Source organism: Lissotriton vulgaris, chromosome 5 (assembly GCF_964263255.1).
Source record: "Lissotriton vulgaris chromosome 5, aLisVul1.2, whole genome shotgun sequence".
NCBI lineage: Eukaryota > Metazoa > Chordata > Amphibia > Caudata > Salamandridae > Lissotriton > Lissotriton vulgaris.
The window spans coordinates 849,002,824-849,074,912 of record NC_141693.1 but is presented as its reverse complement, the minus strand read 5'-3'; the positions used below and the strand labels follow the sequence as shown (position 1 = coordinate 849,074,912).

Here is a 72,089-nt window from a genome sequence, read left to right as displayed (position 1 = left end):
AAAGGTTTTGTAAATGATAATTGTTAAATGTATTAATTATTATATTTCTTTCTTTTTATACAAATTTTCTAAATTTTTATTATAAATATTTACATATTTTTATTTTGTATTCATATTTCATATTTTAATGTAAAATAATAAAACAAAATTCAAAAATATTTGTTTTATTAATAAAAAATGTTTTTCAATATTTTAAAATTAAATTCTATATAATTCCTTTTCATTGTTTTTTGGTAGGATAATCGCACCTTACGCGTACGGTGATCGCACCGCCCTTTGTACGGTAAATTGTACTCAGCGCATACGCGCGCATACGTCACAAATACGTGTTGACGTTACGCGGCGCATCAGCGCTTTCGCGTCATGTTATGTACGCTTGTACGGCACCCCGTACGTGTACCCCATGAAAGTTTTATAATGTTCAAAACGATATATCTATGTATTTAATGTACATTTTAAAGGTAGACATTTTCTGGGATAATCATGAAAATAGTTTTTTTAACTTTAAATAAGCGTATATTACTTTGAAAAGCAATTACGCTACATACTCGCATCATAAGTGCACCTTAAACGCAGCGTAAGAGCTCCATAAGCGCACCGTAAGAGTACGCACAGCCATGTGACTTTAAAAGAAGAGATTTCATTGGTTCATAACACTTCCTACTCCAACTGTTGAAAGACCCGTCCCATTTTGATCATTCCATGTGGACTTTCACAGGAGTAGCATCTATTCTGTGGAGCTGTAGTCCTTTAGAAGCAAAATCTCTAAAATGACTGGTCTTCCTCAAACTCCATCTGACCATTCCTCTGATGAAGATTTTGTGATTGAGCCTCCTCAGGAAAAGAAGAAAGAAGCTTTTATCTGGAAATTTTTTATTTTTCCTGAGGGACAGAAGAAGGTGAATGCACCAAAAGTAACGTGCAAAATATGTACCGTTACTTTATCAAGAGGTGATCCGTCTAAAAAGTACTCATTCGGTACTGCGAGCATGGATCGCCATGTAAAAAACTTGCATCCTAACAATTATGCAAGGATGGCAACTCAAAGCTTGCAAGACAATCCTCCACCTGCAGTGGCTAGCACCTCAACTGCAGCACCACCTTCTCCAAGCAGTCCGCATTCCATAATTGTGCCACAGTTTTCAGAACTCACTTTTCATTGCAAATACTGCAAAGAGTTACTTTGTTATGGTGAGCAATCTGTTGACCTCATTGTAAAGAGGCAAGAACAGCACCGTTGCCCTAAAAAATAATATTTTTGTTTTAACATTTTAAAAAGTTCAATTTTTTGGGTTTGAAAAAATACAAAAAAAATACAAAACTAAAAAGACAAAAAAAACTGTTCTTTTCAGAACTAACTTCACTGGTCAAAGAAAGAACTCTATTTCTATGTTAGTGTGTAAAAGTTTGTCAGAATGAATGAATGAATACATTAGTGGTGTATGGTGAATGTGAAAGTGCAGAACTATAAGGAAGTGCTACAGCATAAATCTATAAGGTGTTTACCTATAGAATACTGTACTACCTCCGAAGCACTTGAATGTAACATATGCACATAAATATGTTACAAGTCTATGATTCAATTTGCACTGCTAGTGAAAGTGCCTGCATAAAATTTGTATGGGTTAGGAGTGGATTTACAACCCCCTTGTGCCTCTTTTACATAGCTTTTGCTTCACTTTTGTGACACAGCGGAGGTGCAAAAGATGTGCCATGGTGTGTGGTATTTACAATGTGACACATTTGGAAGGTGCTTCCCCTTGTAAAGCCCTGCGCCAGAAAGAGGCTTTCCTGTGCAGGGGGGAGGTGTTCTGGCGCAGGAACGCCTCCTAAAAGTAACTAAGTGAAATGTATAAGATTTCATTCAATCACTTTTGGGCTTATACTGTGTCAAAACCCAGCACCTGCTTGAAGCAGGTGCAAGAATTGACACAGCATTATGACTATAGGGCCCAAAGAGCATTGCTGGAGCTGCATTGCGCTTCCAACACAAGTCAAGCAATGCACCATCTTCACAGCACAGATACATCACATATCTGTGCCATTTTTGCCCCATAGTGCACCACATTGTAAATACGGTGCATCCATGATGGTGATGTCACAGTGCACAATAACTGGCTTATCTCTGGGGATGTACCACTTATTGTACATCTACTAATTACTGTTTTAATGTAGTGGATGCCTTACTACACACTGATCAATGAGTCACTACAAAACTATACTAAGAGTAACAGAGTGGTTGGTGGAAGTGTAAAGTTAGAGACTGCAGAATTCAACATATAAAAGGCAAATTTACAGGTGCATAGAACAGTGTATGCATAGTCTATAGGGGTTTAAAGCACTCCATGCCCTAAAGCCCACTTTGCACCATGAGTACTTGGCTACTGACATAGGGCCTCATTTTTGAGATTTTGTCGTAGGGAAGCACAGTAGTCCTTCTTGCTGCACTTCCCAACGGCAAAAGAAAAAGGCAGGAATGAGCCATATCTATAAAATACGGTGCATTCCTGTCCTTTTCCCCTGCGCTGGCGCACAATGGTCTGCCTGCCCCAACGCAGGCACCTTTGCACAATGGTGCAAGGATGCCTGCATTGCAGGGATGATATTTTTTTGTACAGGAAGGGAAACCTTTCTGTACATAAATAATCACAAGAGACTTTTCCTTTTTCTACGTGTGCTAAAGGAAAAACGAGGAGAAATAAAACTATTTTTTCCTGTTGCGCCTTCCTTACGCCTCCCCTGGGGAAGCGGAAGCTTATGGCACTGCCTCAGATTTACAATTTCTTGTAAATCTGGGGCAGTGTCAAAAGGCTACAGGTGTTGCTGAGAACACCCATTGAATGTCTCTTTAACACAGAACACTGCGTTAAAGGGGCTGATATTTATCAGGCAGCAGTACGCCAAAAAAAGTGGCTTAGTGCTGCCTGATAAATATCATGCAGGCAGCTGGGCCACGGAACATCACAAAAAGTGACGTTCCGATGGCGCAAGTGGCCTCATAAATAAGGCCCTGAATGATTACAATTCTGCAAGGAGAGTGTTTGGCTGAATGTATAGCAGCTTTACTTTTAGAACAGTGTATAGATAAGCACATACTGTTGCATGGTTCACTATAACACTGGAACAGTAGTGTGAGACTGTTTGGTGAAAGTGTAACGATACAGACTGGGGAATTGAAGGTATAAAAGGTAAGTTTACCGGTGTATAAAATAGAGGATGCATAGTCTATAGGGATTTGAAACAATCCATGCCCTAAGGTGTACTTGGGTGCATGACTACTTGGGAACCAACTGAATGCTTACACTTCAACAAGGAAATTGTCTAGCTGAATATATAGCACCTTCACTTTTAGAACAGTGCATACATAAGAACATACTGCTGTATGACTCACTACAATACTAAAATAGCAGTGGCAGAATGTTTTCAGGAAGTGTCAGGATACAGACTAGGCAATTCAAAGTTTAAAAGCCAAGTTTGCAGATGTTTAGAAAAGTGCATTTAATATATATAGGTGTTTGAAGCAGTCCATACCCAGAGACCTACTTTGCTGCATGACTACTTGGGTAGTGGCAGAACGAATACACTTCTCTAAGGAGAGTGTAGAGCTGAATGTATAACTGCTTCACTTTTTCTACAGTGTAAAGACAAGTATATATTGCTATATGGCTCAGTACAATACTGAAACAGTAGCGTGATAGTGCTTGCTGGAAGTGTAAGGATACATGCTGGGAATTTGAAGGTATAAAAGACAAGGTTACCCGTGCATAACAAACTGCATGTAAAGTCTACAGGAGTTTGAAGTAGTCTATGACCTAAGCCCTATTTTAATGAATACTTAGATACTGAGTGGATAATTACAGCTCTGCAAAGAAAATCCCTCCCTCAATTAATAACAACCAGTTTTAGCACAGTGCATACATAATGAAATACAGCTGAATGGCTCTCTACAATACTGAAACAGTAGAGTGAGAGTGATTGCTGAAAGTCTAATGATACAGACCTGGGAATTCAATGTATAAAGGGCTAATTTGCAGGTACATAGGAGACTGCATGCATAGTCTATACAGGTTTAAAGCAGTCCATGACCTAAGGCCTACTTTCCTCCATGATTATGTGGGTACTGACTGGATAATTACAGTTCTGCAAGGAGAATGCCTGACTGAATTTAAAATAGGTTCATTTTTAGCACAGTGCATAGATAAGAATAGCTCAGTAGAATACAGAATCAGCATTCACAAAGACTTTGCTGGAAGTGAAAGAATATAGACTTGGAAATAAAAGCTATAAAAGACAAGTTTGCTGATGCATAGAAGAGTGCATACATAATCTATAGAGGTTTGAAGCAGTCCTTGCCCTAAGGCCCACTTTGCACCATGAGTACTTTGATACTAGCTGAATGATTAGAATTCTGCAAGAAGAGTCTCTCAACCCATTTTTTATTTTTAATCATAAATTTATTCTTGTAACAGTTCATAATTTAATAGAGTTTCTAACATGATTTCATCTGATATTTCATTTTCTTGATCATTAATTTCAAAAGTCATATAATGAAACTCAATGTCTCTAATACTTGCACAACATCATCATCCAATGTTTTATCTAAAAAATTGCAGCTGATATCTGCTGCATGAATATTTTCATCTTCATTCTCGCTACCCATGAAAGGTTTATTTAGCTTCTCTATGAGAATGTTAGAAATTTCGAAACTGTCTTCTATATTGTTATGTTCTTCTTCCATAGTGATTTTTTTTATGTTGTTGTTCCTTGTAGAAAAACATAAACACTTCATTTTATCATTTTTCCTACTACATAATACAAAACTAGCTTTATCAACTATTTTGCCCTTTAAAAAATACTATGCAAATGCCATTCTCAACTATTTTATAAGATAATATCAATAAAATTGCTTATACGAATTTTTAGTTATAACATTTTCTTACATTTTCAAACAAGTCACTCCTTCTCACTATAGGAAAAAACAAAGGCTATTATAATAAAATGCAGTACTAAAAAAAGTACAATATATCTTTTCACCTTACCAGTTCCAAAGTAGTAGATTTGTTGTAGTAAAATGCAAAAAATATAGGTACACTCAGAATATATATTTTTTAATTTCTTCAAATGTGTTTAAAAGATACAAACCATCTTTACATACTTATGTTCTGCATCCACGTTATCTTACTTCAGCTCTGTAGAAGTACATCCCATCAATCAATTTTACCAGTTACTTATACTTACCTTCAAAATAAAAAATGTAAAAACTAATTATTATAAAATTAGCATGTGTAGAAGACAAAAAGAAATACAGTTACAGTTCATCTTTTACAACACAAAATAATTTGTAAAGCATTTTATTTACCTTTTTTTGCTGTTCTCAGAATATATTGAATTTCACTAGAAACAGTGAGTTCAATAGTACTCATGTAAATGTAAATTGATACTTGTATAGCACACTACTCACCCGCAAGGGTCTCAAGGCGCTTGTACGAATACCGCTGTGGAACCCATCCTGGCTTTCCCTGTGAGGCGTCCACTCCTGGGCACCCCCAAGGTGGAGGCCAGGCATCCTTAGCGTTGTGAGGGCCGTTGTGGAGATTAAACAAGCTATTGCCCAGAGTTGCAGAGTGGGACTCCATGATTGGAATAGGCACCGAGGCAAGAATTATCAGGTCCATGGAATTTTTTAGCCCAAGACCCGCCGAGGCGGGGAAATGAACCCTGGTCCTGGGCTAGACCTCTGCATTAGGGTCTGCCGCTCTAATCATTGAGCCACACTTCTCCACCTTCTCATCACATAACAGTGGGCAAAAAAAAGACAATCAAGAAGATTATCTTAAAAAAAAAAACAATCTCAATAACAATCTAAAAAATAGAAATAAAACATATGTAAAATGTTTTTTTCTAAGACCAATTTCTTACGTAAATATAAGGTATGTCAAACAATCTTAAAATAACAAAACACTATCATTAATTTTCTTCCATTATAAAGAATGTTACTTACAAATCAATGCTGACAAAATATACAACAAAAAGTCCTTAATTGTTTCAGATACTTTCCATCATGGACAAATAGTATGTGTGAAATTCCTAGTTTGAAAGTTGTTCAATAGTAACCGTGATTGTCTGCCTTCCAGCCTTCTGATCCAAAACCACTGACATCATTTGTACCGTCCCCCAGTGCTCATCCCTCAGCCCGACACTATTCAACATCTCCATGGCCACCCTCACATAAGTGGCCCGCCATCACAACCTCAACATCATCTCCTACGCCGACGACACCCAGCTCATCCTCTTTCTCACCAAGGAGCCACATACCACAAAAAACAAACTCCACAACACAATTAAGGACATCACCAACTGGATAAGGAGCAGATCTCTAAACCTGATCTCGCACAACATGAATGTAATCATCCTCAGGCACACCCCCTCAGCTTCAGATGACTCCTGCTGGCCAACTACACTGTGAACAGACAGTACCAACACCTACTGACCATGTACACAACCTATGATTCATCCTCAACTCCTCCCTCTACATGTGTAAACAAGTCTACAGCATTTCCTCATACTGCTATAACACCCTCCACATGCTTCCCAACATTTACAAGTATATGCTAACCAAAATAAGAAGAACAGTAACACAGGCCTTCATTAGTAGCAGACTAAACTGTGGCAACACACTCTACACAAAAATTCCAGCCAAACACCTACAACGAATACAACAAGTCCAAAACACCTCTACCTGACTGATCTAAAATGTCCCCTGCTGCAGCCACATCACCCACGACCTGATACACCTACACTGACTCAACATCAACAAGAGGATCACCTTCAAGCGCCTCACCCTCACTTAAAAAATACTCTACAACACCAGACTAATCTACCTTAACAGCAGTAATCCTGAAAGGCCAAATTTTTTTCTTAACATTTTGGCTTTAAAAATATTAGGTAAGAATTTGGTAACTCTTTAGGCAAACGTTGCTTAAAAATTAATTGACTATCATTACAATGTATCAAACCTTTCACACATTTTAAATAGACAATGTAATGTCCAGATGTTGTAGAAGGTCCATCATGAAAAATAATTGCAACAGCTACAAAAGTTCTTTCTGATATTGATACTTGAGTAGCTACAACATTTTTAATTAAAGTTTCCAATTTTCTTCCATCAGCTCTACAACGTTGCAGCATTACAATTACATACTGTCCATATCTTTGTATTAATAATGTTGATGACATTTCTGATTTACATTGGCTACACTTCATGTTTTGACTTGCTCCTTTAACTAGATTGTTAAAAGACACTGATTCACAGTCTGGTAAAGTCAAATATATGAATCTTTCAGTGTCTATGTTAGTTGTACATGTAAACAAACAATTTTCACAGTCATGTTGCCATTTATAAGAAAGGCCAAAAAGGTTTTCAATATCTATACCTTCATCTTCCAATACACCAAGCATAAACATTAAAAATTCCTGACAATCTTGCTGAACATTCTGTGTAAATTGAGTAGAACCAGAACATATGTCCAAAACATTTAGAATATGAGAAACACTTTGTATTTTACTTTTGTCACTACTACATTTCTCATAAACAGAATACAACAATGAACAGAATCTTTCGTCTCGGTTTTCAACAATGTGCTGTTGCAAACTTTCAAGAAAAAAAACATTAACAACTACATTAGCATAGCAGTTGACACCACAACTATTTTCAAACCGATAACCAATATTCTCTTCAACACTGTCCTTTTTCTTTTTCGTTGCAGTCACAACTTCATCTTGTTTTTTTCTTTTCTCTACAGTTTCACTACAGATATTCTCAAATTTTTTCTACCTACTATACGCTTTTCAAGTACTGGATATTGACCTAAATAGGGTGCATATTTTTTTCTTAACCTATTATACTCTTTCACACAATTTGCATTTGCACTAACCTTTGTCTCATCAAAGTCAATCAAGTACAATCCAGATAAAGTTCTCACTCAAGACAAAGCAACATATGCCATACCCTCTTTAAACACGGTACTTCCAATATTCACTGAGGCATTATCTACACTTAAACCTTGAGATTTATCAATAGTCACCGCATATGCTAAAGAAATAGGAAACTGTTTCCTGCGTACATACAAATCTTTTACAAGCAAAAACCGAGCTGGAAAACTGACTAAATTGTTGTACTTTAGCAATTTCATCAAATTTGATTTTCAAAAATTCAATCCCATGCCTATTTACATAAATAACAAATTCAACAATTTTACCCATTGCTCCATTTACTAAACCTTTTTCCACATGCAAATTACGACGTAAAATTACCCTACAGTTTACACATGCATACAAATTCTTTTCTAAACCAGCAGTTTTACTTATCGATTTCTCTAAAGAATCCAATTTCCTCTTCAACTTTTCATTAAAAATAATAGTGATTCCTTCATGTTCTATTTTATCAGTAGCTTCCAATTTTGTAATTTCTTCATTTTTCAACTTTAAAATGTCTTCATTGAATATAGGACATTCACGCAGTGTTGGCATTAAGCAGATTACAGATTTGTTTTCAGCAATTCTCATATATATATTTTCTCAGGAACAATATTTTCATTTGGAAACAAATTGGGAAGTAATTGTCTCTGTAAAGCTTGTTTGCCATGTTATGTCACTTTTCCAATTCTTATATCTTGAAGAATAGTTCCATAATCAGCATCATTTGCCTGTCCCATATTTTTAATAAGTTCCTTATACTCAAAATATGACCAAATGTTAACATTTCCAATGCTCCCCAAAGACTTTCTGGTATCTTCATGCGCCAATATTTTAAACACTGGTTGTCCTTTTGCAGGAGTAAGCTGTAGTAGAGCTCCAAAAACTATGAAGTGTTTTCCTCTAAATAATATGTCATACTCTGTTTTAAGAATTTGCTGCATTCTTAAATGCACAAAGGCAAGCATTAACTTTGATACCATGCTTACCTGATCAATAATGAGAAGTGTCATTTTCTTCAACACTCTTGAAACTTCACAACAAGCTTCTCCAGATAGCTTGTACTATTCCAATTTGTTTTCATGCTCTACTGGTAGCATTAATAAACGATGTAAAGTAATTCCTTTAATATTGTGTGCCGCCAACCCAGTTAGAGCAGTGACAACACAAGACAAATGCAACTCAGTTGTTTTGTGTAGAAAAGTTGAAATTACTTTAATTTAAAAACTTTTCCCTGTTCCTGCTTGTCCACTCACGTTCATTCGGATAGGTTCAAATGATGAGCAAGAGCACTCTTTTTTCTCATGAAGTAATCCATGGTGAATCTGTTCTCTCACTTGCTCATATATTTGTTTCTGCTCAACATTATTTGGTCTTCCATGTTTCCTAAGTTTGTTACATCTCCTTGAGCTTGATACATTGCTGTTTCCACCTCTTCAATAGCAGTTGCTGCTTCATTTTGAACAATTGGTTCTCCTAATGGATCCTGACTCAATGGAGCAGAAGTTTGACTGTCTTGAGAACTGTCTCTAGCAATCTCAGCTGCAATTGTAGCTTCTTGCTCAATTTCGTCATTCAACATTTTCACATAATTAGCAAAAACAGGACATTCTATAGTATCTTTACATGCATTGAAGGAATCTTCATAGCTCTCGAAATCTCCAAGTAATTTCAAGTCTGAACGCCATGGCTTGAAAAGTTGCAAAAGAGCTACATAGTAAAATTCCCTTTTGTCAGGTGTTTGCTGTGATTAATCAAATGTCCTTTTCTTTGTTTCACCAAACATCCTTCAGAACCAATCACAGCATATATACCATTATTGATGTTTTCTATAATATTTTGTTTAAAAATATAGTTTTGCAGAACTATAGACAAACATTCTCAAGATGATGACTTCTATTTGGATATTATGTATCCAACATATTTGTTTTCACAATATCTGTACTTTTTTGCTCTTTTTCAACTAAATATTCAATTTCTTGTACAGATTTAGGTACTCAGTTTCGAGTTGCAGCAAGACCTAGACTTATCCAAATGATTCTTCTGGATTTGGAGTATAGACTTGCAGATGATAAGCGATCTAAGCATTCATAAGCTCCGATTTCTCGATGAGGTAACATCTTCAAACTGTAAGTATATAATTTCTTACTTAAACTCTTTTCATGAGAAATCTCTTCCCACATTTCCTACAATTCCGTCTTTTCTGATTTTGTTATGTACGATGTTACATATCGAGCAACAGCAATGGAATTGTCCGCAACATATTGAATATCCATATTAGCATTGCACATGGATAAAATGACTGGGTTACAGTCTTTTATATATTTTGATTCTTCATTTCTTCTTAAGTTGTAGGTATTTTTTGTAGCCTTTCTAGTGATAGTATGTCGCAAAGATGACATAAAACTGTTCACTCTTCCTTTCGATATTACAGGTTGTGGAAATACAAAACGGCATTTGGTGTAGAATTTGTCCTTAGATTTGTACAACAGTATTTCCCACACCGAGGGCTTTGGAATCGTAAGACTTGTTGTCTTAAGTCCTTATCTTGTGTACTTTTGGGTACATCACGTGTAGCATATTCTTCAATAAAAGACAACACAGTATCATCTGAGTCTGTTCCAAATTTGGGAGCATCTTTGATCCATATCAGCATATGTATGTGAGGAGCACCTCTTGCTTGATACTCCTTTCTCCAAAAGAAGTCAAGGACCTCTCCAAGAGTAGGATTTTTTTTATTGGTGATAAAGGACATCATAGCTTCAATCTATGATTGAAATATCTGCATACATTAACTGGATCCAAAGAGCACAATTCTCCAGGTGTCTTGTATTCAATGTTTAGTATATTTGAATTTGCCTCTCGAAGAAATTGAAGTAAATCATCCCAAGCATATTCAGCACAGCTTAGAGTAAGGAACCATGTAGGAGTTCCAAAGTTCCTTAGCGTACATTTAAGTTCTCCATGACGATGGTACGAGTACTCATTAGTACCACGTTGACATGCTATGAGATTAATTAGCTGAGATTCCAAAACATTATCATTCTGGTGTACTTTATCCATAAATTCCTTTGCCGAAACATTTTGCAGATGTACACCTGTTTTCAATATATGATTTACTGCATAAGAAAGTCCAGACAAATCACTCTCAAACAAGAGATGAAACAAATACGGAATACATTGTCGAAATCTTGGATCTTCTGCATACAATCCTAATGTCCGGTATTCAGATGCAGGAATCTGCACAGGTCGGTCATCATATCGTCCTCCTTTTCCTGTGGGAAACAACTGAGGGAAACAACGAGCTTCTAAGTTTTTTTCCCATACACTAATGGGACTTCCCTTTGCTTCTTTCATTTGGAATAACTCTATAGTATTCCCCATCACTTCTTTAGAATGCAGTGGATGAACACTGTAATGTTCGTAGATTTCTTCAGTTCTGGACACATCCACTTTTTCAATTTGTCCAGATGGCAAATCACTATCTTCTTCTACAGTTATTTCTTCTTCTCTCAAAAACACATTTTTATAATATTGATTATTGTTTACCAGATACAACGTTGCCATTTTCACTTTCCTAACATCCACTAATTCCTGCCAGATTTTCTTACTCTTAGTAGGAACGCCATTAACAAGAATAACTAAAGGTTCATCTTCTACATTTTCTACACCAATTGTTTCAATATTTTTCTTTAAATCTAGAGGCAAATATACAACTTTTCCCTTAATCCTCGCTGTAAATCTGAAGGAGGCAATTTCCCTGTCTTAGGCTCCATACGAGCAATAGCCTGAAAATGATGCACAAATTGAATAAGAATAGACTCATAAGTATTTAAATCCATCAGTTCAGAAGGAATATTCACCAACTCAAGATTATTATGCACAGCTCAAGCAGGCATTTTATTCTCGTCTAATTTGTTATAACAATATTTAAAAATACGCTGATCAGAACCCAAATCAAAACAATTCTCTACCAACAAGTAAGTTGCAAATTCCATCCACTCCTTAATATTTTCCTTTCAACATTTTAAATACAGATCAACAGTCCTGGTCTGATTTTTATAATGAGTATGTCGACAACAAATACAAGAATAATTTGGTGTTTCACCTGAAATCACCTTGAACTTTGAAATTTCTTGCTCAAATTTTTCTGTACTACAAATGTTGTACATTCTCTTCTACATTTCCTTCTATTAACGTATCTATTTCTGCACTGTCTTCTTCAGGGCCAAAGTAACTAACCTGAATTTCATCACACACGTTTGTTACATCTGATACAGATCCACGCAAAAGAGCACTGTTCAACTTTTTTAACATTAGTGCTGGACTTTTGCATAATACAATGTTCTCACCAATTTCCTAATTTCAGTATGATGTACTGCTAACATCCTGAAATGGTGAAAAATACTTCAAAATACTTTTTTAGAAGGACAAGCCAGAGAATGACCTTGCAAACCTGTATTGTCTCTCACCCTGCAAGTGACTAGTCCTTGCAACATCTTAATCTTTTGTTTAACACTTTTCTTAGTATAGTTACGTAAGAAATTGTGTAAAAAATCAGCAGATTCCTGCAGTACACTACAAATACTACTGCAATTCCAAGTGCTCACTGTACCTTTAGGACGTCTCCCTAGAACTTCATCAGCTAACATCTCTTCCACATTTCTAGGAACAATGTTGATCAAAAGAATCTATTATAAAAAAGTATATAAAATATATGAAATACACTATTATATTACTTATAAGAAGAGAAGGGAAATTATCACAACAAACGTGGGAGTATGAAAATAGAAGAAGTTACAACAAGAGAAAGAGGACTATGAGACAACGAGAAATTTAAATAGAAAAAAGAATATTAGCAGACACTGCAGTATAAGGGCATAAAGAGATTGTGAAAAGACTGGAACGTATGAAGAGAAAAGAAGGAGTATAAGGAGAAAGGTGGCAGTAAGATGAGAGAAGGGACAGTATAAGAAGAAAGTATCAGTATAAGTTTATTGTTTGATTAATTAAAATCATTACAAAGCCCCCCCCCCGTATCCATAAAAACGTAGTAAAAATGTCATTACATTTATAAGTACACCTGAATTTTGACATGGTTCCATAATTATATAAAAAGGGTGTATATTTCTTTTTAAAAATTTGGGGACCTTTTAGAAAAGATAATTGCATTGTGTATACCCCAGTGTTCCAAATTTTAATGTTCATACTCCACTATTTGCGACCTGCAGCTAATTGCTGGTAAGCATGCTGTCCATTCGTTAATGTTGTTGGTCGGCTATTGAAGGTGACTTTAGTCCTGCTTGTTTTGTTTACTCTCCATCTGCTTGCCGTAGGAGGTTTCTGACCGTTGTCATGAATTTGACGCCCCTGCAGACCAGGATAATGGAAGCGCCTTCCAGCCAGCTTATCACTGCTTGTCTGCATGAACGGATGTTCAACTCATTAAAAATTAATTTTAAATACTGACTCCTCTGTTCCAGAACTGCTGGACAAGCACATAATAAGTGAGTTACAGATTCTGATTTAAAACCACATAATCGACAGTTTGCGGAGAGATAGGGCTTTTTCCAAGTTGGATACAGGTCTTTTGAGTCGTGCAAGCCCATGCGGTAGTTTGTAAAGCTCTTTTTTAAATGCAAGCTGAAATGAGCGGATAGATAATTTTGAGGCTTTAGGGTTCTGTATGAGTTGATGACTGTCCACCCATGCCGGCGCTTAGAGATTGATTTTTTGTCAGCCAGCAAGGATTTCTTTTTAGCTGCGGCGTTTACGACTTTGCCGAAGCTTGCTCTATCTTCCCCGTTTTCCCACGCTGTTTGTAATTCCAGCTCGGTCAAAGCTGTTCTCAAAAAGCTACCCCATGAGCTCGGTATTTCTAAGTTCATCTGGAGCTTAATTTCGTCCCAGCATAATTTGTTCAGGGTGTCCGGGTTAGAACAGCGGAATGTATGACAAAGTTTGACAAAGCTACTCATTGCCCGGAGTTTCTGGTGCTGTAGGCCGAATTCCAGTCGAACCTGAGAAGGAGAGGCAGATTTTGGCAGCTCAAAAACGGTCTTGTAGATCCTGGTCTGGAGCTCGTTCAGTAGATTTGCTTCTTTTCCACACCAGGTGACTAAGCCATACGATAGGCTCGGCTGGATTTGTGCGGCCATGACTTTCAGCAGATGAGTGTAGTTCGGGCAGTCTAGTTTTTTACGTAGGAGTCTGTAAGCGTAGATTAGTGATTGGGCTTTAGCTTTTAGAGCCAGTTTTTGTTCCTTGTGAGATATGCCCTGCTCAATTATTATGCCAAGATATTTATATGAACGCTGCTCTTCCACGATTGCCCCTTTTACCGACCATTTAAACTTTGTCTTTTTAGAATCCACTAAGCGAACAATTTTTGTTTTTTCTTTGTTTAGCTCCAGTTGCACCTGATCCAAGTAGGATGCTAAATGATTTATTGCTCTCTGCAAGCCAATGGGAGTCTGGCTCAGCAAGACTCCCATTGGCTATAAGAAGAAAGAGACAGACTGTGAGGAAACAGGGGAGCAGTATAATAAGAGAGACAAGGAACAATACAGGAAACAAGGAATATGTGGAAACAGGCACTACTATAAGGACAAAAAAATATATAAGGAAAAGGGGTGAATATAACAAGAGACAGAAGAGTACCAGAGGAGAGCAGGGATAATGTGAAAAAAAGTGGTGCATAAGAAGAAAAAGGGTGTACAAAAACAGAGGAAATACTATGAGGACAAAGGAAGGAGTATAAACAGATAGTAGATAGATGAGAGAAATATGATAATAGGAAAAGACAAGAATATCAGGACAGAGTCGGAAGTATAAGAAAAGAGAGAGAAAGTGTGAGCAGAGAGAGGAGAGTATGAGAAGAAAAACAAAAATAAGAGAAAAGAATGTGAAGTATGTGCAAAGAAGAGCGAAAATAAGAAGAAAGGGAGAATATAAGGAAAAAAGAGTATATATGAGAAAAGAAGAAGGAATATTAAGAAAGAGACAAAAATGTGGAGAAAAAAGAAATATAATAGAAGACTGAGTGTATAAGGAGAGAGAGAGTACTATGAGCAGACAGTAAAAACTATGATGACAGGCATGAATATTAAGACAGAAGAGATTGTGAAGAGGAGGGTAACTATGCAGAAAGAAAGGCAAATATGAAGAGAAAAGAGAAGTATAAGGAGAGAGGGAAATATACGAAAAAGGAGGTAGTATAATCAGAGAGGAAGAAGTAAGAGGATAGAAGAGGGAGTATGATAAGAGAGTGTAGAAAATAGGAAAAAGGGGCAAATATAATTCCTTAATGTACACAGAGACACAGTGTGATTTTAGACAATAAAATCTGACACCATGCATATTACTATTTACTACTGTATCCTAGGGAGTATTAAGAAGACAGAGGAGGGAGTATAAAAAGAAGGGCGAGCATTAGGAGACAGAGGAGATAATGAGGACAGAGAGGGAATAAAAGGACAGGAGGGACTATGAGAACAAGCAGCATTATGAGGAAAGACAAGGGAGAATAAGGAAAGAGGGGAAATACCAGAAGAGAGGGGAGAGTATAAGCAGAGAGAGGTAGACTGTGAGGAGAGACAGGAGAGATTATTGAAAAAGGGGCAAGTATAATTGCTTAATGTACGCAGACAATCAGTGTGATTTTAGACAAACTATTTAAAAACATACATTTTACCAAAACACATTTACTACATTAAAAGGTTGAAGTGACTGAACACATTCCACGTATATAACTACTACATTTCAGTGGACAGCCCTGACTCATTTTGCAAATACATTTCCAATTTGCTGCATTATTTTTTGCCAACATTACATCCAAAAATGTGACACAATAGAACAAGAAAGAAGCCCAAGGGGCTTGTAAATCTGCCCAAGAGTGTATGCAGCAGTCTATCTATATTGACTGGGGAATTGTTAAGAGGGAGGTTTGAGGAGAGAGGGAGGATTAAGAGGTCAGAGGAGGGAGTATAAAAAGAAGGGGGAGCATTAGATGACAGAGAAGACAATGAGGACAGAGGGGGACTAAGAGGACAGGAGGGACTATGAGAGCAAGCAGCACTATGAGGAAAGACAAATGAAAATAAGGAAAGAGGGGAAATATCAGAAGAGAGGGGACAGTATAAGCAGAGAGAGGTAAACTGTGAGGAGAGACATGAGAGAATATTGAAAAAGGGGCAAGTATAATTCCTTAATGTACACAGACACTTAGGGGGTCATTACGATGGAGGATTTTCCGCATCCCCCGGGCCGGCGGAAGCAACCGCCGGCCCGGAGGATGCGGAAAATCCTCTGCGGACACACCAGGACCCACCGCCACATTAGGATGGCTGGTGGGTCATGGTTTAGGTCCGCAGCTTTTCCGCCGCGGCTGGCTTACAACGCGGCGGAAAAGCACTAAAATGGTGACGGTGTCTCTCAGACACCGTCAGCCAGATTAGGATGTGCCTGCAAACATGCTTTTCCGCGGCGGCTTTTCCGCCGTGGAAAAGCATGTGTAACTGCACTGCGGGGGCCCGTTGCGGGCCCCCTAGGTGTAGTGGGGGGTGCACATGGGGGGTACCATAGGTACCCCCTGCATTTGCGTGCACAATGCAGCAGGCACCGCGCGGTGCCTCCCGCTTTGTGCACGTAAATGCTGTGCATGCATTTTTAACATTGCTGCGGGTGCAGCTTGAAGCTCCACCCGCCGCAATGTTAAAAAAGAGGATGTGACCGCCACCCTGGAGGTCACATCCTAATCTGTACCGAGGGAACACCGCAGCCCATGCGGACGTTCCCTCATGCTCTGGGGTCGCGGACGGACTCAAGTCCGTCCGCGATCGTAATGACCCCCTTAGTGTGATTCTAGACAAAATATTTAAAACCATACATTTTACCAAAACACATTTACTACACTAAAACGTTTAAGTGACTGAACAAATTCCACGTATATACCTATTACATTTCAGTGGACAGCCCTGACTCATTTTTAAAATACATTTCCAATTTGCTGCATTATTTTTTGCCAACATTACATCCAAAGATGTGACAAAATAGAACATGAAAGAGGCCCAAGGGGCTGGTAAATATGCCCCAGAGTGTATGCAGCAGTATATGTATACTGACTGGGGAATTGTAAGAGGGAGGTATGAGGAGAGAAGGAGGATTAAGAGGACAGAGGAGGGAACATAAAAAGAAGGGGGAGCATTAGGAGACAGAGGAGACAATGAGGACAGAGGGGGACTAAGAGGACAGGAGGGACTATGAGAACAAGCAGCACAATAAGGAAAGACAAGTGAGAATAAGGAAAGAGGAGAAACATCAGAAGAGAGGATACAGTATAAGCAGAGCGAGGTAGACTGTGAGGAGAGACATGAGAGATTATTGAAAAAGGGGCAAGTATAATTCCTTACTGTACACAGACACTCAGTGTGATTCTAGACAAAATATTTAAAACTATACATTTTACCAAAACAAATTTACTACACTAAAACGTTTCAGTGACTGAACACATTCCACGTATATTACTACTACATTTCAGTGGATAACCCTGACTCATTTTGCAAATACATTTCCAATTTGCTGCATTATTTTTTGCCAACATTACATCCAAAATGTGACACAGTAGAACAAGAAAGAGGCCCAAAGCTCTTTTAAATCTGCCCAAGAGTGTATGCAGCAGTCTATGTATACTGACTGGAGAATTGTTAAGAGGGAGGTATGAGGAGAGAGGGAGGATTAAGAGGTCAGAGGAGAGAGCATAAAAATAAGGGAGAGCATAAGGAGACAGGGCAGACAATGAGGAGAGAGGGGGACTTAGAGGACAGGAAGGACTATGAGAACAAGCAGCACTATAATGAAAGACAAGTGAGAATACGTAAAGGGGGAAACATCAGAAGAGAGGAGACAGTATAGACAGAGAGAGGTAGACTGTGAGGAGAGACTGGAGAGATTATTGAAAAAGGGGCAACTATAATTCCTTAATGTACACAGACACTCAGTGTGATTCTAGACAAAATATTTAAAACCATACATTTTACCAAAACACATTTACTACATTAAAAGGTTGAAGTGACTGAACACATTCCACGTATATAACTTCTACATTTCAGTTGACAGTCCTGACTCATTTTACAAATACATTTCCCATTTGTTACATTATTTTTTTGCCAACATTACATCCAAAAATGTGACACAATAAAACAAGAAAGAGGCCCAAGGGGCTGGTAAATCTGCCCAAGAGTGTTGCAGTAGTCTATGTATACTGACTGGGGAATTGTTAAGATGGAGGTATGAGGAGAGAAGGAGGATTAAGAGGACAGAGGAGGGAGCATAAAAAGAAGGGGGAGCATTAGGAGACAGAGGACACAATGAGGACAGAGGGGGACTAAGAGGACAGGAGGGACTATGAGAACAAGCAACACTATGAGGAAAGACAAGTGAGAATAAGCAAAGAGGGGAAATATCAGAGGAGAGGGGACACTATAAGCAGAGAGAGGTAGACTGTGAGGAGAGACAGGAGAGATTATAGAGAAAGGGGCAAGTATAATTCCTTAATGTACACAGACACTCAGTGTGATTCTAGACAAAATATTTAAAACCATACATTTTACCAAAACACATTTACTACACTAAAAAGTTTAAGTGACTGAACACATTCCACGTATATAACTATTACATTTCAGTGGACAGCCCTGACTCATTTTGCAAATACATTTCCAATTTGCTGCATTATTTTTTGCCAACATTACATCCAAAAAATGTGACACAATAGAACAAGAAAGAAGCCCAAGGGGCTTGTAAATCTGCCCAAGAGTGTATGCAGCAATCTATGTATACTGACTGGGGAATTGTTAAGAGGGAGGTATGGGGAGAGAAGGAGGATTAAGAGGACAGAGGAGGGAGCATAAAAAGAAGGGGGAGCATTAGGAGACAGAGGAGACAATGAGGACAGAGGGGGACTAAGAGGACAGGAGGGACTATGAGAACAAGCAACACTATGAGGAAAGAAAAGTGAGAATAAGCAAAGAGGGGAAATATCAGAAGAGAGGGGACACTATAAGCAGAGAGAGGTAGACTGTGAGGAGAGACAGGAGAGATTATAGAGAAAGGGGCAAGTATAATTCCTTAATGTACACAGACACTCAGTTTAATTCTAGACAAAATATTTAAAACCATACATTTTACCAAAACACATTTACTACACTAAAACGTTTAAGTGACTAAACACATTCCACGTATATAACTACTACATTTCAGTGGACAGCCCTGACTCATTTTGCAAATACATTTCCTATTTGCTGCATTATTTTTTGCCAACATTACATCCAAAATGTGACACAGTAGAACAAGAAAGAGGCCCAAAGCTCTTGTAAATCTGTTCAAGAGTGTATGCAGCAGTCTATGTATACTGACTGGAGAATTGTTAAGAGGGAGGTATGAAGAGAGAGGGAGGATTAAGAGGTCAGAGGAGGGAGCATAAAAAGAAGGGAGAGCATAAGGAGACAGGGCAGACAATGAGGAGAGAGGGGGACTAAGAGGACAGGAAGGACTATGAGAACAAGCAGCACTATGGAAAGACAAGTGAGAATAAGTAAAGAGGGGAAACATCAGAAGAGAGGAGACAGTATAGACAGAGAGAGGTAGACTGTGAGGAGAGACAGGAGAGATTATTGAAAAAGGGGCAACTATAATTCCTTAATGTACACAGACACTCAGTGTGATTCTAGACAAAATATTTAAAACCCTACATTTTACCAAAACACATTTACTACATTAAAAGGTTGAAGTGACTTAACACATTCCACGTATATAACTTCTACATTTCAGTTGACAGTCCTGACTCATTTTGCAAATAAATTTCCCATTTGTTACATTATTTTTTTGCCAACATTACATCCAAAAATGTGACACAATAGAACAAGAAAGAGCCCCAAGGGGCTGGGAAATCTGCCCAAGAGTGTTGCAGCAGTCTATTTATACTGACTGGGGAATTGTTAAGAGGAAGGTATGAGGAGAGAAGGAGGATTAAGAGGACAGAGGAGGGAGCATAAAACGAAGGGGGAGCATTAGGAGACAGAGGAGACAATGAGGACAGAGGGGGACTAAGAGGACAGGAGGGACTATGAGAACAAGCAACACTATGAGGAAAGACAAGTGAGAATAAGCAAAGAGGGGAAATATCAGAAGAGAGGGGACACTATAAGCAGAGAGAGGTAGACTGTGAGGAGAGACAGGAGAGATTATAGAGAAAGGGGCAAGTATAATTCCTTAATGTACACAGACACTCAGTTTAATTCTAGACAAAATATTTAAAACCATACATTTTACCAAAACACATTGACTGCACTAAAAAGTTAAGTGACTAAACACATTCCACGTATACAACTACTACATTTCAGTGGACAGCCCTGACTCATTTTGAAAATACATTTCCAATTTGCTGCATTATTTTTTGCCAACATTACATCCAAAAAGTGACACAATAGAACAAGAAAGAGGCCCAAAGGGCTTGTAAATCTGCCCAAGAGTGTATGCAGCAGTCTATCTATATTGACTGGGGAATTGTTAAGAGGGAGGTTTGAGGAGAGAGGGAGGATTAAGAGGTCAGAGAAGGGAGCATAAAAAGAAGGGGGAGCATTAGGAGACAGAGCAAGCAATGAGCACAGAGGGGCACTAAGTAAATGTAAATGTACATGTATTTATAAAGCGCAAATTGCCCACATCGCAGGCATCTATGCGCTTGCTTAGGGAACCCGTCCTGGTATTCCCCTGTGAGATACCCCGGCACGGTATCCACAAGGTGAAAGCCAGGCATTCCGCCGCGAGGGCCCGTTGTGGAGATTAAGCAAGCTATTGCCCAGAGTCACAGAGTGTGAACCTGTGAGTCGAGTAGGCACCGGAGCGAGAATTATCGAGTCCGTGGAATTATTGAGCCCAACCCCCGTCGGGGCGGGGAATTGAACCCTGGTCCAGGGCCGATCTCAGCTTCCGGGTCTGCCGCCTCTAACCCCTGAGCCACACTTCTCCACTATGAGAACAAGCAGCACTATAAGGAAAGACAAGAGAGAATAAGGAAAGAGGGGAAACATCAGAAGAGAGGAGACAGTATAAGCAGAGAGAGGTAGACAGTGAGGAGAGACAGGAGAGATTATTGAAAAAGGGGCAAGTATAATTCCTTACTGTACACAGACACTCAGTGTGATTCTAGACAAAATATTTAAAAACATACATTTTACCAAAACACATTTACTACACTAAAAAGTTTAAGTGACTGAACACATTCCACGGATATAACTACTACATTTCAGTGGACAGCCCTGACTCATTTTGCAAATACATTTCCAATTTGCTGCATTAATTTTTTGTCAACATTACATCCAAAAATGTGACACAATAGAACAAGAAAGAAGCCCAAGGGGCTTGTAAATCTGCCCAAGAGTGTATGCAGCAGTCTATGTATACTGACTGGGGAATTGTTAAGAGGGAGGTATGAGGAGAGAAGGAGGATTAAGAGGACAGAGGAGGGAGCATAAAAAGAAGGGGGAGCATTATGAGACAGAGGAGACAATGAGGACAGAGGGGGACTAAGAGGACAGGAGGGACTATGAGAACAAGCAACACTATGAGGAAAGACAAGTGAGAATAAGCAAAGAGGGGAAATATCAGAAGAGAAGGGACACTATAAGCAGAGAGAGGTAGACTGTGAGGAGAGACAGGAGAGATTATAGAGAAAGGGGCAAGTATAATTCCTTAATGTACACAGACACTCAATTTAATTCTAGACAAAATATTTAAAACCATACATTTTACCAAAACACATTTACTACACTAAAACGTTTAAGTGACTAAACACATTCCACGTATATAACTACTACATTTCAGTGGAAAGCCCTGACTCATTTTGAAAATAAATTTCCAATTTGCTGCATTATTTTTTGCCAACATTACATCCAAAAAGTGACACAATAGAACAAGAAAGAGGCCCAAAGGGCTTGTAAATCTGCCCAAGAGTGTATGCAGCAGTCTATCTATATTGACTGGGGAATTGTTAAGAGGGAGGTTTGAGGAGAGAGGGAGGATTAAGAGGTCAGAGGAGGAACCATAAAAAGAAGGGGGAGAATTAGGAGACAGAGCAGACAATGAGCACAGAGGGGCACTAAGAGGACAGGAGGGACTATGAGAACAAGCAGCACTATAAGGAAAGACAAGAGAGAATAAGGAAAGAGGGGAAACATCAGAAGAGAGGAGACAGTATAAGCAGAGAGAGGTAGACTGTGAGGAGAGACAGGAGAGATTATTGAAAAAGGGGAAAGTATAATTCCTTACTGTACACAGACACTCAGTGTGATTCTAGACAAAATATTTAAAAACATACATTTTACTAAAACACATTTGCTACACTAAACAGTTTATGTGACAGAAAACATTCCACGTATATAACTACTACATTTCAGTGGACAGCCCTGATTCATTTTGCAAATACATTTCCAATTTGCTGCTTTATTTTTCGCCAACATTACATCCAAAAATGTGACACAATACAACAAGAAAGAAGCCCAAGGGGCTTGTAAATCTGCTCAAGAGTGTATGCAGCAGTCTATGTATACTGACTACAAAATTGTACATTTAGAACACAAGCCTAATTCTAAAAAAAACAACACTGTTAACTACTCTATAACTAAAAAAGTGACTAAACACATTCTACATTTTTTAGTACTGCACTTTATTGCACAAAGCGGACTCACGAAACACATTAACTTACCAAATGATTTTATCACAATATTTATCCAAATGCAGACAAACTCAGAATATAATTCTTCAAACTTTACAAGGATAAACACATTACTCTTACTAAAAATAAAATGCACCACATACATTCCCTTACAAGTTATCAACTCACCTCTCAAACTGATTGGTAGATTAAGAAGAAAGCCACTCACACAGCAGATAGTCTTATACAGAATCTCTCTCCTTCAGTGCTTGCAGCAGAACCAAGAAATGGCACATTTTCCCTCTCAATTTACACATATATACAGGTTAATAACAAATCAAATTCCATCACACAATAATTCAAAACTAAACACACATATCTATTGGTTCAACATTTCAAACCTTTCCAACTGACATAACTTTCCACCCTACCCCCAACAAATCATGCAAAAGTGAACTGTCAACAGAGGTCAAAAGTTCAGCACTCTATAAAACACTGCTCCTCAACAAGTTTAAACGATACATAAGTACTTACTTATAAGTACCAATAAAGATAAAAGGTCTTATTAGAACCAACAAACACATAAACACATAAACTTGATAGATATCTGTAAAATATATTTTTTTAATGATTTTTTTCTTGCTTAGGCACGCTTACGGGACGACTTACAGACTTTGCACCGTACGTCGTACGTTCAAGCATGGTACGCGTACAGTAAATCTATCGTAAAAAAAATATCCTCTATGACTAATTAATATAATCCCCGGGGACCCCATCCCCCGGGGCAAAAATATAACGTTGGGGACCCGTGGGGGAAGCCCCAATGCCCAGATGGTCCCAGCTGGCTCCCCGCGTCCTTCGGGAGCCGGCATTGCTTTTCGTCAGAGAGAGCAGCTAACATGCTGCTCTCTCTGATGAAAAGCTTTCTTATTTGAAAGAGAGAGCAGGTTTCCTGCTCTCTCTTTCAAATCGGAAAGCAGTTTGCTATGGTAGGGTGGGTGCCGCGAGGCTCCCGCCCTACCATAGCAAACAGCATTGTCCTGGGTGTAGGCACTCCAGGATACTGCAGGAGCCGGCCCCGGTGCGGGTGGCGGTCCCCAGGGCCACCACAAGGCTCCAGGATGGAGGCCACGCAGCTCCTCTCCCAACATTGAAAACCCCGGGGGTGGTTGTCCCCGGCGTTGGGGGGACCATCATGGACCCCCCCTATATATAATATTAGAGCCCTGGGGAGGTGGCGGTCCCCGGGGCGAGTGGAGGGGCTTGAGTCCCCTCACACAGGATTTTTTGTAATTTTTTTTATTCAAATCGAAGCCCCGGGGGGGGTGGCGGTCCAAGGGGCTGCTGGGGGCAATGAGCCCCCCGCAAACATATACTTAAAGACCCGGGGCATAGGGTCCCCGGGGATTATACAAAATTATTAATAGAGGTTTTTTTTTTACAATAGATTTACCGTGCACGTACCATGTTCGTACGTACGACGTATACGGGTCGAAGTCTGTAAGACGTCCCGTAAAAGTCCTAACCAAGAAAAAAAAATATTTGGACATTGGGGACCATTGTAAAACCCACTAAGCAACACTAAGGGGTCAGGAAGTCCTATAACAAACAGCAAACATTTCCTGTCAATCTACACACTCAATCTACACACATGTACAAATAAATAGCAAATTACATTTATTCCCACATTAAATAAAAATGAAACACACTTTTCTATTGCTTGAACTTTTGAACCCTTTCCAACTGACAAAACATTCAACCCTTCCCCCATTCCACATTCTGCCAGTTACCATAGAAACACTTCAGGGAACACCTAACTGACAACACAGGTGAAAAGTTCATGATACATTGTTGCAAATCAAAACAGCAAGTGTGCTTGACTTGTCAATATACCAGCTTATCTTAAGTAATGTTCTTTTCTATCACTTTTCTAACAGGCTTTTTAAAAACAGAAAATTGCACCCTAGTTGTGTAGCTAATAACATTTCAAACAACCAATCACTTCTTTGCTTTTTTTCAAAACTCCACTTATCCACCATTTTAGAAAAATAAATCTTCAAACTGCCCTTACATTTACAGAGACCATCTCAGTGCATCAAGACCTCTCTTCAAGATGCTTACAGTGTGGATTGTGGGACACAGTTATATTGTCTAGAGTGAAAGGTACGCACAACAGAAAGGAATTCACAAAGACCTAGGTCTACCAAATGTAGACATTAAATGGATTGGACAGAGAGGGATAAAGTGGCACCAATTGATGCCATTGGTGAAATCCTTTATGCATCTCCAAAACTCTGACCTCATAATTGTGTACTGTGGTGGCAATGACCTAGGCACTTTGACTGCGGTAGGTCTAGAAATGTTTATGAAGGACACCTTTACAAAACTGATGTAACTTTTCCCCAAAACTACCTTTGTCTATTCTAATATATGTCAAAGTCAAAAGTCGAACTGGTCCAATCAATTTTGGCCTCAGATTGAGAAAGCTAGGAAACATGTGAATAAATCTGTTTCTGCGTTTCTTCGAGACTATAGAATGGGGTCCATTTACCATAACAATCTGCGCTTCAATATGCATGGCATCTATAGGAGAGATGGTGTACATTTTACAGATGAAGGGAACAGTCTTCCTCTTGAACTTTAGACTCTGCATTGGTACTTACTTGTAGGTACTAAAATCTCCCAATAAACACAAGGACTCTTTTTAGAGCCACCCAACATATAAGCACATACACTTCATAAATATTTGAAAAATATTTTTATTTTTCTTGCTTTGGTACGCTTATGGGATGACTTACAGACTTCGCACCGTACATCGTACGTACGTTCATGGTATGCATACGGTAAATGTACCGCAAAAAAAAAATAGCCTCTATGACTAATTATTATAATCCCCGGGGACCCCATTCCCCGGGGCTAAAATATAACGTTGGGGACCGTAGGGGAAGCCCAAATGCCCCCACGGTCCCAGCCGGCTCCCCGCGTCCTTTTCGTCAGAGAGAGCAGCTAACATGCTGCTCTCTCTGATGAAAAGTAATCTGCTTTTCTATTTTAAAGAGAGAGCAGGTTTCCTGCTCTCTCTTTCAAATAGAAAAGCAGTTTTCTATGGTAGGGTGGGAGCCACGAGGCTCCTCCCCTACCATAGCAAACAGCAGTGTCCCGGGGTAGGCACCCCGGGACACTGCGGGAGCCGGCCCTGGGGAATTGGCGGTCCCCAGGCCCATCAAAGACTTCAGAAGGGGGGCCCTGTGGCCCCCCTCCCAACATTGAAAGCCCCGGGGGTGGTGGGCTCCGGGGCTGGGGGGTCTGTGACGGACCCCCCTACATTCAATATTAGAGTCTCGGGGTGGCAGTCCTTGGGGCTGCGGGGACCGTGAGCCCCCACATACTTTTCAGACAAGCCCTGGGGGTGGTGGTCCCCGGGGTCGGGGGGCCCCTCGGGACCCCCATTACATTAAAAAAATTGCCCCTGGGATTTGGCCCCCGGGGGCTAATTAAGAATAAAGTTGACTTTGTTTTTTTTTTCTTTTAGACCGCGTACGCGTACCATATCCATACCCCGCAATTTAAAAAAAAATAATAACAATGGGGGGGCCTTGGGGGTCCTTTTGGGACCCCCTGAGCAGGCCTAGGGGGTCAGGGTGTGTCTACCCTGCCCCCTTTGCGTGTTTTTATGTTTCTTTTACTGCTTTCTTGTGCCTCAGTTCTACCGAGGCACAAGATGGCTGCCAACACTTCCTGGTTTGGAGTGTTGACAGACAGTTGACAGCCAATGAGCATGTAGCTCGTGCTCGTAATGGTACGCTTGACCGTACGCTTACCATACTCGTACGATATGTCGTCTATAGATATATCTATGATTTTACTTATGATTTTCTCAGGAACTACTGAATGGATTTACACCATTTAACAAAAAGCGTGATCTGCCAAGAGAACTCTACCTTTTTGCCAAATTTGGTGTAATTCCGTTCAGCCGTTCGGGCAGTAGCCCTGGCTAAAGGTCCTATGCAAAATTGCATCGGGAAAACACGTTTTGGGACCCCCCTTTTTTCTCAGCCCCCACTTCACGAATCACCCCCAAACCTTCAGGGAAGGAGCGGAGCAGGCCATTTTCTATATATATATATATATTACCTACTGGCGGTCGCCAGTAGGTATATATAGTTAGGATATATATATATAGTTAGGATTTTTTCCCTATGGGATTTCTGAAAATTCTATGTCTAATAACTTTGGCGTTTGTGGACGGAATCGGCTGAAATTTTCAGGAAAATGGCACATTTTGTTTCTGAGCAGCTCCTGGAAATTTGGGGGGGGTTCGTCAAGGGGGGGCGAGAAAAAAGGGGGGTCCCAAAACGCGTTTTTAACATTGAGTTTTCCATAGGGCGGTTGGCCTCACTTTTAGCTCGAACGGCTGAATGGATTTGCACGAAACTTGGCAAAATTGTAGGGACTGTTAGCCCGATGTGCCTTTGCTAGGTCTCAATATATGTGCTTCAGTGGATTTTGAGAAATTAACGTTTAAATCAAGATATATATCTGTAACAGCGCTCCGGGCAGCGATCCGGTTCGCGTACTTTTCGCTTATCGGAACTATGCGAAGCGAAGCTGATTGGCTCTCCGGTGTCTGTCAACATTCTAAACAGTCCGGAGCGGCCGCCATCTTGTCTCTCGGTAGGATCGAGAGAGAAGAAGAGGTGAAAAACGAAAGGGGAATTTAATGAAAGGGGGCAAGGTATCCCCCTCTTGACCCCCTAGGAATGTTGTTGGGGTTATTAAAGGGTCCCGTGGGGAAAAGAGAAAAAAAATGATTTTTCACGGTAGAAGCCTTTCTCGGGCCGCGAACTGAGCCGCAAACTGGTAGCGAAACGGGAATTCGCCATTTTGTGCTTCGTTTTAATTGTTTTGAGACAAAAATTATCGCCGCACATCGGCCACAATGCATGAATATCGTTGAAAAGTCAGCGATATTCATGCATTATCCAGCAAATGCTCTTAGCCATGTTATCCACCTTCCATTGGATAACATGGCTAAAAACTGCTCTGTGCGTGACGTTTGTTAACGTTCGATTCGATGGAAATCAGGAAGTGTTGAACACCATTTTGTCACTGCGAGTAAATATTTTGTTATAAATGAATCCTTATTGATAAATATTGTCTGCGCCATCTTGCGTTTTTGTCCAATGCCACAATTTTGTCGTGCACGGCAGCCATTTTAGATGCCTTGACCAGGGCCACTCTCTGCACGCCGCCGATTCTCAGCATGGCTCCCCACCCTCGCATGCATCTCCCCCACGCAATGGTCACCCCCGCTCTCTCTCTCATGCATGGGACATATACTTCCCCCATCTGCACTGCTCTTCTCTGAGAATCACACCCTGTGCCCGCTCGACACCTCCCTTTCACCCTATTCACTACCGCACCCTCTGACACTCCTCTTCCTCTGTGTCCGATTGTCCAGGCCGGACCTAGGCTATCACCTAGCCCCGCTGAATATCGTTGAAAAGTCAGCGATATTCATGCATTATCCAGCAAATGCTCTTAGCCATGTTATCCACCTTCCATTGGATAACATGGCTAAAAACTGCTCTGTGCGTGACGTTTGTTATCGTTCGATTCGATGGAAATCAGGAAGTGTTGAACACCATTTTGTCACTGCGAGTAAATATTTTGTTATAAATGAATCCTTATTGATAAACATTGTCTGCGCCATCTTGCGTTTTTGTCCAATGCCACAATTTTGTCGTGCACGGCAGCCATTTTAGATGCCTTGACCAGGGCCACTCTCTGCACGCCGCCGATTCTCAGCATGGCTCCCCACCCTCGCACGCATCTCCCCCACGCAATGGTCACCCCCGCTCTCTCTCTCATGCATGGGACATATACTTCCCCCATCTGCGCTGCTCTTCTCTGAGAATCACACCCTGTGCCCGCTCGACACCTCCCTTTCACCCTATTCACTACCGCACCCTCTGACACTCCTCTTCCTCTGTGTCCGATTGTCCAGGCCGGACCTAGGCTATCACCTAGCCCTGCGGATGTAGTTTATGGCCCCAGCTGTAGAGTATCCAGACATGCCAACCCTCCCGATTCAGGCGTGAGACTACTTATTTCAGTGGTAGTCTTTCGCTTCCCGTTTCCTGCAAGGAAAAACCCGGGGGCATATTACCAAAAACTAGCGGTAATTTTTGTCTCTAACTTGTTTAGAGACAAAAATTATCGCCGCACTTCGGCGAATTTTATCGCACATAAACCTTGCTATTAGCAAGGTTTATCGCAAATGCGATAAAAAACGGCCGCAATGCATGAATATCGTTGAAAAGTCAGCGATATTCATGCATTATCCAGCAAATGCTCTTAGCCATGTTATCCACTTCCCATTGAACAAGCGCATGGTCTTTTAAAGATTTGTGAAGTACTCGGGGCGGCGGTGTGTGTGTGCCCTCTTTCAGGAGCGGGCGGGGGGGCACTGCCAGCAATTTGCAGGCCAGGCAGTGTTCAACACGTGCATCACCCTTTCTCTGCCTGCTATTGCGCTCCATGCTTCGGAAAGGTAAGAAAAAGAACGTGCATTTGAGTTTGAAATGTCCGATCTTGTAGCAGTACACTTGCAAAGCCCACACATGACAATAACCCGATTCAAGGCCCCATTCACCCGATTTTTAAAAAAAATATAGTACTCCAAGACAGTTACATTTTAAAATTTTATTAACATTTAAATATAACGAACGCAACAAAAACTGTAAATATATTTAACCATTTTTTGAAATTAACCAGAACTATAACGATAGCAACAACAACAACAATAATATAACTTTTATGCCTAAATTACGCAAACATTTAGCTAATCTGCTAAAGGGGGGAGTCGCCATTTCTTTACAATAATCAATAATGAAAAATCCACATCAATAGGGTTGCCCGTTTTCTCGATGCAGCACTATAGTGCAATATACACAGCACCTGAGGTGTCAAGAGTGAACAGGTCTTTCTTTGTTCCTTAAGATGTTATCTCCGAGAATGCTGATGCATTGGTGTCTGTACACTTCTTTGTCAATTCTGTCAAGATGATAACTGCTTTATAAACAGACGATATCTTTGTTTAGTCATTATTGTTAAGTGTGTCTGAAACTACAGTGCCCTTCTGTTTTTTTTTCTTCAGGCTCTACAGAGTTTTGTGTGTTGTTCTTTTGAGCGACAATTATTCCAGAGGTTTCAGGTTCACTTGTTTTGTCCTACAGTGAGTTAACAGTTTTAGAGAGTTCATGTTTATTTGCTATGTCCTGCTGTTCGTCAACTGCTTCAGAGACGTCAGCCTCATTTTTTATGTTTCAGTAGATCCTGGACCTGCCCGGCCGCGCCCAAAATGGCGCCGGTGTAAATGGGACTCGTAACTGCTTGTTCTGTACTGGTTGCCCAACCTTGATATCACGAGATACATATGCAGTTTTGAAGCACATGGCGGAGGCTTGTCTGCTGTAGTGGGGCGCCCCTTTATCGTTTCAGTCGCCATTCCGCCCGCTTTTGCTACACTGTGCCTTTTCCGCCATTCAGCTGTTTAGCGCCCGCTCTTACGGCTACAGCGTCTCGCTTACCATGTAGTTGAGTTGTTCCCACTGTTGCGGTGCAGCGATAGGCGGCTGCCACAGGACTCTTAAAATGGCGGCCGGCTCTTCGGATTTGGGCCTGGTCCAGTAAAATGGCCCTGGGACACCTTGGAACTCGGACGCTTGTCTGCCAGGGCTTGGGTTCCATTCTCGAAAGCGTCCCCTCAGCCTTGAAGATTGTACAAAAGTCTTGGGGGCCCTCGACTCCCGCAGGCTTCCGGTGGGGAGCGGCTGCCATGATTGCTTGCGGAATGGCCACGACGGAGCTACGAGATGGTGGTGCTCTCATGGTGACGCCAGCTTCAGTCTGAAACATCCAGAAACAAGGTGGGGCTTTCATCGTTTGGGGAAAAAAATGTTTTAATCCAATGAAAAGTGTTATTTTTAGGTCACATGACCTAGTCTTACATAATTAGGAAAAGAAAAGTAAAATGAACCAATGAAAAGTTTTATTAACAAGTCACATGACCTGTTATGCTTACGTTACGCGCTGCGCGGCGCGCTCTGGATCGTTTCCGGGAAGCTGCGCCTTGCGCACCGGAGCACTTCCGGGTGCGCTAACGCGTCGCGTCATATGACGCATTACGCGACAATGCAGGTGCAGAATATAGTCAAAATGTCTCCACCAACCAGCGGTCGGAATACAACCGCTTTCAGCAGTCCAAAAAGTTCGGTAAAATCTTAAGAGCGGGAGCAACTCAACTACATGGTGAGCGAGACGTTGTAGTCGCAAGAGCGAGCGGTAAACAGCTGAATGGCGGAAGAGGCACAGAGTACCAAAAGCGGGCGGAATGGCAACTAAAACGGTAAAGGGGCGCCCTACGACAGCGTGTCTTCAGGTGAAACGGATTGTGGGACAAGGTCCAGAATGAAAGATTCTTCAAAAGGGAAAAAATTCCGCTGGACCCCGGGAGCCGGCCGCCTATGCCGGGGGCGATCTCAGGCCTCACCAGGGCAACACAACTTGGGGAGGGGGCAGGAGCCAAGCGCCCCCTCTCAGTCCGCGCCATCTCACCGCCCCTCGGGGGCCTCCGTCAAGCGGTTTAGGGAGGCACCGTATCACATTGTTTTCCAATGCAGTCAGGTCCACAAATGGACCCCACTTACTTTGAATAGTGAAGCTGCAGCAGGTGCAAATAAGGTTTAAACAGTGTTACAAGAGCTGCTTAGAACTCTGAAGTATGGCACTCAACAACCAGGACTTATGCCATTTATGTAAGGCAGTGACATGGAAGCAACTCAGGGACAAAAAGCATGAACGAACATTCACGTATGAAAATCTTATTTGGAGAAGGGGTAGAATCCAAACGCCCCCTGCCAGTTCGCGCCACTATACCGTATGTGGAAAATCTGAAGCCATCATTCTACAAACTCTCAACGCTTGTTATCAGTGCATGAGTTTCATGCTCGATCGATTGAGCTAGCCGGATCGGGCAATAAAAAGTATAAAATAGTTATGTAAATAGTTATTTAATAAAATGTTTTACTCTGTTTCTTTGGTGGTGTGTTGTGTATATTTATAATATTTGCATAGGGTTTGCCGTTATTTTGGGCGGTGTGGGTGGCGGAGTCGAGCTGTTTTGCAGCCCTCATGGTGTGGAGCTCAGTTCATTTCACTATTTTCGTATTTCTCATGAAGGGTTATTCCTAATGTTTGTATTTTACCGAGGTCAAAAAGAGATCGAATTAGTGGTCTACTGATTTTGCTCGATTACTTTTATTTTTTTACACGATTTTTCAATATCTGCAAAGACTAAACAGAGTATTGCGACTTTGTGCTTGTTTGTAAATAGAGAATGATCCAAAGAGAACCAATTGTAAAACAGTAAATGCTTGGATAATAATCAATCAAATGGAGAGACAAGCAGGTACGACGGATTACAACAGGGGTAAAGGTCTGAGTTAACTACCGTTCACTATCTGCAAAGAGAGAGTACTACTAAGAGAAAAGAGGGGAGTGGGGGGGGGGCAGCGTTCAAAGCACATCAGCGTGCATAAACACGAAAACGTTTTTACCTATCACGTACTTGACATTTGACAGCTTTTGATACTTGCTATTAAAAAACCATTGAAATTCACAGAAAAAACCATAGGTTATACTCCATATATAGTTAGGAATTTGCATTTACAAAACCTTGAAAATTCAATGAAAAAACCATTGGTTTTAGGCCATATATAGTTAGGGATTTGCATTTAGAAAACCTTATTTTACTCGCATAAAACCATTGAAATTCCATATATAGTTGTAAGCGCTAACTATATATCGCGCACCCGCAATCCACTGCTGATGATGTCACATATTACATCATTCATGACATGGTTAGTGACATCACTGATGACATCACTGATGACATCTCAAATGACATCACTGATGACATCACTGATAACATCTCATTTGACATGACTGATCACATCACTGATGATATCATTCATGTGATAATACCATGAACCTCTTCAGACTCTAATATAACCTTAGATACAATCAGTGCAAACAGACAGTCACTCATCCATGGAGTTACTCACACACCTAGTCAGTTATGCCAAAAATCAATCACACCTCCATTTTCTGAACTATACAGTTATACACACCTTACTTATTCAAACATATACTAACACATATTTACTTTACTCTCTTATACAATCTCTGATACATGTTCACAATGATCCATACAGCCACTCACACATTCACTAGCTCTTATGCACAGTTATTTATAGATGTCAACTCTCACATGTACTGTGTTTTACATATGTACTTAATTTGACATGTAGCACTGAGATATCCATTCACTCACTAATACACTCATGCACAGTCAACCGCCCATACAGCTGTTTCCACATGCAGTTGTGAATCTATACATATAGTGAATCAACTACTCACACATCTATGTACAGAGTCACACACCTCCCAGCCACCCATACACACACACTCAGTTTCCCATACAAATACTTGGACAACCAATCAATAACCCATACAGTTACTCATATAGCTACTGAACAACATATGCAGCAGTTTGTAGAACAACAGATATAATGATGCACAAATTAAAACAGTTTAGTCACTAACCCATGCACTCAGTGAGACACATTTAATCACTCACTCACTCAGTCATGCACCTAGTAAATCCTTCATCCAGACACTTATACATCCACTCATTCTTCAATATGTAAGACATATTTTAACTTTACAGAAACATACAGTCACTGGATGTTGTCATCAGTGATGTCATCAGTGATGTCATTTGAGATGTCATCAGTGATGTCATCAGTGATGTCACTAACCATGTCATGAATGATGTAATATGTGACATCATCAGCAGTGGATTGCGGGTGCGCGATATATAGTTAGCGCTTATAACTATATATGGAATTTCAATGGTTTTATGCAAGTAAAATAAGGTTTTCTAAATGCAAATCCCTAACTATATATGGCCTAAAACCAATGGTTTTTTCATTGAATATATATATATATATATATATATATATACATATATACATACATATATATATATATATATATATATATATATATATATATATTCACTGAAAAAACCATAGGTTTCACACCAGTTATAGTTAGGAATTAGCATTTAAAAAACCTATTAAATTCACTGAAAAAACCATAGGTTTCACACCAGTTATAGTTAGCTGGAAATTTTACTGATATAAAACCATTGAAATTCCCACGTTATAGTTAGTCGGACTCACTATAACTTGCGCGTGCAATGCACTGCTGATGACATCACATATTACATCACTCATGACATGGTCAGTGACATCACTCATGACATCACTGATGACATCATCCTTGCGACAGAGTGACAGACCTCCTTTCACTATAATGTAACCCTTGAAACACATATTCAAAAATAGAAACTAATATTTTCAAAAAAGTGGATATACCCATACCAGTTACAACAACCAATTCAGTAATACCACCATCTAATACACATCCACTCATGTGTATGTATATGGGTTATTAGATATTTTTATTAGTATCAGTATGAGTGTCTATATGGTTTGGTGGGGGTATTACTTAGCACATAGATGCATGAGTGACTGACTCTTTGTTTGTATGTGTTTTGAAGACAGCATATGTACAGGACTGTATGGGTGGATGAGTGTCTATATGTGTTTGTTAGTGAGTGAATGACTGTCTCACTAGTGTCTTTATCAGTAACTATATATGTTTTAATCTAGTATATATGAATATTGATGTATATAAGTGAGTATATGTGAGAGTAAGAGATTGTAAGAGTTCCTGTTTAAATAAGTATGTGTTTCTATAAGTGATTGTTTAAGAGAATAAATATGTGTAATTTTAAATAGAAGTAAGGTGGAAGTGTGTGTATAACTCTATATTCAAATAAATGGATGTACAATAGTTTATTTGCACGTGTGAATATGTGTGTGAGTAACTTTTGGATGAATGTCGGTGTGTAACAGGATGTATAGGTGTATCACTTCATATGATGAGTGAGTATATGTATGAGTGACTATATAGAACTGTTGGTGAATGAGTGGATGTGTATATAGATAGTGGAATTACTGAATTGCTTGTTGTAACTGATATAGGTATCTCCATTTTATTAAAAATTTCAGTTTCTATTTTTGAATATGTGTCTCAAGGGTTACATTATAGTGAAAGGAGGTCTGTCACTATGTCACAAGGATGGTGTCATGAGTGATGTCACTGACCATGTCATGAGTGATGTAATATGTGATGTCATCAGCAGTGCATTGCACGCGCAAGTTATAGTGAGTCCGACTAACTATAACGTGGGAATTTCAATGGTTTTATATCAGTAAAATTTCCAGCTAACTATAACTGGTGTGAAACCTATGGTTTTTTCAGTGAATTTAATAGGTTTTTTAAATGCTAATTCCTAACTATAACTGGTGTGAAACCTATGGTTTTTTCAGTGAATTTCATAGGTTTTTTAAATGCTAATTCCTAACTATAACTGGTGTGAAACCTATGGTTTTTTCAGTGAATTTCATAGGTTTTTTAAATGCTAATTCCTAACTTTTTATTCATACTCATACCTATGTGTTTTTTAGTGAATTGCTAAAGTATGTTTTTGTAAAAATGAACACTATAATGTATATTGAGATAATATTTTTAATTTAAAATATTTTTTTTTATATTTCGTTTTTGGTGCGCGCACCGGTGCGCGTACCGTCAGCGCACTAACAAAAAAAAAGAAAAAAAAAATGAAGGAGGGACTGTGTAATAGATAGTAAGACAGATAAAAAGTGTAAAAGGAAGTAACTGAGAAAAGAAAAATGAATAAGGGAGCAAAAGAAAGAAGAAATAGGAAGAAGACTAAAGCAGAGGTTAAGGGAGATTGTAAATGGATGTTGAAAGTAAAAAGAAGGACAGTTAAGTATGGGAATGTCAGGTAGTGACGGAATCAGAGGAAAAGAATAGCAGTGATTGAGGGAAAGTAAATATCAGTGAATATAAGTAAAGAGGGGTGAAAGAGGGTACATGTAAGTGAATAAGGGTAACACATGGGGAGTAATAGAGACAAACAAAAGAGAGAGTAAAAGTAGGACTGTCACAAAGGGACTAAGTGAACCAGTAAAAAAGGTAAGTGAAGGAGTGTGCATAGGCAGAAGTACTGAAAGAAATTGAATGTGGTCGGAAGTAAACATGGAACAAAAGAATAAGTGAGGGAAGCAAAGTAAGGAAATAGGGGTGCGGTAGGGTGACAGAAAAATAGTGAAAATAAAACAAAAGGTGATAACAAAAAAGATTTTGTAAACACACTTACCATATAATCAATGCAAACTTGTATCTATGAAAGATAAAAGAAAAAACACGTTATAATTTCTTAAAAATATATAATAAAATAGAAGCAACAGTTCATGAGGTTTAAAAATCTACAAAAGTTTACTAAGAAATGATGCAATAGTGAAGGATACAAAAACAGAAAGAAAGTAATGTAGAAAGAGAAAAAAAAAGGAAAAAGAAATAGAAAGAGAACAAATTCCTAAAGGTAAATAAGATACTAAAAGAATGTAAGATATCAAATCAAAATCAGTAAAGATAAGAAAATAAAAGAAAAATGAGTGAAAAGGAGAGAAGTCTGATTGAGAAACTATAAATAAAAAAGAGGAATAGAAGATGATTGAGAGTGAGTGAAGTAAAGTAACAGAGTGAAGGGATGAAAGGAATGAAGTTAGTATAGAACGATGGATAAAACAGGAGTGAGAGAGTAAGTACACAGAAAGACAAAAGGAAGAACTAAGTGAACTACAGTACAATGGATGCGAAAGAAAAAAAAAGGAGAAAAAGAAAGAGAGGGTTAGGAAACTAAAGCAGTGGTACTGTGAGAATATGAAAAAGATAAAAAGTGGTGGAAGGAACAGAGGAAATGCAGACAGTTCCTATTAGATTAAGAAGTTGTGAATGAAGTGCACTAAAGAAACAGCGATGAAAAAAGAGTGTAAATTAGTAAAGAGAGGTAAATAAGGGTGAAAAAGAAAATGAGTATAAGACAATGTGAACACAATATAAATTACACAATGCAAACTACACAATAACTTCTACAATATGTTACATTATTTATTTTTGCTGTTCTCAGAATATATTGAATTTCACTTAAATTAGTGAGATCAAAGTCTTCATCATATAACAGCGGGAAAAAAAAAACACAATCTAAAAGATTGTGTTTAAAAAAACCCATTCAAACATACATCTCATATAAGTACACTAATCTTTGATTCACTTACTTTTCCGTGAGACCAAATTGCAGATAGTGAAGGTCCTTTTGGTGGAAAAAAGTCTGCTGTGCTCTATAACTTCCATTTCATCGACTTCCTATGAAAAAAGATCTAACAACATCATATGTTACACTTTCCTCACGGCCAATTTGTGTCACATATATCAGTATTTTTTACTTTGAGATCCACTTAAAGTATCTACATGAGATTGCAGATAGTGAAGGTCCTTTTGGTGAAAAAAGTCTGCTGTGCTCTATAACTTCGATTTCATCAACTTCCTATGAAAAAAGATCTAACAACATCATATCTTACATTTTCCTCACGGCCAATTTGTGTCAGATATATCAGTATTTTTTACTTTGAGATCCACTTAAAGTATCTACATCAGATAAATAATTTAAAATATTAGATAAACTAACTAACTAACTAACTTTTATTAACTATTCCCGTCTTCAAAGGCCAATTCCCTTTACTAAAACTTTGGTTTTAAAAACACTAGATAAGAATTTGTAGAGTCATAAGGCAAACGTTGTTTATAAGTTAAATGAGAATCATTGCAGTAACTCCATCCATTTTCAGATTTTAAGTAGCATGTATAATGTCCTGAGGTGGTCGAAGATCCATCATGATAAATAATAGCTTCAGTTGTAAAGGTCCTTCCAGAAATTGATAACTGAGAAGCCACAAAATTTTTGATAGAAGTTGTCAATTTAGTTCCATCAGGTCTACATCGTTGGAAAACTAAAATAATATACTGCCCATACCTTTGTATAAATAATGTGGACAGCATTGTACAGTTACATTGGGTACACACCATATTATGATCTTCTGCTTTAACTAGATTTTTAAAAGACACTGATTTACAGTCTGGTAAAGTCAAATATATAAATCTTTCAGTGTCTATTGTAGTAGTACTTGATAAACTACAATTGTGGCAGTCATGCTGCCATTGATAAGAAAGACTGAAAAGATTATCTACATCTACACCTTCATCTTCCAAAACACCAAACATATACATTAAAAATTCCTGACAATCCTGCTGAATGTTCTGTGAAAATTTATCTTGACCAGAACACAAATCTAAAATATTTCGAATTTCTGTTACACTTTCTATTTGTGCTGTAACACTGCTACATTTCTGAAACACAGAATTCAATAAACCACACAATCTTTGATCCCGATTTTCAACAATCTGTTCTTGTAAACTTTTAAGAAAAAAAACAACATTAACCACTACATTAGCATAGCAGTTGACACCAGAACTGTTTTCAAACTGAAATCCAACAACATTTTCTCCACAATTCTTTTTCTTCCTGTTTTCAATTACAGTTTTCTCTACTTTTTGTCTTTTTGCAACTACCTCACTACAATTATCCTCATTTCTTCTTTTTCGGCCTACCACACGTTTTTCAAACAGAGGATATTGAGGCAAATGTGGAGCATACTCTCTTCTTAACCTATTGTATTCTTTAACACAATCTAGATCGGCAGAAATCTTTGTCTCATCACACGCAATCAAGTACAATCCTGATAAAGTTCTGACTCGAGATAATGCCACATATGCCATACCCTCTTTAAACACAGATCTTCCAATGTTCACCAATGCACTATCTACACTTAAACCTTGAGATTTATGAATTGTCACTGCATACGCCAAACAAACAGGAAACTGTTTTCGGCGAACATATAAGTCTTTTACAAGTAAAAATCTAGCAGAACAACGACTTATTTGTTGTACTTGTTCAATGCCATCAAATTTTATTTTTAAAAATTCAATTCCATCTCTATTTCTGTAATTCACAAAATCAACAACATAACCCATTGCTCCATTTACCAGACCGCTTTCAACATTTAAATTCCTTCTCAAAATGATACGACAATTTAAACACACATTCAGAGTCTTTTCAAAACCAGCTGTTTTTGAAATACTTTTCTCCAATGAATGCAATTTAGTTTTCAAATTTTCTGACAAAACAATTGTTGCACCCATATGCTCTATTTTATCTATTGCTTCCAGTTTCACAATCTCTTCATTTTCTAAGTCTAACATTTTTTGGTTGAAGATGGAACATTCTTGCAGAGTTGGCATCAAACATATCCCAGATTTCTTCTCAGTCATTTTTTTAAAAATATTCTCTGGAAGAATGTTTTCATTTGGATACAAATTTGAAATTAATCGACTATGCAAAGCTTTTTTCCCTTTCTCAGTCATTTTTCCAATTCTTACATCTTGTAGAATATTTTTATAATCTTCATCCTTGGCCTGTCGCATATTTTGAAGCAGTTCAGCATATTTAAAATTTAGCCATATATTAACATTTCCAATGCTTCCAAGGGACTTCCTGGTATCTTCATGCGTGAGCATTTTAAACACTGGTTGTCCTTTTACTGGAGTCAACTGCAATAGATCTCCAAAAACAATAATGTGTTTTCCTCCAAATAACACATCATAGTCTGTTTTAAGAATTTCTTGCATTCTCAAATGCACAAAAGCAAGCATTAGATTTGAGACCATGCTTACTTCATCTATGATAAGAAGTTTCATTTTCTTCAAGACTCTTGAAACTTCAGAACACGCATCTCCAGATAGCTTGTTGTAATGCAATTTATTATCATGTTCAACTGGCAGCATCAATAAACGATGTAGAGTAATCCCTTTAATGTTATGTGCTGCCAGACCAGTTGGAGCAGTTACAACACAAGACAGTGGTGAATCAGTCCTTTTCTGCAGATAACTTGCAACGGCTTTAATTAGAAAACTTTTTCCTGTCCCCGCTTCTCCACTTACATACAGTCGGACAGGGTCAAATAATATACATGAGCACTCTTTTTTCTCATGTCTGAATCCATGTTCAATCTGCTCTGTGACTTCATCATATATCTTTTTCTGCTCAATGTTTAGTTGCGTTACCAAATCTTCTAAGTTAACTCCATCCTCTTGAGCTTGTTCCATAGCTCTTTCCACCTCATCCATGGCAGTGGCAGCTTCATTTTGGATAATTGGTCCTCCTAGTGGATCCTGGCTCAATGAAGTAGAACTCTGACTATCTTGAGAACTGTTTCTAGCTATCTCTTCAGCAATTGTGGTTTCTTGCTCCATTTCTTCATTCAACATTTGCAGATAATTTAGAAAAATAGGACATTCTATGGTATCCTTAGTTGCATTAAAAGAGTCTTCATAACAGAGAAAATCTCCAAGTAGTTCCTCTTCTGTACGCCATGGCTTAAAGAGTTGCAAAAGAGCTAAATAGTAAAATTCTCTTTTGTCTGGAACTTCACAACTCAATTTTCGATGATTAATCAAATGGCCTTTTTTCTGCTTCACTAGACATCCTTCATAGCCAATGAGTGCATATTTTCCATTATTGATATCTTCTGTGATGTTCCTCTTATAACTGTAGTTTTGAAGAACTTCATACAAACATGTGTTCTCAAGGTGAGTACTTCTATTTGGATAGTATGTATCCAACATATTTGTCTTCAAAATATCTGTACTGTTTGGTTCTTTTTCCGCCAAATATTCAATTTCTTGTACAGATTTCAAAACTCGGTTTCGTGTTGCAGCAAGACCAAGACTCACCCAAATGATTGTTCTTGATTTGGCATAGAGACTTGCTGATGATAACCGATCAGAACATTCATATGCTCCAATTTCTCGATGCGACAACATCTTCAGACTGAAACTGTATAATTTCTTGCTTAGACTCTTTTCATGTGAAATGTCCTCCCACATTTCCTTCAGTTCTGTCTTTTCTTTTTTGGTGATGTAAGATGTCACATATCGAGCCACAGCAATAGAGTTGTCAGCAACGAACTGAATATCCATGTTAGCATTCCACATGGACAAAATCACTGGGTTGTAATCGTTGATGTACTTAGATTCTTCATTTCTTTTCAAATTATATGTGTTTTTGGGAGATTTTCTCGTCACAGTATGTCGTAGAGATGACATCAAATTATTTACTCTTCCCTTAGAAATCACTGGTCGAGGAAATGCAAAACGACATTTCGTGTAGTACTTTTCCTTGTTTTTAAATTTTCGACGACAGTACTTTCCACAACGATGAGATTGAAAACGTAAAACTTGTTGCCTTAAATTGTTTTCTTCAGTAGATTTTGGAACAGCACATGTTGAATACTCTTCAATGAAACTCATCACTGTTTCATCTGAATCTGATCCAAATTTGGGTGCATCTTTAATCCACAACAACATATGTATATGAGGAGCACCTCTCGCTTGATATTCCTTCCTCCAAAAGAAATCCAAAACCTCTCCAAGGGGAGGATTTTTTTTGTTGGTAATAAAAGACATCATAGCTTCAAATCTATGATTAAAATATCTGCAAACATTCACTGGATCTAAAGAACACAGTTCTCCTGGTGTTTTCAATTCTATATTTGGTATGTTTTCATTTGCCTCTCGTAGAAATTGAAGTAAATCGTCCCATGCATACTCAGCACAGCTAAGAGTGAGGAACCATGTAGGAGTTCCTAAGTTTCTTAGCATACATTTCAATTCTCCATGACGACGAAACCAATACTCATTGGTTCCACGTTGACATGCCATGAGATTGATTAGCTGAGATTCCAAAATACTGTCTTGCAGATTAACTTTCTCCATAAAGTCCCTTGCACATACATTTTGCAAATGAGGTCCACTTTTTAATATATGATTAACTGCATAAGAAAGCCCAGACAAATCACTTTCAAACAGTAGATGAAATAAATATGGAATGCATTGACGAAACCTTGGATCTTCTGCATATAATCTTAGAGTCCGGTATTCAGCTGCAGGAATTTGAACTGGTCGATCATCATATCGTCCACCACAACCTGTTGGAAATAATTGTGGAAAACAACGAGCTTCCAAACTTTCTTCCCATACACTAATGGGACTTCCTTTTGCTGCCTTCATTTGAAACAAGTCAATTGCATTTCCCATTACTTCTTTGGAATGCAAAGGATGAACAGTATAATGTTCATATATTTCTTCAGTTCTAGACACATCAACTTTTTCAATTTGACCAACTGAAGAATCACTATCTTCTTCTGTAGCTGTTTCCTCTACTCCAACACTTACATGTTTGTAGTACTCATTGTTTTTAACTAAATACAACGTTGCCTTCTTGACTTTTTTAACATCCACTAAATCTTGCCAAATTTTCTTACTCTTTGTTGGAACCCCATTAACTAGAATAACTAAAGGATCTTCTTCTACTCTTTCTACACCAATTGTATTAATATTTTTCTTTACATCTAGAGGCAAATAAACAACTCTTCCCTTTAATCCTCTCAGTAAATCTGATGGAGGCAATTTCCCTGTCTTAGGCTCCATGCGTACAATAGCCTGAAAAGGATGGACACATTGAATCAAAATAGATTCATAAGTATTTAGATCCATCAATTCAGAAGGAATATCTATCAACTGAAGATTATTATAAACTGCTCTTGCAGGCATTCTATTTTCATTTAATTTTTTCAAACAATAAGTGCAAATACGCTGATCCAAACTCAAATCAAAAGAATTCTCCACCAACAAATAACTTACAAAATCCTCCCATTCACTATTATTTTCCAATTCACTTTTTGCATATAAATCAACTAACCTAGTCTGAATTTTATAATGAGTCCGTCGACAACACACACAAGTTACATTAGGCCTCTCACTTGATTTCACCTTAAACTTGATAATTTCCTCATCAAACTTTTCAATACTTGAAATTTGTCCATTATCTTCTGCATTACCATCCATTACTATATCTATTTCTACACTGTCCTCTTTGTTCCCAAAATAACAAAACTCAATTTCTTCACAAATAGTCTTCACATCCACTTCAGATCCATGCAAAAGAGCACTATTTAACTGTTTAAGCTTAAGTGCAGGACTTTTTGCATAATACAACTTCCTCACTAATTTCCTTACGTTATTATGATGCACTGCTAACATCCTAAAATGATGAAAAACACTCCGACAAACTTTTCTAGAAAGACATGCTAGTGAATGCCCTTGCAAACCTGTGCTTTCTCTCACTGTGCAAGGATCTAACTCTTGCAGGATCTTCATTTTTTGTTTGAGACTTTTTTTACTATATGTACGTAAGAAATTTCGAAGCAAATCAATTGATTCCTGTCGCACACTACAAATACTACTGCATTTCCATGTGTACACTGGACCCTTAGTACGTCTCCCTAAAACTTCATCAGCTAACACCTCTTCTGCATCTCTAGATACAAGTTTCTCTTTTTCCATCACACAACTATCTTTCACCTCATATGCACGACCACTGGTGTCAACCGCATGCACCAAATCATTTTCCTGAAAGTAACTCTCCTCATTAAAAAAAGGCTCAGAACTTGAACTATGCATCCATTCACCAGAAAATACTTCACAAAAATTACTCCGATTAATAATTCTTTTCCATCTACTGTTCGATTTGAAAACATCCATTGCCTTATTAAGTATCCTAATTCTATTGATTATTAAAATAAATAATTTTTTCTTAACTTCAAAAGCCTGATCAACAATCTTTTCTACACTTTTCTTTTTCTTGTAAAAAGCAGCTTTTAGTTTACTTTTCTTTTCATTTTTTAGCAAATTTAAAACTACCCTATTGCGAAACATTCGCCTACGAATGTCCCTAAAAACATTTACCCTTCTATTGCTAACCATTCTCTTCTCTCCTGGTCCAATGGAAACATTTTTTGTGGGCTTCTCTTTCCTTTTTAGATTTGTTGACTTTTTCTGTATATTCACATTAGCAATTTCATTTTTTTTCCTACGACATATGTTGCGAAGAAAAGACTTAATTGGCTTACCAGAAGCTTTTCTGGTGTTTTTTGAAGTAGTTGTTGAAGAGGATTCCATAAACTCTGTTGTTGATGTTCTCCTTTTCCGTATGGTATTTTTGATATTTCTTTGCCTTGAAGGCATTTTTGCTTCCTTTTCAGAAGTTGATTTGAATCTGTTGTTCTGTTAAAAAAACACATGAAAGACCACTATTAGCAAACAACAAAGTAATGTTAAAAAGCAAACAATATAAACAATAAATTGCAACATATTTAAGTTTATACAATAGCAACTCATGGCTTTATTTTTAAAGGCCTTGCGCCACCAGTGCGTCACTTATTACCCATGTTTAAAGTCAAGCATCAGCTGCACATGGCATTCATAAATAAGGGCCAAATGCAAATACCAATCAATTGCACCCAAAAATCGATTTTTCAATAACATGTAAGAAACACTGCGCAAAACCTAAGTACAACCACTCAATATCATCAAACAAAGTCAGGGTCTGATTTATAAAGGCCTTGCGCCACCAGTGCGTCACTTATTACCCATGTTTAAAGTCTTGCATCGGCTGCACATGGCAATCATAAATAAGGGCCAAATACATATACCAATCAATTGCACCCAAAAATCGATTTTTGAATAACATGTAAGAAACACTGTGCAGAACCTATGTACAACCAATCAATATCATCAAACAAAGTCAGGGCCTTATTTATGAAAGCCTTGCGCCACCAGTGTGTCACTTATTACCCATGTTTAAAGTCATGCATCAGTTGCACATGGCAATCATAAATAAGGGCCAAATACATATACCAATCAATTGCACCCCAAAATCGATTTTTCAATAACATGTAAGAAACACGGCGCAGAACCTATGTACAACCAATCAATATCATCAAACAAAGTCAGGGCCTTATTTATGAAAGCCTTGCGCCACCAGTGCGTCACTTATTACCCATGTTTAAAGTCATGCATCAGCTGCACATGGCAATCATAAATAAGGGCCAAATACATATACCAATCAATTGCACCCAAAAATCGATTTTTCAATAACATGTAAGAAACACGGCGCAGAACCTAAGTACAACCACTCAATATCATCAAACAAAGTCAGGGCCTTATTTATGAAAGCCTTGCGCCACCAGTGGGTCACTTATTACCCATGTTTAAAGTCATGCATCAGTTGCACATGGCAATCATAAATAAGGGCCAAATACATATACCAATCAATTGCACCCAAAAATCGATTTTTCAATAACATGTAAGAAACACGGCGCTGAACCTAAGTACAACCACTCAATATCATCAAACAAAGTCAGGGCCTTATTTATGAAAGCCTTGCGCCACCAGTGCGTCACTTATTACCCATGTTTAGAGTCATGCATCAGTTGCACATGGCAATCATAAATTAGGGCAAAATACATATACCAATCAATTGCACCCAAAAATCGATTTTTCAATAACATGTAAGAAACACTGCGCAAAACCTAAGTACAACCACTCAATATCATCAAACAAAGTCAGGGCCTTATTTATGAAACCCTTGCGCCACCAGTGCGTCACTTATTACCCATGTTTAAAGTCATGCATCGGCTGCACATGGCAATCATAAATAAGGGCCAAATACATATACCAATCAATTGCACCCAAAAATCGATTTTTGAATAACATGTAAGAAACACTGCGCAGAACCTATGTACAACCAATCAATATCATCAAACAAAGTCAGGGCCTTATTTATGAAAGCCTTGCGCCACCAGTGCGTCACTTATTACCCATGTTTAAAGTCATGCATCAGTTGCACATGGCAATCATAAATAAGGGCCAAATACATATACCAATCAATTGCACCCCAAAATCGATTTTTCAATAACATGTAAGAAACACGGCGCAGAACCTATGTACAACCAATCAATATCATCAAACAAAGTCAGGGCCTTATTTATGAAAGCCTTGCGCCACCAGTGCGTCACTTATTACCCATGTTTAAAGTCATGCATCAGCTGCACATGGCAATCATAAATAAGGGACAAATACATATACCAATCAATTGCACCCAAAAATCGATTTTTCAATAACATGTAAGAAACACGGCGCAGAACCTAAGTACAACCACTCAATATCATCAAACAAAGTCAGGGCCTTATTTATGAAAGCCTTGCGCCACCAGTGGGTCACTTATTACCCATGTTTAAAATCATGCATCAGTTGCACATGGCAATCATAAATAAGGGCCAAATACATATACCAATCAATTGCACCCAAAAATCGATTTTTCAATAACATGTAAGAAACACGGCGCTGAACCTAAGTACAACCACTCAATATCATCAAACAAAGTCAGGGCCTTATTTATGAAAGCCTTGCACCACCAGTGCGTCACTTATTACCCATGTTTAGAGTCATGCATCAGTTGCACATGGCAATCATAAATTAGGGCAAAATACATATACCAATCAATTGCACCCAAAAATCGATTTTTCAATAACATGTAAGAAACACTGCGCAAAACCTAAGTACAACCACTCAATATCATCAAACAAAGTCAGGGCCTTATTTATGAAACCCTTGCGCCACCAGTGCGTCACGTATTACCCATGTTTAAAGTCATGCATCGACTGCACATGGCAATCATAAATAAGGGCCAAATACATATACCAATCAATTGCACCCAAAAATCGATTTTTGAATAACATGTAAGAAACACTGCGCAGAACCTATGTACAACCAATCAATATCATCAAACAAAGTCAGGGCCTTATTTATGAAAGCCTTGCGCCACCAGTGCGTCACTTATTACCCATGTTTAAAGTCATGCATCAGTTGCACATGGCAATCATAAATAAGGGCCAAATACATATACCAATCAATTGCACCCCAAAATCGATTTTTCAATAACATGTAAGAAACACGGCGCAGAACCTATGTACAACCAATCAATATCATCAAACAAAGTCAGGGCCTTATTTATGAAAGCCTTGCGCCACCAGTGCGTCACTTATTACCCATGTTTAAAGTCATGCATCAGCTGCACATGGCAATCATAAATAAGGGACAAATACATATACCAATCAATTGCACCCAAAAATCGATTTTTCAATAACATGTAAGAAACACGGCGCAGAACCTAAGTACAACCACTCAATATCATCAAACAAAGTCAGGGCCTTATTTATGAAAGCCTTGCGCCACCAGTGGGTCACTTATTACCCATGTTTAAAATCATGCATCAGTTGCACATGGCAATCATAAATAAGGGCCAAATACATATACCAATCAATTGCACCCAAAAATCGATTTTTCAATAACTTGTAAGAAACACGGCGCAGAACCTAAGTACAACCAATCAATATCATCAAACAAAGTCAGGGCCTTATTTATGAAAGCCTTGCGCCACCAGTGCGTCACTTATTACCCATGTTTAAAGTCATGCATCAGCTGCACATGGCAATCATAAATAAGGGCCAAATACATATACCAATCAATTGCACCCAAAAATCGATTTTTGAATAACATGTAAGGAACACTGCACAGAACCTAAGTACAACCACTCAATATCATCAAACAAAGTCAGGCCTTATTTATGAAAGCCTTGCGCCACCAGTGCGTCACTTATTACCCATGTTTAAAGTCATGCATCAGCTGCACATGGCAATCATAAATAAGGGCCAAATACATATACCAATCAATTGCACCCAAAAATCGATTTTTGAATAACATGTAAGAAACACTGTGCAGAACCTATGTACAACCAATCAATATCATCAAACAAAGTCAGAGCCTTATTTATGAAAGCCTTGCGCCACCAGTGCGTCACTTATTACCCATGTTTAAAGTCATGCATCAGCTGCACATGGCAATCATAAATAAGGGCCAAATACATATACCAATCAATTGCACCCAAAAATCGATTTTTGAATAACATGTAAGGAACACTGCGCAGAACCTATGTACAACCAATCAATATCATCAAACAAAGTCAGAGCCTTATTTATGAAAGCCTTGCGCCACCAGTGCGTCACTTATTACCCATGTTTAAAGTCATGCATCAGCTGCACATGGCAATCATAAATAAGGGCCAAATACATATACCAATCAATTGCACCCAAAAATCGATTTTTCAATAACTTGTAAGAAACACGGCGCAGAACCTAAGTACAACCAATCAATATCATCAAACAAAGTCAGGGCCTTATTTATGAAAGCCTTGTGCCACCAGTGCGTCACTTATTACCCATGTTTAAAGTCATGCATCAGCTGCACATGGCAATCATAAATAAGGGCCAAATACATATACCAATCAATTGCACCCAAAAATCGATTTTTGAATAACATGTAAGGAACACTGCACAGAACCTAAGTACAACCACTCAATATCATCAAACAAAGTCAGGCCTTATTTATGAAAGCCTTGCGCCACCAGTGCGTCACTTATTACCCATGTTTAAAGTCATGCATCAGTTGCACATGGCAATCATAAATTAGGGCAAAATACATATACTAATCAATTGCACCCAAAAATCGATTTTTCAATAACATGTAAGAAACACGGCGCAGAACCTAAGTACAACCAATCAATATCATCAAACAAAGTCAGGGCCTTATTTATGAAAGCCTTGCGCCACCAGTGCGTCACTTATTACCCATGTTTAAAGTCATGCATCAGCTGCACATGGCATTCATAAATAAGGGCCAAATACATATACCAATCAATTGCACCCAAAAATCGATTTTTGAATAACATGTAAGGAACACTGCACAGAACCTAAGTACAACCACTCAATATCATCAAACAAAGTCAGGGCCTTATTTATGAAAGCCTTGCGCCACCAGTGCGTCACTTATTACCCATGTTTAAAGTCATGCATCAGCTGCACATGGCATTCATAAATAAGGGCCAAATACATATACCAATCAATTGCACCCAAAAATCGATTTTTCAATAACATGTAAGAAACACTGCACAGAACCTAACTACAACCACTCAATATCATCAAACAAAGTCAGGCCTTATTTATGAAAGCCTTGCGCCACCAGTGCGTCACTTATTACCCATGTTTAAAGTCATGCATCAGTTGCACATGGCAATCATAAATTAGGGCAAAATACATATACTAATCAATTGCACCCAAAAATCGATTTTTCAATAACATGTAAGAAACACGGCGCAGAACCTAAGTACAACCAATCAATATCATCAAACAAAGTCAGGGCCTTATTTATGAAAGCCTTGCGCCACCAGTGCGTCACTTATTACCCATGTTTAAAGTCATGCATCAGCTGCACATGGCATTCATAAATAAGGGCCAAATACATATACCAATCAATTGCACCCAAAAATCGATTTTTGAATAACATGTAAGGAACACTGCACAGAACCTAAGTACAACCACTCAATATCATCAAACAAAGTCAGGGCCTTATTTATGAAAGCCTTGCGCCACCAGTGCGTCACTTATTACCCATGTTTAAAGTCATGCATCAGCTGCACATGGCATTCATAAATAAGGGCCAAATACATATACCAATCAATTGCACCCAAAAATCGATTTTTCAATAACATGTAAGAAACACTGCACAGAACCTAACTACAACCACTCAATATCATCAAACAAAGTCAGGGCCTCATTTATAAAAGCCTGGCGCCACCAGTGCATCACTTATTACCCATGTTTAAAGTCATGCATCAACTGCACATGGCAATCATAAAAAAGGCCAAATAAAAATACCATTCATTTGCACCCAAAATCGATTTTTAAATAACATGTAAAAAACACTGCGCAGGACTTATATACTAACATACAATTTCACTTCTAAAACATAACTATCTGCTTCCAAATATTCTCCATAGAGAAAATAAATCTCTATCTAAATTAAATGAATCATTACTTACCTTTAGAAATGCTTTTGGAGATTGAAAACAGTGTCAGACACACACACCAATTTTTCTTTAGCAGAGGAAAAGGTGTGCTCTCAATACACTGAAACCAAGACTGGCATAGAAAATCTCTATCTTTGTACACATATGCCTTAATTCAACCAATGAAAACTCTTCCCTCACTATTTTCAAACCAACACCCATCCCCCTCTCAAACCTTTCTATCTGTTACCATAGCAACTCCCTCCTAACTGAACTGTAAGGTTCAAAAGTTTATCTTACAATGTTGCAAATTAACTCAGCAAGGATGTTTGACCTGTCAATACAGCAGCCTATACAGGGTATTTTTGCTTTTGGTGACTTTTTTTAAACCATTCAAATTGCTTCTTTCACACAACATAACCATACACCCTAACTTTCAGTTTTCAACTATCTGAATCCACCAATCATTGCTAGTGATTCAAGAGCACAGAAACTCCACAATTATTTTTTTGTGAACTCCTACTGTTCCAACTGCCATTTCATTCCCACACTTCATCTGACTGGACCAGAACCTTCTCACATCATGTACTCTGTTTGGGTTATTGGACATAGCTACATCCACTGGGCTCAAAGGTATGCAGCTAGCAGAAATTTTCATAACCTTGATTTATCAAATGTGGAAATCAAGTGGATTGGCCACAGAGGATTAAAATGTCACCAATTGATACCATTGGTGAAAACCTTTTTGCATCTGCCAGAACCTGACCTTATAATTGTGCACTGTGGTGGAAACGATCTAGGCACATTAACTGGGGTAGGTCTGGAAATGCTATTAAAGGACACCTTTCATCAATTGATGATACTTTTTCCCCACACTGCCTTGGTATATTCCAATATATGCCAAAGACAGAAATGGAACTGGTCCAACCAATTTGGTCCACAATTTGAGAAAGCACGGAAACATGTTAATAAATCTGTTTCTGCTTACATGAGAGACTATGGAATGGGTTCATTATACAATAATAACTTGCGTTACAACATGCAAGACATCTACAGAGGAGATGGAGTGCACTTCTCAGATGAGGGGAATAGAATATTCCTCCTGAATTTAAGAATGTGTATTGGAACCTACTTGTAGGTACCTAAATCAACCACAGAACCCAAAAGCTCTTTTCAGAGCTACCCTAACTCTGATCATTCAAAGCGTTTATTTTTTTCTAACTTTTTTCACTATTTTTCACCAAAGTACGCTTTCGGGTACGCTTAAAGGTGCGCGCACCAGGCGCTACCCCCGCGAAAAATTAAAGATTTTTTTTTTTTTTTTTTACGTTTATGAGCCTCCTAAGCCCCCCTCAGAAAACCTAGAGGGTCAAGAAGTCTCTACAGTTCCCCCTTCTATCCATTCCGAACATTGTTTACCCTCCATCTTGTGTCTCGATTGTTCCGAAACACAAAATGGAGGACTCCCGTAACGCTGCCAGTGCGCGTACAGGAGCGCGCACCCCTAAGCGCTCGTAAAAAAAGGTGGGAAAGTAATTTACGGAAAACCCAATGGAGACACTTTCATGAAATATAGAATACGCCCTACTACATAGCAGTCCCTACCATTTGCCCAAATTTGGTGAAATTCCATTGAGACATTTAGGTTACAGGCCTGTCTAAATATCCTGAGGTAAATTACATGACAAAAACACACTTGTAATGTTAGAATTTACAACCAATTAAAAAGTATCTCTCATTTTCTACGATTATTTCCTGACGTTTGATTGGTTAAGTACAACAATATATATAAAAGAAGAGAGGGAAACACAGCCATTTTGACTACTGCTTCCTGAAGTACACTTGAAAACAAATTTCACTGACAACTTCAACTAATTTCTCTAAGGTAACTTCTAATTATGGAAGTATATTGTACACGTTAAGTTTATTTCTTAAAAAATATTCTGTTAGTGATATGCTATCCCTCTTTAATAGTTAGAGATAGAGATAGACTTCTCTGTAATAGTTATGGATTGAGTTAGGCTTCTCTGGTATACTAGCTCTACTAATATAGTTAATTTATATGCAATTTTCAGAAAGAAAATGGAAGGAGAAAATAAGGCAAATGATACTTCTATCAAAGTAAAGGTGGAAAAACCAGAAGATGAAAAAAAAGAAGTTGATTTCATGGATGACGCTTTGGATGAACAGTTTATAGAATGTTTGGAAGAAATTGAATCATGTACATATAATTATGAGGAAATTCCGGACAATATTATGTTAGAAATTTTATTAAATTATGAAAAAGAATCAGAGGAATAAATTTATCTTTAATAATTTCAATTGTTTCAGACAATATTCTTTTTTATATGTAATTCATGAAGTATTACCAAAAATGTTTAAAATATAAAGTGAGACTTATAGTATACTGTTCAACTATTTTTCTGTTACATAGTAAGTTTACTCATAGTTACTACCTTTCTCCCACTATATTATCTCATATGAATATTTTACACCTCATTTTCATAAGTGAACAGGACAGACTACTCATGATCCCCTAGAAATTCTCAGGGAGTGCTTAAAAGATCTGTTTCTCCTTTCCAGACAGACTATATTATGAATTCCATATACCACAAAAAATACAATAACAACATGCAAGATGTCTACAAAGAAGATGGTGAACATTAAATTTAAGTCTCTTCATTAGTACCTACATGTAGGTACTTACATAAAATAAAAAAAAAAATAAAAAAAACAATTCATAAACATACAATTTTTGAAGTGATTATTTTTCCATAGTACCCTCCCCGATACGCTCCCCGGTGCGCGCACCAGGCGCTTCCCCCGCGAAAATCGAAAAAAAAAAAAAAATTTTTGAGGCCCCGCGGGGCCCTTTAATGGCCCCCATATCAAACCTAGGGGGTCAGGGGGGGTCTACCCTGCCCCCTTATGGTCAATTCCACCCTTTGTTTTTGCCACCTCTTATGACTAGATTTTACCGATAGACAAGATGGCGGCCGCTCCGGACTGTTTAGAATGTTTACAGACAACTGAGAGCCAACCAGCTTTCTGCGCGCAAGTCGCGTGTCGCGCCCGGTGCGCTCCCGGGTGCGCGCACCGGAGAGCGCCTATAGATATATATATTTTTTTGAACGTTAATTTCTCAAAATCCACTGAAGCACATATCTTGAGACATAGCAAAGGCACATCGGGCTACCAGTCCCTACAATTTTGCCAAGTTTGGTGGAAATCCATTCAGCCGTTCGGGCTAAAAGTGAAATCGACCGCCCTATGGAAATTAACATGGGGAAAACGCGTTTTGGGACCCCCCTTTTATCTCGGCCCCCGCTTGACGAATCCCCCCCAAACTTTCAGGGAAGGACCGGACCGCCATGAGACCATTTTCCTGAAAATTTCAGGCAGATTCGTCAACCGGCGCCAAAGTTATTCAAAATAGAATGTTGAGATTTAACATTGAAAATTATCCTAACTATAACTACCTACTGGCGACCGCCAGTAGGTAATATATATATATATATATATATATATATATATATATATATTCAGTGAAAAAACCATAGGTTTCACACCGGTTATAGTTAGGAATTAGCATTTAAAAAACCTATTAAATTCACTGAAAAAACCATAGGTTTCACACCAGTTATAGTTAGCTGGAAATTTTACTGATATAAAACCATTGAAATTCCCACGTTATAGTTAGTCGGACTCACTATAACTTGCGCGTGCAATGCACTGCTGATGACATCACATATTACATCACTCATGACATGGTCAGTGACATCACTCATGACATCACTGATGACACCATCCTTGTGACACAGTGACAGACCTCCTCTCAGTGTAAAGTAACCCTTCAGACACATATTCAAAAATAGAAACTGAAATTTTTAAAAAATGGAGATACCTATATCAGTTACAACAAGCAATTCTGTAATTCCAATATCTATATACACATCCACTCATTCACCAACAGTTCTATATAGTCACTCATACATATACTCACTCATCATATGAAGAGATACACCTATACATCCTGTTACACACCGACATTCATCCAAAAGTTACTCACACACATATTCACACGTGCAAGTAAACTATTGAACAACCATTTATTTGAATATAGAGTTATACACACACTTCCACCTTACTTCTATTGAAAATTACACATATTTATTCTCTTAAACAATCACTTATAGAAACACGTACTTATTTAAACAGGAAATCTTACAATCTCTTACTCTCACATATACTGACTTATATACATCAATATTCATATATACTAGATTAAAACATATGTAGTTACTGATAAAGACACTAGTGAGACAGTCATTCACTCACTAACAAACACATATAGACACTCATCCACCCATACAGTCCTGTACATATGCTGTCTTCAAAACACATACAAACAAAGAGTCAGTCACTCATGCATCTATGTGCTAAGTAATACCTCCACCAAACCATATAGACACTCATACTGATACTAATAAAAATATCAAATAACCCATATACATACGCATGTAGCTACTTATCAGCACATGTAGCCACTTATACACAAAGTGAAACACTAATATATGTATTTAAATATTTAAACATAACTCACTAATATTTATTTTTCAGAAAGACACATATTCACTGGATGGTGTCATCAGTGATGTCATGAGTGATGTCACTGACCATTTGATGAGTGATGTAATATGTGATGTCATCAGCAGTGCATTGCACGCGCAAGTTATAGTGAGTCCGACTAACTATAACGTGGGAATTTCAATGGTTTTATATCAGTAAAATTTCCAGCTAACTATAACTGGTGTGAAACCTATGGTTTTTTCAGTGAATTTAATAGGTTTTTTAAATGCTAATTCCTAACTATAACCGGTGTGAAACCTATGGTTTTTTCACTGAATTTCAAAGGTTTTTTAAATGCTAATTCCTAACTATAACTGGTGTGAAACCTATGGTTTTTTCAGTGAATTTCATAGGTTTTTTTAATGCTAATTCCTAACTATAAGTTTCACTTTATAAATAAGACTGTTAGCACTCTAGTTGTTCTTTTTAACACTCTGGTACATTCTGTCATTGGGCTACAGTTGGGCTACATCTAGTTGAAATTTGGGCTCCATTTACAATTTTTAGTCTCTGGTGGCCATCTTTGGGCTACATTGGGCTACTTTGGGCTACATTTGGGCTTCATTTTGGCTCTAACATATATTAAGCCCAATGTAGCACAATACATATTTTTCTAAAGTTAATTTTTTTACAAACCACTTTAGAATAGGGCTACCTGTCCCTACAATTATCCCATTTTGTTTTTTTTAATTTTTGGGGGGAGCGCTCCCGGAGCGTGCCCCGGGGAGCGCCCCGAAAAGCGTATTTCTGAAAAGCGCCCCGGGGCGCGCTCCGGGGAGCGTCCCGTGAGCGCCAATATCGCAAACGTAAACATGATCGTGACGTATCGCGTAGCCGCGACCGCGTGATACGCACGGCGTAAGCGCACCCGGAAGTACTCGAGCGAATACGATCGCACAACGTAAACTTCCGACGCGCTTACGCTGCGCGACCCGGGGCGCGCCCCCGGGCGCGCCCCGGGCACGACCCGGGCGCGTAGCGTAAGCGTGTCGGGTCATGTGAGCAGAAAATAACACTTTTCATTGGTTCATAACAGTTTTGGTTTCATAATGATGAAGCCCCTGGTCTTGTGACCTGAAAATAACACTTCTCATTGGTTCAGGACAGTTTTTTTTTCTAAATGATGAAAGACCCCACCTTTTTTCCTTATTCTGACTTTGTCCTTTGACTGAGGAAGACCTGTTTGTTGCTCTGTCTACTTTTTTGCTCTAAATAATGGCTTCATTAGTAGCATCAGCTGGTGCATCTGCCCCACCACCACCACCACAACCACCAAGAGGACCAGCTCCAAATTATATTGGTGGTCAAGAACAGGAGGAGGAGGAAGAGGAAGAGGAGGAGGGGAGAAGAAGATGGCTGCCAGAAGAAAATACCCCATACAAACCCAAACCACACATTGTATGGGAGTTTTTTTCACTTCCAGAGGGGAAAAAAAAGGTGAATGCGGCCAAGGTGACTTGCCTCATCTGCAATGATGAACTTTCACGGGGCAACCCAAACAAGAAATACTCATTTGGTAACTATACCATGATTCGGCACATGACAAGAAAGCATCCAAACAACTACTCTCGTGCAGAGTTCCGGGAACTGGCCAGTAACCTCCCCCAGTCATCAAGGACCCCCTCCCAAAGAAACCAACCCACTTCCTCGGAACCAGAAACATCCGAGGTGATGCCTTGCATTCAGCCGAGATTTGCTGATTTTAAAATTACTTGTACTGCTTGTGGCAAGCTTATCTCCTATGGGGAACAAAGTGTTAAGCTCATCGTCGTTGCAGGTGATAATCACAAGTGCCCCAAAAAGAAGTAATTTTTTGGGTTTTTTGTTTTTTTGCTCCAGTTGAGCCAGTTTCAATTCCCTTTTTTTGTTTCTCCCCCTAAAAAAATACAAAAAAAAATATAAAACTGTTTTGAAAAGCCAAAAAAAGTTCAAAAAGTTCAAAAAACAAAAAAAAAATATAAAACAACAAAAAGAAGAAAAAAAAAGTTCTTTTTAGAACTACCTCCAATTTCTAAATCAAAACTTCATTTTTTAAAAACTCTGTCACCTTTTTTCATCATAGTACGCTCCCCGGGCCGCTCCCCGGTGCGCGTACCGGGCGCTTCCCCCGCGCAAAACGAAAAGAAAAAAAATATTTTAAATGCCCCGCGGGGCCCTTTTATAGCCCCCACATCAAACCTAGGGGGGTCAAAGGGGTCTATCCCTGACGCCTTATGGTCAGTTCCCCCTTTGTTTTAGCCATCTCTTATGTCTCGATTTTACCGAGACACAAGATGGCGGCCGCTCTGGACTGTTTCGAATGTTTACAGACACCCGAGAGCCAATCAGCTTTCCATGCGCACCTCGCGTCACGCGCCCGGAGCGCTCCCCGGTGCGCGCACCGGTGCGCTGCTATAGATATATATATTTTTTTGCACCTAAATTACTCGAAATCCACTGGAGCACATATCTTGAGACATAGCAAAGGCACATCGGGCTAACAGTCCCTACAATTTTGCCAAGTTTCGTACAAATCCATTCAGCCGTTCGGGCTAAAAGTGAAATCGACCGCCCTATGGAAATTAACATGGGGAAAACACGTTTTGGGACCCCCCTTTTATCTCGGCCCCCGCTTGACGTATCCCCCCCAAACTTTCAGGGAAGGACCGGAGCTCGACGAGGCCATTTTCATGAAATTTTCAGGCAGATTCGTCAACCGGTGCCAAAGTTATTCCAAATAGAATTTTGAGATTTAACATTGAAAAAAATCCTAACTATAACTACCTACTGGCGACCGCCAGTAGGTAATATATATATATATATATATATATATATATATATATTACCTACTGGCGGTCGCCAGTAGGTAGTTATAGTTAGGATTTTTTTCAATGTTAAATCTCAACATTCTATTTTGAATAACTTTGGCGCCGGTTGTCGAATCTGCCTGAAATTTTCAGGAAAATGGTCTCATGGCGGTCCGGTCCTTCCCTGAAAGTTTGGGGGGGATTCGTCAAGCGGGGGCTGAGATAAAAGGGGGGTCCCAAAACGCGTTTTCCCCATGTTAATTTCCATAGGGCGGTCGATTTCACTTTTAGCCCGAACGGCTGAATGGATTTCCACCAAACTTGGCAAAATTGTAGGGACTGGTAGCCCGATGTGCCTTTGCTATGTCTCAAGATATGTGCTTCAGTGGATTTTGAGAAATTAACGTTCAAAAAAATATATATATCTATAGGCGCTCTCGGGTGCGCGCACCCGTGAGCGCTCCCGGCGCGACACGCGACTTGCGCGCAGAAAGCTGGTTGGCTCTCAGTTGTCTGTAAACATTCTAAACAGTCCGGAGCGGCCGCCATCTTGTCTATCGGTAAAATCTAGTCATAAGAGGTGGCAAAAACAAAGGGTGGAATTGACCATAAGGGGGCAGGGTAGACCCCCCTGACCCCCTAGGTGTGATATGGGGGCCATTAAAGGGCCCCGCGGGGCCTCAAAAAAAATTTTTTTTTTTTCGATTTTCGCGGGGGAAGCGCCTGGTGCGCGCACGGGGGAGCGGGGGAAGCGCCTGGTGCGCGCACGGGGGAGCGTATCGGGGAGGGTACTATGGAAAAATAATCACTTCAAAAATTGTATGTTTATGAATTGTTTTTTTTTTTTATTTGTTTATACTTCATGAATTACATATAAAAAAGAATATTGTCTGATACAATTGATATTATTAAAGATAAATTTATTCCTCTGATTCTGTTTCATAATTTAATAAAATTTCTAACATAATATTGTCCGGAATTTCCTCATAATTATATGTACATGATTCAATTTCTTCCAAACATTCTATAAACTGTTCATCCAAAGAGTCATCCATGAAATCAACTTCTTTTTTTTCATCTTCTGGTTTTTCCACCTTTACTTTGATAGAAGTATCATTTGCCTTATTTTCTCCTTCCATTTTCTTTCTGTAAATTGCATATAAATTAACTATATTAGTAGAGCTAGTATACCAGAGAAGCCTAACTCAATCCATAACTATTACAGAGAAGTCTATGTCTATCTCTAACTATTAAAGAGGGATAGCATATCACTAACAGAATATTTTTTAAGAAATAAACTTAATGTGTACAATATACTTCCATAATTAGAAGTTACCTTAGAGAAATTAGTTGAAGTTGACAGTGAAATTTGTTTTCAAGTGTACTTCAGGAAGCAGTAGTCAAAATGGCTGTGTTTCCCTCTCTTCTTTTATATATATTGTTGTACTTAACCAATCAAACGACAGGAAAAAATCGTAGAAAATGAGAGATACTTTTTAATTGGTTGTAAATTCTAACATTACAAGTGTGTTTTTGTCATGTAATTTACCTCAGGATATTTAGACAGGCCTGTAGCCTAAATGTCTCAATGGAATTTCACCAAATTTGGGCAAATGGTAGGGACTGCTATGTAGTAGGGCGTATTCTATATTTGATGAAAGTGTCTCCATTGGGTTTTCCGTAAATTACTTTCCCACCTTTTTTTATTTTGCGCTTACTAGTGCGCGCTCAAGTACGCGCACGGGCAGCGTATCGGGAGTCATCCATTTTGTGTTTCGGAACAATCGAGACACAAGATGGAGGGTAAACAATGTTCGGAATGGATAGAAGGGGGAACTGTAGAGACTTCTTGACCCTCTAGGTTTTCTGAGGGGGGCTTAGGAGGCTCATGAACGTAAAAAAAAAAAAAAAATTCTTTAATTTTCCACGGGGGAAGCGCCTGGTGCGCGCACCTTTAAGCGTTCTCGTACGCGTACTTTGGTGAAAAATAGTGAAAAAAGTTAGAAAAAAATAAACGCTTTGAATGATCAGAGTTAGGGTAGCTCTGAAAAGAGCTTTTGGGTTCTGTGGTTGATTTAGGTACCTACAAGTAGGTTCCAATACACATTCTTAAATTCAGGAGGAATATTCTATTCCCCTCATCTGAGAAGTGCACTCCATCTCCTCTGTAGATGTCTTGCATGTTGTAACGCAAGTTATTATTGTATAATGAACCCATTCCATAGTCTCTCATGTAAGCAGAAACAGATTTATTTACATGTTTCCGTGCTTTCTCAAATTGTGGACCAAATTGGTTGGACCAGTTCCATTTCTGTCTTTGGCATATATTGGAATATACCAAGGCAGTGTGGGGAAAAAGTATCATCAATTGATGAAAGGTGTCCTTTAATAGCATTTCCAGACCTACCCCAGTTAATGTGCCTAGATCGTTTCCACCACAGTGCACAATTATAAGGTCAGGTTCTGGCAGATGCAAAAAGGTTTTCACCAATGGTATCAATTGGTGACATTTTAATCCTCTGTGGCCAATCCACTTGATTTCCACATTTGATAAATCAAGGTTATGAAAATTTCTGCTAGCTGCATACCTTTGAGCCCAGTGGATGTAGCTATGTCCAATAACCCAAACAGAGTACATGATGTGAGAAGGTTCTGGTCCAGTCAGATGAAGTGTGGGAATGAAATGGCAGTTGGAACAGTAGGAGTTCACAAAAAAATAATTGTGGAGTTTCTGTGCTCTTGAATCACTAGCAATGATTGGTGGATTCAGATAGTTGAAAACTGAAAGTTAGGGTGTATGGTTATGTTGTGTGAAAGAAGCAATTTGAATGGTTTAAAAAAAATCACCAAAAGCAAAAATACCCTGTATAGGCTGCTGTATTCACAGGTCAAACATCCTTGCTGAGTTAATTTGCAACATTGTAAGATAAACTTTTGAACCTTAGAGTTCAGTTAGGAGGGAGTTGCTATGGTAACAGATAGAAAGGTTTGAGAGGGGGATGGGTGTTGGTTTGAAAATAGTGAGGGAAGAGTTTTCATTGGTTGAATTAAGGCATATGTGTACAAAGATAGAGATTTTCTATGCCAGTCTTGGTTTCAGTGTATTGAGAGCACACCTTTTCCTCTGCTAAAGAAAAATTGGTGTGTGTGTCTGACACTGTTTTCAATCTCCAAAAGCATTTCTAAAGGTAAGTAATGATTCATTTAATTTAGATAGAGATTTATTTTCTCTATGGAGAATATTTGGAAGCAGATAGTTATGTTTTAGAAGTGAAATTGTATGTTAGTATATAAGTCCTGCGCAGTGTTTTTTACATGTTATTTAAAAATCGATTTTGGGTGCAAATGAATGGTATTTTTATTTGGCCTTTTTTATGATTGCCATGTGCAGTTGATGCATGACTTTAAACATGGGTAATAAGTGATGCACTGGTGGCGCCAGGCTTTTATAAATGAGGCCCTGATTTTGTTTGATGAGATTGAGTGGTTTTAGTTAGGTTCTGTGCAGTGTTTCTTACATGTTATTGAAAAATCGATTTTTGGGTGCAATTGATTGGTATATGTATTTGGCCCTTATTTATGAATGCCATGTGCAGCTGATGCATGACTTTAAACATGGGTAATAAGTGACGCACTGGTGGCGCAAGGCTTTCATAAATAAGGCCCTGACTTTGTTTGATGATATTGAGTGGTTGTACTTAGGTTCTGTGCAGTGTTCCTTACATGTTATTTAAAAATCGATTTTTGGGTGCAATTGATTGGTATATGTATTTGGCCCTTATTTATGAATGCCATGTGCAGCTGATGCATGACTTTAAACATGGGTAATAAGTGACGCACTGGTGGCGCAAGGCTTTCATAAATAAGGCCCTGACTTTGTTTGATGATATTGATTGGTTGTACATAGGTTCTGCGCCGTGTTCCTTACATGTTATTGAAAAATCGATTTTTGGGTGCAATTGATTAGTATATGTATTTTGCCCTAATTTATGATTGCCATGTGCAACTGATGCATGACTTTAAACATGGGTAATAAGTGACGCACTGGTGGCGCAAGGCTTTCATAAATAAGGCCTGACTTTGTTTGATGATATTGAGTGGTTGTACTTAGGTTCTGTGCAGTGTTCCTTACATGTTATTCAAAAATCGATTTTTGGGTGCAATTGATTGGTATATGTATTTGGTCCTTATTTATGATTGCCATGTGCAGCTGATGCATGACTTTAAACATGGGTAATAAGTGACGCACTGGTGGCGCAAGGCTTTCATAAATAAGGCCCTGACTTTGTTTGATGATATTGATTGGTTGTACTTAGGTTCTGCGCCGTGTTCCTTACATGTTATTGAAAAATCGATTTTTGGGTGCAATTGATTAGTATATGTATTTTGCCCTAATTTATGATTGCCATGTGCAACTGATGCATGACTTTAAACATGGGTAATAAGTGACGCACTGGTGGCGCAAGGCTTTCATAAATAAGGCCTGACTTTGTTTGATGATATTGAGTGGTTGTACTTAGGTTCTGTGCAGTGTTCCTTACATGTTATTCAAAAATCGATTTTTGGGTGCAATTGATTGGTATATGTATTTGGCCCTTATTTATGATTGCCATGTGCAGCTGATGCATGACTTTAAACATGGGTAATAAGTGACGCACTGGTGGTGCAAGGCTTTCATAAATAAGGCTCTGACTTTGTTTGATGATATTGATTGGTTGTACATAGGTTCTGCACAGTGCTTCTTACATGTTAAACAAAAATCGATTTTTGGGTGCAATTGATTGGTATATGTATTTGGCCCTTATTTATGAATGCCATGTGCAGCTGATGCATGACTTTAAACATGGGTAATAAGTGACGCACTGGTGGCGCAAGGCTTTCATAAATAAGGCCCTGACTTTGTTTGATGATATTGATTGGTTGTACTTAGGTTCTGCGCAGTGTTTCTTACATGTTATTGAAAAATCGATTTTTGGGTGCAATTGATTAGTATATGTATTTTGCCCTAATTTATGATTGCCATGTGCAACTGATGCATGACTTTAAACATGGGTAATAAGTGACGCACTGGTGGCGCAAGGCTTTCATAAATAAGGCCCTGACTTTGTTTGATGATATTGATTGGTTGTACTTAGGTTCTGTGCAGTGTTCCTTACATGTTATTCAAAAATCGATTTTTGGGTGCAATTGATTGGTATATGTATTTTGCCCTAATTTATGATTGCCATGTGCAGCTGATGCATGACTTTAAACATGGGTAATAAGTGACGCACTGGTGGCGCAAGGCTTTCATAAATAAGGCCTGACTTTGTTTGATGATATTGAGTGGTTGTACTTAGGTTCTGTGCAGTGTTCCTTACATGTTATTCAAAAATCGATTTTTGGGTGCAATTGATTGGTATATGTATTTGGCCCTTATTTATGAATGCCATGTGCAGCTGATGCATGACTTTAAACATGGGTAATAAGTGACGCACTGGTGGCGCAAGGCTTTCATAAATAAGACCCTGACTTTGTTTGATGATATTGAGTGGTTGTACTTAGGTTCTGTGCAGAGTTCCTTACATGTTATTCAAAATTCGATTTTTGGGTGCAATTGATTGGTATATGTATTTGGCCCTTATTTATGAATGCCATGTGCAGCTGATGCATGACTTTAAACATGGGTAATAAGTGACGCACTGGTGGCGCAAGGCTTTCATAAATAAGGCCCTGACTTTGTTTGATGATATTGATTGGTTGTACATAGGTTCTGCGCCGTGTTCCTTACATGTTATTGAAAAATCGATTTTTGGGTGCAATTGATTAGTATATGTATTTTGCCCTAATTTATGATTGCCATGTGCAACTGATGCATGACTTTAAACATGGGTAATAAGTGATGCACTGGTGGCGCAAGGCTTTCATAAATAAGGCCTGACTTTGTTTGATGATATTGAGTGGTTGTACTTAGGTTCTGTGCAGTGTTCCTTACATGTTATTCAAAAATCGATTTTTGGGTGCAATTGATTGGTATATGTATTTGGCCCTTATTTATGATTGCCATGTGCAGCTGATGCATGACTTTAAACATGGGTAATAAGTGACGCACTGGTGGCGCAAGGCTTTCATAAATAAGGCCCTGACTTTGTTTGATGATATTGATTGGTTGTACTTAGGTTCTGCGCCGTGTTCCTTACATGTTATTGAAAAATCGATTTTTGGGTGCAATTGATTAGTATATGTATTTTGCCCTAATTTATGATTGCCATGTGCAACTGATGCATGACTTTAAACATGGGTAATAAGTGACGCACTGGTGGCGCAAGGCTTTCATAAATAAGGCCTGACTTTGTTTGATGATATTGAGTAGTTGTACTTAGGTTCTGTGCAGTGTTCCTTACATGTTATTCAAAAATCGATTTTTGGGTGCAATTGATTGGTATATGTATTTGGCCCTTATTTATGATTGCCATGTGCAGCTGATGCATGACTTTAAACATGGGTAATAAGTGACGCACTGGTGGTGCAAGGGTTTCATAAATAAGGCTCTGACTTTGTTTGATGATATTGATTGGTTGTACATAGGTTCTGCACAGTGCTTCTTACATGTTAAACAAAAATCGATTTTTGGGTGCAATTGATTGGTATATGTATTTGGTCCTTATTTATGATTGCAATGTGCAGCTGATGCATGACTTTAAACATGGGTAATAAGTGACGCACTGGTGGCGCAAGGCTTTCATAAATAAGGCTCTGACTTTGTTTGATGATATTGATTGGTTGTACATAGGTTCTGCACAGTGCTTCTTACATGTTATTGAAAAATCGATTTTTGGGTGCAATTGATTGGTATATGTATTTGGCCCTTATTTATGAATGCCATGTGCAGCTGATGCATGACTTTAAACATGGGTAATAAGTGACGCACTGGTGGCGCAAGGCTTTCATAAATAAGGCCCTGACTTTGTTTGATGATATTGATTGGTTGTACTTAGGTTCTGCGCCGTGTTTCTTACATGTTATTGTAAAATTGATTTTTGGGTGCAATTGATTAGTATATGTATTTTGCCCTAATTTATGATTGCCATGTGCAACTGATGCATGACTTTAAACATGGGTAATAAGTGACGCACTGGTGGCGCAAGGCTTTCATAAATAAGGCCTGACTTTGTTTGATGATATTGAGTGGTTGTACTTAGGTTCTGTGCAGTGTTCCTTACATGTTATTCAAAAATCGATTTTGGGGTGCAATTGATTGGTATATGTATTTGGCACTTATTTATGATTGCCATGTGCAGCCGATGCAAGACTTTAAACATGGGTAATAAGTGACGCACTGGTGGCGCAAGGCCTTTATAAATCAGACCCTGACTTTGTTTGATGATATTGAGTGGTTGTACTTAGGTTTTGCGCAGTGTTTCTTACATGTTATTGAAAAATCGATTTTTGGGTGCAATTGATTGGTATTTGCATTTGGCCCTTATTTATGAATGGCATGTGCAGCTGATGCTTGACTTTAAACATGGGTAATAAGTGACGCACTGGTGGCGCAAGGCCTTTAAAAATAAAGCCATGAGTTGCTATTGTATAAACTTAAATATGTTGCAATTTATTGTTTATATTGTTTGCTTTTTAACATTACTTTGTTGTTTGCTAATAGTGGTCTTTCATGTGTTTTTTTAACAGAACAACAGATTCAAATCAACTTCTGAAAAGCAAGCAAAAATGCCTTCAAGGCAAAGAAATATCAAAAATACCATACGGAAAAGGAGAACATCAACAACAGAGTTTATGGAATCCTCTTCAACAACTACTTCAAAAAACACCAGAAAAGCTTCTGGTAAGCCAATTAAGTCTTTTCTTCGTAACATATGTCGTAGGAAAAAAAATGAAATTGCTAATGTGAATATACAGAAAAAGTCAACAAATCTAAAAAGGAAAGAGAAGCCCACAAAAAATGTTTCCATTGGACCAGGAGAGAAGAGAATGGTTAGCAATAGAAGAGTAAATGTTTTTAGGGACATTCGTAGGCGAATGTTTCGCAATAGGGTAGTTTTAAATTTGCTAAAAAATGAAAAGAAAATTAAACTAAAAGCTGCTTTTTACAAGAAAAAGAAAAGTGTAGAAAAGATTGTTGATCAGGCTTTTGAAGTTAAGAAAAAATTATTTATTTTAATAATCAATAGAATTAGGATACTTAATAAGGCAATGGATGTTTTCAAATCGAACAGTAGATGGAAAAGAATTATTAATCGGAGTAATTTTTGTGAAGTATTTTCTGGTGAATGGATGCATAGTTCAAGTTCTGAGCCTTTTTTTAATGAGGAGAGTTACTTTCAGGAAAATGATTTGGTGCATGCGGTTGACACCAGTGGTCGTGCCTATGAGGTGAAAGATAGTTGTGTGATGGAAAAAGAGAAACTTGTACCTAGAGATGCAGAAGAGGTGTTAGCTGATGAAGTTTTAGGGAGACGTACTAAGGGTCCAGTGTACACATGGAAATGCAGTAGTATTTGTAGTGTGCGACAGGAATCAATTGATTTGCTTCGAAATTTCTTACGTACATATAGTAAAAAAAGTCTCAAACAAAAAATGAAGATCCTGCAAGAGTTAGATCCTTGCAGAGTGAGAGAAAGCACAGGTTTGCAAGGGCATTCACTAGCATGTCTTTCTAGAAAAGTTTGTCGGAGTGTTTTTCATCATTTTAGGATGTTAGCAGTGCATCATAATAACGTAAGGAAATTAGTGAGGAAGTTGTATTATGCAAAAAGTCCTGCACTTAAGCTTAAACAGTTAAATAGTGCTCTTTTGCATGGATCTGAAGTGGATGTGAAGACTATTTGTGAAGAAATTGAGTTTTGTTATTTTGGGAACAAAGAGGACAGTGTAGAAATAGATATAGTAATGGATGGTAATGCAGAAGATAATGGACAAATTTCAAGTATTGAAAAGTTTGATGAGGAAATTATCAAGTTTAAGGTGAAATCAAGTGAGAGGCCTAATGTAACTTGTGTGTGTTGTCGACGGACTCATTATAAAATTCAGACTAGGTTAGTTGATTTATATGCAAAAAGTGAATTGGAAAATAATAGTGAATGGGAGGATTTTGTAAGTTATTTGTTGGTGGAGAATTCTTTTGATTTGAGTTTGGATCAGCGTATTTGCACTTATTGTTTGAAAAAATTAAATGAAAATAGAATGCCTGCAAGAGCAGTTTATAATAATCTTCAGTTGATAGATATTCCTTCTGAATTGATGGATCTAAATACTTATGAATCTATTTTGATTCAATGTGTCCATCCTTTTCAGGCTATTGTACGCATGGAGCCTAAGACAGGGAAATTGCCTCCATCAGATTTACTGAGAGGATTAAAGGGAAGAGTTGTTTATTTGCCTCTAGATGTAAAGAAAAATATTAATACAATTGGTGTAGAAAGAGCAGAAGAAGATCCTTTAGTTATTCTAGTTAATGGGGTTCCAACAAAGAGTAAGAAAATTTGGCAAGATTTAGTGGATGTTAAAAAAGTCAAGAAGGCAACGTTGTATTTAGTTAAAAACAATGAGTACTACAAACATGTAAGTGTTGGAGTTGAGGAAACAGCTACAGAAGAAGATAGTGATTCTTCAGTTGGTCAAATTGAAAAAGTTGATGTGTCTAGAACTGAAGAAATATATGAACATTATACTGTTCATCCTTTGCATTCCAAAGAAGTAATGGGAAATGCAATTGACTTGTTTCAAATGAAGGCAGCAAAAGGAAGTCCCATTAGTGTATGGGAAGAAAGTTTGGAAGCTCGTTGTTTTCCACAATTATTTCCAACAGGTTGTGGTGGACGATATGATGATCGACCAGTTCAAATTCCTGCAGCTGAATACCGGACTCTAAGATTATATGCAGAAGATCCAAGGTTTCGTCAATGCATTCCATATTTATTTCATCTACTGTTTGAAAGTGATTTGTCTGGGCTTTCTTATGCAGTTAATCATATATTAAAAAGTGGACCTCATTTGCAAAATGTATGTGCAAGGGACTTTATGGAGAAAGTTAATCTGCAAGACAGTATTTTGGAATCTCAGCTAATCAATCTCATGGCATGTCAACGTGGAACCAATGAGTATTGGTTTCGTCGTCATGGAGAATTGAAATGTATGCTAAGAAACTTAGGAACTCCTACATGGTTCCTCACTCTTAGCTGTGCTGAGTATGCATGGGACGATTTACTTCAATTTCTACGAGAGGCAAATGAAAACATACCAAATATAGAATTGAAAACACCAGGAGAACTGTGTTCTTTAGATCCAGTGAATGTTTGCAGATATTTTAATCATAGATTTGAAGCTATGATGTCTTTTATTACCAACAAAAAAAATCCTCCCCTTGGAGAGGTTTTGGATTTCTTTTGGAGGAAGGAATATCAAGCGAGAGGTGCTCCTCATATACATATGTTGTTGTGGATTAAAGATGCACCCAAATTTGGAACAGATTCAGATGAAACAGTGATGAGTTTCATTGAAGAGTATTCAACATGTGCTGTTCCAAAATCTACTGAAGAAAACAATTTAAGGCAACAAGTTTTACGTTTTCAATCTCATCGTTGTGGAAAGTACTGTCGTCGAAAATTTAAAAACAAGGAAAAGTACTACACGAAATGTCGTTTTGCATTTCCTCGACCAGTGATTTCTAAGGGAAGAGTAAATAATTTGATGTCATCTCTACGACATACTGTGACGAGAAAATCTCCCAAAAACACATATAATTTGAAAAGAAATGAAGAATCTAAGTACATCAACGATTACAACCCAGTGATTTTGTCCATGTGGAATGCTAACATGGATATTCAGTTCGTTGCTGACAACTCTATTGCTGTGGCTCGATATGTGACATCTTACATCACCAAAAAAGAAAAGACAGAACTGAAGGAAATGTGGGAGGACATTTCACATGAAAAGAGTCTAAGCAAGAAATTATACAGTTTCAGTCTGAAGATGTTGTCGCATCGAGAAATTGGAGCATATGAATGTTCTGATCGGTTATCATCAGCAAGTCTCTATGCCAAATCAAGAACAATCATTTGGGTGAGTCTTGGTCTTGCTGCCACACGAAACCGAGTTTTGAAATCTGTACAAGAAATTGAATATTTGGCGGAAAAAGAACCAAACAGTACAGATATTTTGAAGACAAATATGTTGGATACATACTATCCAAATAGAAGTACTCACCTTGAGAACACATGTTTGTATGAAGTTCTTCAAAACTACAGTTATAAGAGGAACATCACAGAAGATATCAATAATGGAAAATATGCACTCATTGGCTATGAAGGATGTCTAGTGAAGCAGAAAAAAGGCCATTTGATTAATCATCGAAAATTGAGTTGTGAAGTTCCAGACAAAAGAGAATTTTACTACTTAGCTCTTTTGCAACTCTTTAAGCCATGGCGTACAGAAGAGGAACTACTTGGAGATTTTCTCTGTTATGAAGACTCTTTTAATGCAACTAAGGATACCATAGAATGTCCTATTTTTCTAAATTATCTGCAAATGTTGAATGAAGAAATGGAGCAAGAAACCACAATTGCTGAAGAGATAGCTAGAAACAGTTCTCAAGATAGTCAGAGTTCTACTTCATTGAGCCAGGATCCACTAGGAGGACCAATTATCCAAAATGAAGCTGCCACTGCCATGGATGAGGTGGAAAGAGCTATGGAACAAGCTCAAGAGGATGGAGTTAACTTAGAAGATTTGGTAACGCAACTAAACATTGAGCAGAAAAAGATATATGATGAAGTCACAGAGCAGATTGAACATGGATTCAGACATGAGAAAAAAGAGTGCTCATGTATATTATTTGACCCTGTCCGACTGTATGTAAGTGGAGAAGCGGGGACAGGAAAAAGTTTTCTAATTAAAGCCGTTGCAAGTTATCTGCAGAAAAGGACTGATTCACCACTGTCTTGTGTTGTAACTGCTCCAACTGGTCTGGCAGCACATAACATTAAAGGGATTACTCTACATCGTTTATTGATGCTGCCAGTTGAACATGATAATAAATTGCATTACAACAAGCTATCTGGAGATGCGTGTTCTGAAGTTTCAAGAGTCTTGAAGAAAATGAAACTTCTTATCATAGATGAAGTAAGCATGGTCTCAAATCTAATGCTTGCTTTTGTGCATTTGAGAATGCAAGAAATTCTTAAAACAGACTATGATGTGTTATTTGGAGGAAAACACATTATTGTTTTTGGAGATCTATTGCAGTTGACTCCAGTAAAAGGACAACCAGTGTTTAAAATGCTCACGCATGAAGATACCAGGAAGTCCCTTGGAAGCATTGGAAATGTTAATATATGGCTAAATTTTAAATATGCTGAACTGCTTCAAAATATGCGACAGGCCAAGGATGAAGATTATAAAAATATTCTACAAGATGTAAGAATTGGAAAAATGACTGAGAAAGGGAAAAAAGCTTTGCATAGTCGATTAATTTCAAATTTGTATCCAAATGAAAACATTCTTCCAGAGAATATTTTTAAAAAAATGACTGAGAAGAAATCTGGGATATGTTTGATGCCAACTCTGCAAGAATGTTCCATCTTCAACCAAAAAATGTTAGACTTAGAAAATGAAGAGATTGTGAAACTAGAAGCAATAGATAAAATAGAGCATATGGGTGCAACAATTGTTTTGTCAGAAAATTTGAAAATTAAATTGCATTCATTGGAGAAAAGTATTTCAAAAACAGCTGGTTTTGAAAAGACTCTGAATGTGTGTTTAAATTGCCGTATCATTTTGAGAAGGAATTTAAATGTTGAAAGCGGTCTGGTAAATGGAGCAATGGGTTATGTTGTTGATTTTGTGAATTACAGAAATAGAGATGGAATTGAATTTTTAAAAATAAAATTTGATGGCATTGAACAAGTACAACAAATAAGTCGTTGTTCTGCTAGATTTTTACTTGTAAAAGACTTATATGTTCGCCGAAAACAGTTTCCTGTTTGTTTGGCGTATGCAGTGACAATTCATAAATCTCAAGGTTTAAGTGTAGATAGTGCATTGGTGAACATTGGAAGATCTGTGTTTAAAGAGGGTATGGCATATGTGGCATTATCTCGAGTCAGAACTTTATCAGGATTGTATTTGATTGCATGTGATGAGACAAATATTTCTGCCAATCTAGATTGTGTTAAAGAATACAATAGGTTAAGAAGAGAGTATGCTCCACATTTGCCTCAATATCCTCTGTTTGAAAAACGTGTGGTAGGCCGAAAAAGAAGAAATGAGGATAATTGTAGTGAGGTAGTTGCAAAAAGACAAAAAGTAGAGAAAACTGTAATTGAAAACAGGAAGAAAAAGAATTGTGGAGAAAATGTTGTTGGATTTCAGTTTGAAAACAGTTCTGGTGTCAACTGCTATGCTAATGTAGTGGTTAATGTTGTTTTTTTTCTTAAAAGTTTACAAGAACAGATTGTTGAAAATCGGGATCAAAGATTGTGTGGTTTATTGAATTCTGTGTTTCAGAAATGTAGCAGTGTTACAGCACAAATAGAAAGTGTAACAGAAATTCGAAATATTTTAGATTTGTGTTCTGGTCAAGATAAATTTTCACAGAACATTCAGCAGGATTGTCAGGAATTTTTAATGTATATGTTTGGTGTTTTGGAAGATGAAGGTGTAGATGTAGATAATCTTTTCAGTCTTTCTTATCAATGGCAGCATGACTGCCACAATTGTAGTTTATCAAGTACTACTACAATAGACACTGAAAGATTTATATATTTGACTTTACCAGACTGTAAATCAGTGTCTTTTAAAAATCTAGTTAAAGCAGCAGATCATAATATGGTGTGTACCCAATGTAACTGTACAATGCTGTCCACATTATTTATACAAAGGTATGGGCAGTATATCATTTTAGTTTTCCAACGATGTAGACCTGATGGAACTAAATTGACAACTTCTATCAAAAATTTTGTGGCTTCTCAGTTATCAATTTCTGGAAGGACCTTTACAACTGAAGCTATTATTTATCATGATGGACCTTCGACCACCTCAGGACATTATACATGCTACTTAAAATCTGAAAATGGATGGAGTTACTGCAATGATTCTCATTTAACTTATAAACAACGTTTGCCTTATGACTCTACAAATTCTTATCTAGTGTTTTTAAAACCAAAGTTTTAGTAAAGGGAATTGGCCTTTGAAGACGGGAATAGTTAATAAAAGTTAGTTAGTTAGTTAGTTAATCTAATATTTGAAATTATTTATCTCATGTAGATACTTTAAGTGGATCTCAAAGTAAAAAATACCGATATATCAGACACAAATTGGCCGTGAGGATTGTGTATGGTATGATGTTTTTAGATCTTTTTTCATAGGAAGTCGATGAAATGGAACTCATAAGGAACAGCAGACTTTTTTTCTACCAAAAGGACCTTCACTATCTTCTATTTGGCCTCATGGAAAAGTAAGTGAATCAAAGATTAGTGTACATATATGAGATGTATGTTTGAATGGGTTTTTTTAAACACAATCTTTTAGATTGTGTTTTTTTTTTCCCGCTGTTATATGATGAAGACTTTGAACTCACTAATTTAAGTGGAATTCAATATATTCTGAGAACAGCAAAAATAAATAATGTAACATATTGTAGAAGTTATTGTGTAGTTTGCATTATGTAATTTATATTGTGTTCACATTGTTATGCACTCATTTTCTTTTTCACCCTTATTTACCTCTCTTTAATAATTTACAATCTTTTTTCATTGCTGTTTCTTTACTGTACTTCATTCACAACTTCTTAATCTAATAGGAACTATCTGCATTTCCTCAGTTCCTTCCACCACTTTTTATCTTTTTTATATTCTCTTAGTACCACTGCTTTAGTTTCCTAACCCTCTTTCTCTTTCTCCATTTTTTTTTCTTTCACACTCATTGTACTGTAGTTCAGTTAGTTCTTCCTTTTGTCTTTCTTTTACTCTCTCTCTTCTTTCTCTCTATTACTCCCCATGTGTTGCCCTTATTCACT

General features: G+C 38.2%; 1 long non-coding RNA gene across 1 annotated transcript; it reads right to left on the bottom strand.

Moving 5' to 3' along the window:
• Positions 1 to 36,063: 36,063 nt before the first annotated feature.
• On the bottom strand, positions 36,064 to 43,855 carry LOC147711684 (uncharacterized). Its single transcript, XR_015295716.1, has 3 exons — positions 43,831 to 43,855; positions 37,024 to 37,125; positions 36,064 to 36,086 (listed from the first exon to the last, which is right to left on the bottom strand). It is a non-coding gene; the product is annotated as an uncharacterized LOC147711684 (long non-coding RNA).
• Positions 43,856 to 72,089: the final 28,234 nt, after the last annotated feature.